This window comes from Staurois parvus, unplaced genomic scaffold (assembly GCF_062004578.1).
Source record: "Staurois parvus isolate SC_StPar_1 unplaced genomic scaffold, SC_StPar_1.0 ptg001585l, whole genome shotgun sequence".
In the NCBI taxonomy this organism is placed as follows: Eukaryota; Metazoa; Chordata; class Amphibia; order Anura; family Ranidae; genus Staurois; species Staurois parvus.
In genome coordinates, this window is record NW_028319381.1 from 172,675 (window position 1) to 244,763 (window position 72,089).

The following is a 72,089-nucleotide window of genomic DNA, read 5'->3' on the forward strand; positions in this document are numbered from 1 at the left end:
CTGTGGACCAGGCAGCAGCATGAGGAGGTGGTACGGGGGCCCATGGCAGATTACGGGCCTAGCAGCAGCAATGGGAGGCCCGTAATCTGCCAGCACCCTATGACAAAAAATGGAACACACCAGCAGTGTGAGGAGACTTGAAAGTGGCACATGGCAGAGTGTGGCGATGGAGACAGCAGCAATGGGAGGCCGTACAGGGACCCATGAGACACTGTGGAACTGGCAGCAGCTTGAAGAGGCGGTACAGGGGCCCATGGCAGATTACAGGTCTGGCAGCAGCAATGGGAGGCCCGTAATCTGCCAGCACCCTATGACAAAAAATGGAACACACCAGCAGTGTGAGGAGACCTGAAAGTGGCACATGGCAGAGTGTGGCGATGGAGACAGCAGCAATGGGAGGCCGTACAGGGACCCATGAGACACTGTGGACCTGGCAGCAGCATGAGGAGGTGGTACGGGGGCCCATGGCAGATTACGGGCCTAGCAGCAGCAATGGGAGGCCCGTAATCTGCCAGCACCCTATGACAAAATGGAACACACCAGCAGTGTGAGGAGACCTGAAAGTGGCACATGGCAGAGTGTGGCGATGGAGACAGCAGCAATGGGAGGCCGTACAGGGACCCATGAGACACTGTGGACCTGGCAGCAGCAAGAGGAGGCGGTACTGGGGCCCATGGCAGATTACGGGCCTGGCAGCAGCAATGGGAGGCCCGTAATCTGCCAGCACCCTATGACAAAAAATGGAACACACCAGCAGTGTGAGGAGACCTGAAAATGGCACATGGCAGAGTGTGGCGATGGAGACAGCAGCAATGGGAGGCCGTACAGGGACCCATGAGACACTGTGGACCTGGCAGCAGCATGAGGAGGCGGTACGGGGGCCCATGGCAGATTACGGGCCTAGCAGCAGCAATGGGAGGCCCGTAATCTGCCAGCACCCTATGACAAAATGGAACACACCAGCAGTGTGAGGAGACCTGAAAGTGGCACATGGCAGAGTGTGGCGATGGAGACAGCAGCAATGGGAGGCCGTACAGGGACCCATGAGAGACTCTGGACCTGGCAGCAGCATGAGGAGGCGGTACTGGGGCCCATGGCAGATTACGGGCCTGGCAGCAGCAATGGGAGGCCCGTAATCTGCCAGCACCCTATGACAAAATGGAACACACCAGCAGTGTGAGGAGACCTGAAAGTGGCACATGGCAGAGTGTGGCGATGGAGACAGCAGCAATGGGAGGCCGTACAGGGACCCATGAGACACTGTGGACCTGGCAGCAGCATGAAGAGGCGGTACAGGGGCCCATGGCAGATTGCAGGCCTGGAAGCAGCAATGGGAGGCCCGTAATCTGCCAGCACCCTATGACAAAAAATGGAACACACCAGCAGTGTGAGGAGACCGGAAAGTGGCACATGGCAGAGTGTGGCGATGGAGACAGCAGCAATGGGAGGCCGTACAGGGACCCATGAGACACTGTGGACCTGGCAGCAGCATGAGGAGGCGGTACGGCGGCCCATGGCAGATTACGGGCCTAGCAGCATCAATGGGAGGCCCGTAATCTGCCAGCACCCTATGACAAAATGGAACACACCAGCAGTGTGAGGAGACCTGTAAGTGGCACATGGCACAGTGTGGCGATGGAGACAGCAGCAATGGGAGGCCGTACAGGGACCCATGAGAGACTCTGGACCTGGCAGCAGCATGAGGAGGCGGTACTGGGGCCCATGGCAGATTACGGGCCTGGCAGCAGCAATGGGAGGCCCGTAATCTGCCAGCACCCTATGACAAAATGGAACACACCAACAGTGTGAGGAGACCTGAAAGTGGCACATGGCAGAGTGTGGCGATGGAGACAGCAGCAATGGGAGGCCGTACAGGGACCCATGAGAGACTCTGGACCTGGCAGCAGCATGAGGAGGCGGTACTGGGGCCCATGGCAGATTACGGGCCTGGCAGCAGCAATGGGAGGCCCGTAATCTGCCAGCACCCTATGACAAAATGGAACACACCAGCAATGTGAGGAGACCTGAAAGTGGCACATGGCAGAGTGTGGCGATGGAGACAGCAGCAATGGGAGGCCGTACAGGGACCCATGAGAGACTGTGGACCTGGCAGCAGCATGAGGAGGCGGTACGGGGGCCCATTGCAGATTACGGGCCTGGCAGCAGCAATGGGAGGCCCGTAATCTGCCAGCACCCTATGACAAAATGGAACACACCAGCAGTGTGAGGAGACCTGAAAGTGGCACATGGCAGAGTGTGGCGATGGAGACAGCAGCAATGGGAGGCCGTACAGGGACCCATGAAACACTGTGGACCTGGCAGCAGCATGAGGAGGCGGTACGGGGGCCCATGTCAGATTACGGGCCTGGCAGCAGCAATGGGAGGCCCGTAATCTGCCAGCACCCTTGTGACAAAATGGAACACACCAGCAGTGTGAGGAGACCGGAAAGTGGCACATGGCAGAGTGTGGTGATGGAGACAGCAGCAATGGGAGGCCGTACAGGGACCCATGAAACACTGTGGACCTGGCAGCAGCATGAGGAGGCGGTACGGGGGCCCATGTCAGATTACGGGCCTGGCAGCAGCAATGGGAGGCCCGTAATCTGCCAGCACCCTATGACAAAATGGAACACACCAGCAGTGTGAGGAGACCGGAAAGTGGCACATGGCAGAGTGTGGCGATGGAGACAGCAGCAATGGGAGGCCGTACAGGGACCCATGACAGATTACGGGCCTGGCAGCAGCATGAGGAGGCGGTACAGGGGCCCATGGCAGATTACGAGCCTGGCAGCAGCAATGGGAGGCCCGTAATCTGCCAGCACCCTATGACAAAATGGACAGCACCAGCAGTGTGAGGAGACCTGAAAGTGGCACATGGCAGAGTGTGGCGATGGAGACAGCAGCAATGGGAGGCCGTACAGGGACCCATGACACACTCTGGACCTGGCAGCAGCATGAGGAGTCGGTACGGGGGCCCATGGCAGATTACGGGCCTGGCAGCAGCAATGGGAGGCCCGTAATCTGCCAGCACCCTATGACAAAATGGAAAAAACCAGCAGTGTGAGGAAACCTGAAAGTGGCACATGGCAGAGTGTGGCTATGGAGACAGCAGCAATGGGAGGCCGTACAGGGACCCATGAGAGACTCTGGACCTGGCAGCAGCATGAGGAGGGGGTACGGGGGCCTATGGCAGATTACAGGCCTGGCAGCAGCAATGGGAGGCCCGTAATCTGCCAGCACCCTATGACAAAATGGAACACACCAGCAGTGTGAGGAGACCTGAAAGTGGCACATGGCAGAGTGTGGCGATGGAGACAGCAGCAATGGGAGGCCGTACAGGGACCCATGAGAGACTCTGGACCTGGCAGCAGCATGAGGAGGCGGTACGGGGGCCCATGGCAGATTACGGGCCTGGCAGCAGCAATGGGAGGCCGTAATCTGCTAGCACCCTATGACAAAATGGAACACACCAGCAGTGTGAGGAGACCTGAAAGTGGCACATGTTTGGGGCATGATTCATGGCGGATTTAGTCAGTTGTGTCAGGAACTGGTGGTTTGAAATCCAGACTAATCCACGCCTGATTCATTTTCACAAACGTGAGTCTCTCCACACTTTGGGTGGACAGTTGTGTCCTCCGTGGAGTTACAATTCCTCCTGCCGCACTAAACACGCGCTCCGATGCCACGCTACTGGCCGGGCATGACAGCCTTTCAAGGGCAAATTCAGCTAGTTGGGGCCAAAGGTCAAGTTTCGTTGCCCAGTAGTCAAGGGGATTGTCTACCTCGGTTGGCAGGGTGCTGTCCAAGTAGGCCCAAGCCTGTTGTTTGAGGTCCTGCTCCAGGTCCACCTGATGCTGCTGCTGCTGCGGCTGGTTAGTAGTTTCCTCACTGCGCTGGTGAAGAAAGCTACTCATCATCGACTGCAGACTGAGGCAGCCGCTGCTGGTGGAGCTGCCACTGCTCCTACCACCCCACCCCTCCCCTGCTGCCATGGCAGCGGAACGCGAGCGCACAGGGCCCACAGTGTCTGAGGATGGACGTTGGCGCACAAAGGCAGAGACCAACTGACTACATAGGTGGTTTTTATAGTATGTTATTTTGGCCTCCCTCTCAGCAGGTGTGAAAAAGGCCACCATTTTTGAACGGTAGCGAGGGTCCAACAAGGTGGACAGCCAAAAGTCATCCCTCTGTCTGATGGTTATTATTCGGCTGTCGCTACGCAAGCAACCGAGCATGCTATGGGCCATTTGTGCCAAGGAATGCGAGGGACTCCCTGCCTCCATCTCCACAGCATACTGCCACGGTGCGTCTGGGTCCTCTGTCTCCTCCTCCTCCTCTACCAGATGCTCCTGCTCCTCCACTCCTGTCCGCTGAGTGGAAAAGCCACCCATTTCACTCAATAATTCCTGAGCACAAATGTCCTCCTCTACCTCCTCCTCTTCTTCCTGTTCTGCCCCCACAGGGGTCATGTGGCGTTGAGATCTGTGCGCCACGTCTACCGCACCCTGACCAGCCATTGTTAACAGCATTTGTTCAAGGACGTGCAACAGAGGAATGACGTCGTTCATCCCATAGTCCTGCCGACTCACGAATAGCGTGGCCTCCTCAAAGGGCCTGAGCAAGCGGCAGGTGTCACGCATGAGCTGCCAATGGCTGACATCGAAGTTACACAGGGGAGTACCTTTATCCGCTTGTAACATCAGGAAATCGGTGATGGCCTTTCGCTGCTCGTAAAGGCGGTCTAACATGTGTAGGGTTGAATTCCACCTTGTTGCAACGTCGCAGATCAGGCGATGCTGTGGAATTCCGTTCTGCCGCTGCAGCTCAATGAGGGTGTTCTTTGCGGTGTAGGAATGGCTGAAATGCATGCACAGTTTACGTGACATTTTAAGGATGTCTTGCAGTGGGATGGTGGATTTTAGGAACCGCTTGACAACCAGATTGAACACGTGAGCCATGCATGGCGCATGGCACAACCTTCCTTGACGCAGAGCAGACACCATGTTCTTTCCGTTGTCAGTCAACATGGTTCCGATTTTTAGTTTGCGCGGAGACAGCCATCTGTCGATTTCTCTGTTCATTACACTCAGCAGTTCCTCCCCTGTGTGACTACGTTCGCCAAGGCATACCAGGTGCAGCACAGCGTGACACCGTTGCGCCCTGCACATGTGATATGCCGGTCGGGTAATGGGACTTGGCACGGGGGTGGCGGCTGAGGACACGGCGGAAAAAGAGGTGGTAGAGGCGGACATGCTTGCTGGACCAAGGACGTGCAAACGTGGAGGCAAAAGCGTCGTGACCTGTCCAAGTTGCTGGTGCGGCTGTGCCGGCACCACGTTCACCCAGTGGGCCGTAAATGACATGTACTGTCCCTGACCGTAGTTACAGCTCCACACGTCGGCGCTGCCGTGCACTTTGGCAGAGACCGACATGCTCAAAGACTGGCCCACCATCTCTTCTACATGTGAATGCAGGGCTGGCACTGCCTTTTGGGCAAAGAAATGACGGCTTGGCACTCTCCACCGCGGCGCGGCACAAGCCATCATTTCTCGGAAAGGTGCTGAGTCCACCAGTTGGAAAGGGAGGGACTGCAGCACCAGCAACTTGGACAGGAGGACGTTCAGCTTTTGCACCGTCGGGTGCGTGCTCGCAAACTGTTGTCTCTTGGAAACGGATTCCAAGAAAGACTGCTGACGGAATCCGAGAAGAGGAGTAGCAGGAGAAGGAGCATCTGAACGAGCGGAAGATGCCAACGAGCGACAACTCCCCTCAGCAGAGGTGTTGGAGCCTTGACTGGCTGATAGAGGGCGATTGACGACGTCGGGTGACGGAGCAAGTAACGGAGCGGGTGATGGAGCGGGGGCTGGGGCAGGCAGAACCGCCGTATGTTTATCACGGTTTTCCCAGGCCACCGAATGGTGACGCTGCATATGCTGACGCAACGCTGTAGTCCCAACATGGGCCCCCTGGCCACGCTTGCATTTCTGGCCACATAGTCGACATACGGCTACGTTTACTTCCTCGGGCGGCTTGAGGAAAAATTGCCACACCGCCGAGTAGGAAACTTTGCCCCCGCTACTCCTCACTGGCTGACTGCTACTTCCTCCGTGCGCACCGGCACCACTACTGGCCGTGGTGGTAGGCTGCAGTGGAGCTGGTGCTCTACTCCATGGACGTTTGGCTCCACTGACACTGCTGCGACCCTGCTGCTGTCTCCTGGGCAACCCACCGACTGTTTTGCTCGCTGCCAAGCTGGCACCCTCTTCTCCTGATGATGCGGAAGAAATTGCCTGATGACGACGAGGCAGCCAAGTGCGATCAACCTCCTCATCATCAAGTAGGGTCTCCGCCTCACTACTAGCCCCCTCGGCTGCGTCTGGGTCAGGAGACAGACCTGTCTCTAGACCGGCTACCGAGCCACTCTCCTCGCCAGTACTTGTTCGCCTGGCTGCTGAAAAGGCCGATGTCTCCCCCCGTTCCTGACCGCCCTCTGTTAGCTCTTCCTCACTGTACAGTGGGGCTGAGCCCACAGCATGCGATACTTCGCTTGGTGAGGGAACAGCAAAGGACAGGGGCAGGTAGAGGACACGTGATTTCAGTGGGCTTGCTCCCGGGCCATGCCAACTAACGGTTGTGTCTGACGTACCCACCGACCGTTGGCTGTAGGTGTCAGAGGTGACCTGGGAAGAGGAAGACGACCGAGCCAACCAATCAATGACGGCAGGGTTGTCGGTGGATACACGACCGCTGGATGACACCGGGAGCACTGGCCTCTGGCTGCGAATACTGCTGCCTCGACCCCTTCCTCTGCTGCCACGTCTGCTCGCTCCTAAAACATTGCCTCCTCTGCCACTCCTCTGCATGTTGTCTGACATACTATTTAATTCAACGATTAGGTGTCCCTGAGTAACAATTCTCTGGCACTCAGTAACAATTCTGTCTGTCCCTGAGTATGAATTCTGTGGCCCTGAGTAACAATTCTGTGTCTGTGCGAGTAACAATTCTGTGTCTGTGCGAGTAACAATTCTGTGTCTGTGCAAGTAACAATTTTGTGTCTGTGCGAGTAACAATTCTCTGGCACTCAGTAACAATTCTGTCTGTCCCTGAGTAACAATTCTCTGGCACTCAGTAACAATTCTGTCTCTGAGTAACAATTCTCTGGCACTCAGTAACAATTCTGTCTGTCCCTGAGTATGAATTCTGTGGCCCTGAGTAACAATTCTGTGTCTGTGCGAGTAACAATTCTGTGTCTGTGCAAGTAACAATTTTGTGTCTGTGCGAGTAACAATTCTCTGGCACTCAGTAACAATTCTGTCTGTCCCTGAGTAACAATTCTCTGGCACTCAGTAACAATTCTGTCTGTCCCTGAGTATGAATTCTGTGGCCCTGAGTAACAATTCTGTGTCTGTGCGAGTAACAATTCTGTGTCTGTGCAAGTAACAATTTTGTGTCTGTGCGAGTAACAATTCTCTGGCACTCAGTAACAATTCTGTCTGTCCCTGAGTAACAATTCTCTGGCACTCAGTAACAATTCTGTCTGTCCCTGAGTAACAATTCTCTGGCACTCAGTAACAATTCTGTCTGTCCCTGAGTAACAATTCTCTGGCACTCAGTAACAATTCTGTCTGTCCCTGAGTATGAATTCTGTGGCCCTGAGTAACAATTCTGTGTCTGTGCGAGTAACAATTCTGTGTCTGTGCAAGTAACAATTTTGTGTCTGTGCGAGTAACAATTCTCTGGCACTCAGTAACAATTCTGTCTGTCCCTGAGTAACAATTCTCTGGCACTCAGTAACAATTCTGTCTGTCCCTGAGTAACAATTCTCTGGCACTCAGTAACAATTCTGTCTGTCCCTGAGTATGAATTCTGTGGCCCTGAGTAACAATTCTGTGTCTGTGCGAGTAACAATTCTGTGTCTGTGCAAGTAACAATTTTGTGTCTGTGCGAGTAACAATTCTCTGGCACTCAGTAACAATTCTGTCTGTCCCTGAGTAACAATTCTCTGGCACTCAGTAACAATTCTGTCTGTCCCTAAGTAACAATTCTCTGGCACTCAGTAACAATTCTGTCTGTCCCTGAGTATGAATTCTGTGACCCTGAGTAACAATTCTGTGTCTGTGCGAGTAACAATTCTGTGTCTGTGCAAGTAACAATTTTGTGTCTGTGCGAGTAACAATTCTCTGGCACTCAGTAACAATTCTGTCTGTCCCTGAGTAACAATTCTCTGGCACTCAGTAACAATTCTGTCTGTCCCTGAGTAACAATTCTCTGGCACTCAGTAATAATTCTGTCTGTCCCTGAGTATGAATTCTGTGGCCCTGAGTAACAATTCTGTGTCTGTGCGAGTAACAATTCTGTGTCTGTGCAAGTAACAATTTTGTGTCTGTGCGAGTAACAATTCTCTGGCACTCAGTAACAATTCTGTCTGTCCCTGAGTAACAATTCTCTGGCACTCAGTAACAATTCTGTCTGTCCCTGAGTAACAATTCTCTGGCACTCAGTAACAATTCTGTCTGTCCCTGAGTATGAATTCTGTGGCCCTGAGTAACAATTCTGTGTCTGTGCGAGTAACAATTCTGTGTCTGTGCAAGTAACAATTTTGTGTCTGTGCGAGTAACAATTCTCTGGCACTCAGTAACAATTCTGTCTGTCCCTGAGTAACAATTCTCTGGCACTCAGTAACAATTCTGTCTGTCCCTGAGTAACAATTCTCTGGCACTCAGTAACAATTCTGTCTGTCCCTGAGTAACAATTCTCTGGCACTCAGTAACAATTCTGTCTGTCCCTGAGTAACAATTCTGTCTGTCCCTGAGTATGAATTCTGTGGCCCTGAGTAAGAATTATCTGGCACTCAGTAACAATTCTGTCTGTCCCTGAGTAACAATTCTCTGGCACTCAGTAACAATTCTGTCTGTCCCTGAGTAAAAATTCTGTGGCCCTAATAACGTTTCTGTGGCCCTAAGTAACAATTCTCTGGCACTGAGTGAAAATTCTGTCTGTCCCTGAGTATGAATTCTGTGGCCCTAACTAGCGTTTCTTTGTCCCTAAATAACGATTCTGTGGCCCTCATTAACAAGTCTGTGTCCCTGAGTAATGGTTCTCTGTCCCTAAGTAACTTTTCTCTGTCCCCAATTCTCGTTTCTGTGGCCCTAACTCTGTCCCTGTCCCTAGTACAGAGCGGTCTGCCTCTGTTCAATGACAGCAGGCAAATGAAGATTTCCAAAATGGCCGCTATATATACCTCGACCATTACACAGTGCTGGCTGGCTGGCTGCTGATTGGCTGATGCGATCACATGTCGTTGAGGAATGCATTATGGGGCAGCGCGCCTTGTCTGCGCGCCTTCCCCGACATCCCCGCTCCGTCGCCGCACATGTCAGCCGCCATTTTCGGAAAAATTTCGATTCGCGCGTCCGAATTAGGCTGTTTTTCGGATTCGGCACGAATCGAAATTTTTCCGATATTCGACTCGAATTCCACTTCGGATACTTCGATTCGCTCATCTCTATTTATAATCAAAAATTATAATTTTTAAACTTTTTTTTTACATTTTTATTTTATTTTTTTATATTATTTTTTTTTTTTTTCTACATACTGTCACCCTAGCAGTGTGGGGTCGCCATGGTGACACTGTACTACTTGTGGGGGGTGATGAAGATTTTTTTCTTTTTTTTACAGTGATTGCTTTTACACCCATATAGGATGTAACATCAATCATTTCTCTTTCTCTCTGTCTGCATTCTTGCAGTCATTGAGAAGTACTGTGAGAGCTGTGATTGGTCACAGCTTGTCACATGGTACAAGGCTGTTGTGAATGGCCCTGTACCATGTGATCTCGGTGATCATTCACAGATTTCACACGTTGCAAGCAATGATGTCACAAGTGACATCTTGCTTACTACTTTGCATGTGATCACTGATTGGCCAATCAGTGATCACATGATCGGGCCCTTTGCACAGAGGTCCCGTCCGACGATCGGTGTTTCACTGTGTCCGGAGGACACAGCGGGCACTGGATCGCGGTGGTGCCCGCTCCCAGCTAGAAATGGCAGGTGCCGTTTATGAATGGCAACCCGCCCCTGGAGTGCCACCGTCCGCCCGTTTATAAACAGCAGACGGACGGCAAGAGGTTAAGAATGTACCTTCACAGCATCTCAATAATGTAGAACCACAAATCTACGGATGGAACAATATTACCGACTTATAAATCAAACTAAATCCCCGCAGATACTATTAGAAGACGTGACGTAATACTTGTGGTTACTCCGTGACATCACCAGAGTCCTCCAACCAGCTCTGCCTGCCATAGAATACTCAGCCTATAACTCCTCTCTTATTATTGTGTCTCAGCTAGAACTGAAGAAATGTATCCTATCATTTGTCCAATTCACACATATTAATATTAATGATGATTAATCATAAAAAACAAATATTTTACAAGTTTGCCATCAATATAATATAAGTGCCGAGTTATGAATTTGATATCATTCATATTTATCAGTCACACTGCAGTTCCTGATCTGAGCTGTAGATGGCGGCAGGTTGCAGATTTTTGTGTTAAAGCCCAACTCCAGCTAAAACATTTTTTAGTTTTTTTATAGAGAGATGAAGGGATAAAACCTGGAGGGGGGAGGGGTCCTGCTGGGGAGATTTTCCCTCATTTCCTGACACCAGGAAGAGATTTGCTAGGATTTCATTTTTTTAACAGTCCGTCCTGTCTCCCTGTTTCTCTCATTGTTCCTCTCTCCCTCAGCCACCCTCCCCTCCCCCGTACTCTCTGTGGTGACACTGCAAGCTATACACCATGCAGTCTCACTTACTCCGCTGCGATATCATACAGTGTCTGGATTTGACCCCCACTGAACATCTGACAATGTCACCAACAAACAGGAAGCCAACATGGAGGTTTTCACACCTCAAATAATTGGTTATTGTCACTTAGAAATGAGGTTCCCCTTTCTGCTCTCACTTCACACCAGCACAGTGACCGTTCATCAGTGTCGGAGGGGTGCCGCCATCTTCTGGGGTCCGTCTGTGCGCCATTGTCCAGGATGAGGGTCTCCTTTCTGATCTGGGGGTCCTTCTGCTTTATTGGTAAGTAGGGGATGATTCATTAATATATAAATATTAGGGTTCAGAGTGCTATAGCATGAGGGGATCCCCCACAATTTGGGTCTTCTGTTTAAGAGTGCTAAGAATTAGGGCCCCAATGTGATCTGGGGTCCCTTTCTTCATCAGTGTCTGGGATGAAGAGCTGCACTGTGATCTGGGGTCCCTCTCTTCATCATAGTCTGGGTTGAGGCGCTCTTCTGTGATCTGGGGTCCTTTCTTCATCAGTGTCTGGGATGAAGGGCCCCAATGTGATCTGGGGTCCCTCTCTTCATCATAGTCTGGGATGAAGGGCTCCACTGTGACCTGGGGTTCCTTTCTTCATCAGTGTCTGTGATGAGGGGCTCCACTGTGATCTGGGGTCCCTCTCTACATCTGTGTCTGGATTGAGAGGCTCTTCTGTGATCTGGGGTTCCTTTCTTCATCAGTGTCTGGGATAAGGAGTTCCACAATGATCTGGGGTCTGTCCCTTTATCAGTGTCCGGAATGAGGGGTCTGCTGTGATCTGGGGTCCCTCTTTTCATCAATGTCTGGGATGAGTGGCTAAACTGTGATCTGCTGTGATCTGGGGTCCCTTTGTTCATCAGTGTCTGGATTGAGAGGCTCTTCTGTGATCTGGGGTTCCTTTCTTCATCAGTGTCTGGGATAAGGAGTTCCACAATGATCTGGGGTCTGTCCCTTTATCAGTGTCCGGAATGATAGGTCTGCTGTGATCTGGGGTCCCTTTGTTCATCAGTGTCTGGGATGAGGGTCTCCTCTCTGATCTGGGGTCCCTTTGTTCATCAGTGTCTGGGATGAGGGTCTCCTCTCTGATCTGGGGGTCCTTCTGCTTTATTGGTAAGTAGGGGAAGATTCATCAATAAATAAATATTGGGTGTTATAGCATGAGGGGATCCCCCACAATTTGGGTTCTCTCTGTTTAAGAGTGCTAAGGATTAGGGCTCCACTGGAATCTGGGATCCCCATTCTTAACAGTGTCTAAAAAGAGAGGCTCCACTGTGATCTAGGGGTCCTCTCTTCATCAGTGTCTGGGATGAGGGGTTCTTCTGTGATCTGGGGTCCCTCTCTTTCATCAGTGTCTGGAATAAGGAGCTCCACAATGATCTGGGGTCCGTCCCTTTATGAGTGTCCAGAATGAGGGGTCTGCTGTGATCTGGGGTCCCTCTTTTCATCAGTGTCTGGGATGAGTGGCTAAACTGTGATCTGGGGTCCCCATCCTTAACAGTGTCTGGAAAGAGAGGCTCCACTGTGATCTGGGGTACCTTTCCTCGTCAGTGTCTGGAATTAAAGGTTCTTCTGTAATCTGGGGTCCCTCTCTTCATCAGTGTTTGGGATGAGGGTCTCCTCTCTGATCTGGGGTCCCTCTTTTCATCAGTGTTTGGGATGAGGGTCTCCTTTCTTATCTGGGGTCCCTCTCTTCATCAGTGTTTGGGATGAGGGTCTCCTCTCTGATCTGGCGTCCCTCTATTCATCAGTGTCTGGGATGAGGGTCTCCTCTCTTATCTGGGGTCCCTCTCTTCATCAGTGTCTGGGATGAGGGTCTCCTCTCTGATCTGGGGTCCCTCTCTTCATCAGTGTCTGGATGAGGGTCTACTCTCTTATCTGGGGTCCCTCTCTTCATCAGTGTCTGGGATGATGGTCTCCTCTCTGATCTGGGGTCCCTCTATTCATCAGTGTCTGGGATGAGGGTCTCCTCTCTGATCTGGTGTCCCTCTCTTCATCAATGTCTGGGATGAGGGTCTCCTCTCTGATCTGGGGTCCCTCTATTCATCAGTGTCTGGGATGAGGGTCTCCTCTCTGATCTGGGGTCCCTCTCTTCATCAGTGTCTGGGATGAGGGTCTCCTCTCTGATCTGGGGTCCCTCTCTTCATCAGTGTCTGGGATGAGGGTCTCCTCTCTTATCTGGGGTCCCTCTCTTCATCAGTGTCTGGGATGAGGGTCTCCTCTCTGATCTGGTGTCCCTCTCTTCATCAGTGTCTGGGATGAGGGTGTCCTCTCTTATCTGGGGTCCCTCTCTTCATCAGTGTCTGGGATAAGGGTCTCCTCTCTGATCTGGTGTCCCTCTATTCATCAGTGTCTGGGATGAGGGTCTCCTCTCTGATCTAGGGTCCCTCTATTCATCAGTGTCTGGGATGAGGGTCTCCTCTCTTATCTGGGGTCCCTCTCTTCATCAGTGTCTGGGATGAGGGTCTCCTCTCTGATCTGGTGTCCCTCTATTCATCAGTGTCTGGGATGAGGGTCTCCTCTCTGGTCTGGGGTCCCTCTATTCATCAGTGTCTGGGATGAGGGTCTCCTCTCTTAAATGGGGTCCCTCTCTTCATCAGTGTCTGGGATGAGGGTCTCCTCTCTGATCTGGGGTCCCTCTCTTCATCAGTGTCTGGGATGAGGGTCTCCTCTCTTATCTGGGGTCCCTCTCTTCATCAGTGTCTGGGATGAGGGTCTCCTCTCTTATCTGGGGTCCCTCTCTTCATCAGTGTCTGGGATGACGGTCTCCTCTGTGATCTGGGGTCCCTCTATTCATCAGTGTCTGGGATGAGGGTGTCCTCTCTGATCTGGTGTCCCTCTATTCATCAGTGTCTGGGATGAGGGTCTCCTCTGTGATCTGGGGTCCCTCTATTCATCAGTGTCTGGGATGAGGGTCTCCTCTCTGATCTGGGGTCCCTCTCTTCATCATGTCTGGGATGAGGGTCTCCTCTCTGATCTGGGGTCCCTCTATTCATCAATGTCTGGGATGAGTGTCTCCTCTCTGATCTGGGGTCCCTCTATTAATCAGTGTCTGGGATGAGGGTCTCCTCTCTGATCTGGGGTCCCTCTCTTCATCAGTGTCTGGGATGAGGATCTCCTCTCTGATCTGGGGTCCCTCTATTCATCAGTGTCTGGGATGAGGGTCTCCTCTCTGATCTGGGGTCCCTCTATTCATCAGTGTCTGGGATGAGGGTGTCCTCTCTGATCTGGTGTCCCTCTATTCATCAGTGTCTGGGATGAGGGTCTCCTCTCTGATCTGGGGTCCCTCTCTTCATCAGTGTCTGGGATGAGGGTCTCCTCTCTGATCTGGGGTCCCTCTATTCATCAGTGTCTGGGATGAGGGTCTCCTCTGTGATCTGGGGTCCCTCTATTCATCAGTGTCTGGGATGAGGGTCTCCTCTCTGATCTGGGGTCCCTCTATTCATCAGTGTCTGGGATGAGGGTCTCCTCTCTGATCTGGGGTCCCTCTCTTCATCAGTGTCTGGGATGAGGGTCTCCTCTCTGATCTGGGGTCCCTCTATTCATCAATGTCTGGGATGAGGGTCTCCTCTCTGATCTGGGGTCCCTCTATTCATCAGTGTTTGGGATGAGGGTCTCCTCACTGATCTGGGGTCCTTCTCTTCATCAGTGTCTGGGATGAGGGTCTCCTCTCTGATATGGGGTCCCTCTATTCATCAGTGTCTGGGATGAGGGTCTCCTCTCTGATCTGGGGGTCCTTCTGCTTTATTGGTAAGTAGGGAAAGATTCATCAATATATAATTATCAGGGCCGTTACAATATGTTGTTACAAAATATATTCGATTACAAAGTGATGTATTGGATGGATTTTGAACCTTGATATGATGGGGTACATGGGAGGAACGTTCTTCATGCTGTCTCTGGATGTCCTTCAACGTTTGTTTATTGTGTCTTGTTTTACTGTTAGATATTTGTGGGTAATCCGGATGGCAGCCCCGGTGATAGATTCCCATTGTTCAGTATGATCCCATGTTGGTGTATATAGCCTGTAATGGTCGGTCCTCCTGACACTTCTTATCTGGCCCCAGTTTCTATGTTTGGGCCGGCTGGGCATTGTTGATAATTGGACCGTCTTGTGGAGACCGCTGGATTTCTATTCATTATTATTATACAGGATTTATGGCGCCAACAGTTTGCTCCGCACTTTACAATATAACGGGAGACAATACAGCAACAATACAGTTCATTACAAGAGGGATAGGAGGGCCTGATCCTGGGAGCTTACAATCTAAGAGGGAGGGGCTAGTGGTACAAAAGGTAGTAACTGTGGGGGATGGACTGGTAGGAGGAGTAGAAGATTCCATTATTAGCTGAGGGCAGGATAGGCTTCCTTGAAGAGATCGGTTTTCAGAGATCGCCTAAAAGTGGGAAGAGCGGGTGATACTCAGACAGATTGGGGTAGAGAGTTCCACAGGAAGGGGGATGCTCTGGAGAAGTCCTGGAGATGAGCATGGGAGGAGTAGATGAGGGAGCTAGAGAGCAGGAGGTTGTGCGAGGAGCGGAGAGTACGGTTTGGGTGATATATGGAGACAAGATTTGTGATGTAATTTTGGGCGGAGTTATAAATGGCTTTATACGTGATTGTTAATGTTTTGAATTTTATTTGTTGGGTTTATTAAATGTGTTAATTGTGTTTCTTCGTATCTCTGTGTGAATCTATCACCAGGCCAGAAATCCAAAGATGGACTCATGACGTCACGTGCGTTTTTTACGTGACGTGCGTCAAGACGTCATCACACACCATGCATGCGCAGTGGATGTATTGGCGGCCATCTTGACTATATAAAGGCTGACTAGTGTGCTTGCCTCTGATGGAGCCGGTTGGAACCGGCAAAACCAGTCAGGCTTTTTGCTCTACACCCACCATGGGCTCCTCAATATGATGGACTGATAAGCATGCTGGGACTTCCATATTTGTTATATCCATGGCTCTACTTATTCTGTATATCTAATGGGCACTAGTGATGGGCTGGACACCCCCCTGTTCAGTTCGCGGGTGAACATTCAAATCTAGTGAGAGTTCGACCACCAACTTCGATCAGAGAGGACACTTCACTAAGGGGATCACATGTGAGTATGCAGTAAGATACGCACAGCGACTACAATCCGGCATGAGTTCTACTATATACAGTATATACATTATATTATATGATGACGTCATGCCGTATTGTAGTAGTGACACATTCCTTCATGTTTCGGGGGTCAGTGGGGTTCTGTCAAAAGAATTGTCGGCATTGCCCGAGAATTATATATATATTTTTTTAAAACAATGTGGGGTCCCCCTCCCATCCATACCAAGCCCTTTGGGTCTGATATGGATTTTGAGGAGAACCCCCACACCAAATTAAAAAAAAAATGGTGTTGGGATCCCCCCCAAATCCATACCAGACCTTTATCCGAGCATGCAGCCAGGCAGGTCAGGAAAAGGGAGGAGATGAGTGAGCACCCCCCTCTCCTGAACCATACCAGGCCACATGCCTCCAATATGGGCGGGTGCTTTGGGGCCAGGGGCTCTCCCCCCCAAAGCATCTTGTCCCCAAGGGCCACTTCCGCACAACTGTGGCCAGTAGTTGTGGGGGTCTGCAGGCGGGTGGTTTATCGGAATCTGGAAGCCCCTTTAACAAGGGGGCCCCCAGATATTGCCCCCCCCATGTGAATGAGTATGAGGTATATGGTACCACTACTCATTCACAAAACAAAAGGTGTAGTGTAAGAGTGGCAGGAGTTAAAAAAATGTCCCCCGAAGTAAATCCAACGTCAATGCTCACCACCGTCGACCTGAAAAAAAAAATGCTCCGCTCGCTATGCTGGCTCCTGCTGTCTGACAGCTGCTCCTCGATGAGAGTTCTTAAATACCGTGATGACGTCACAATTTTCATGGTCACCCCAGCCCCTTGTGACATCATCATGCGCTGTGATTGTCCAAAGCATTGCACCTGACCGGGGGGGGACTGACAACTCATGGGGCCCCCGGGCAATAGGGCATCATGGGGCCCCTGTGTCCTTGCCCAAACTCAAAAAAGCCTATGAAAAAGGTACCAGGGGCATCTCATGGGGCCCCCTACAGACTACAGGCCCTCAGGCAGTGCCCGAGTTTCCAAATGGTCAGTCCGCCCCTGCACCTCACCTGTGGTCAGATGCATTGCTTTTGCCAATCACAATGCACTGTCAGGACTCAGTGCATTGTGGGGTGTGGCAGGCGAATAGCCAGCCGAATGCCCTTACTGCTCGTGTGTTCGCTGAACACTCCAACGGCCCATGTTCAAGTCAAACTTATGTTCAACTTTAACATCATGTCCATCACTAATGGGCACTCTGAGGGACACATTTGGAATCCTTTACTCTTTGCTATGAGTGAGTTTGGGTATATACATGCTGGAGGCCTGTGCGAGGGAGGGAGGACCAAGCAATATATGAAGGACACACTTTCTTCTCTATCAACACACCATTTCCTCCTCTGGACCACAGAAACCATCTTTGTAGATGATGGATGTCAATAATTATTCCAGCCTTTGTTCCATACATAAGATTGTTGAAGCTCGCTTCCATTGGATATCTGTGTGAGGAAGGTCGGTATGAGCCAATAAAGTATCTTCAGTCGGTCTTCTGTTCCCCCATTGTCTCCTCCTCTGGTCCTCAGTGACCACCTCTGGGCAATATTGGATTTCTGGAATGACATCCATATTCCTGATACTCCCTCTGCATGTTGTGGAACATTGTCCTCCTTCTGGATTCTTTATATTGCTGGAAAATTCCCCTTACGGAAACGATACTTCCCATAAATTGTGAAAGGATTTCCAGCTTGTGCTCTTCCTTTTTTTCCTTGTTTGACCCCAAGGGTCCATCTGTCCTGGACTGCGCCCATTGAATGTTAGGCAGTAAAGCCAATCTACCATAATGATATATATTACATATATGTGTTCTTGGGGTATGGGGGTGTTTTGTGTTTATTTTAACTCACTAGGTACCGTTTATTATTGTTTTCACCATGATTTCTTTTTTATGAAAATGAATGTAGCGCCCTCCCAGTTAGATAAAGGGCGCAAGCGAATAATTGTTTTAGGCAGCCTGAGTGATAGTTTAAGAAAACCTCCATTCATGTTGGAAGGAAAGGCTGGAACATGCTCATAATTCTAAAGAAAAACTCAATACTAAACAGGCATTGTCACACTCATGCAAACGTATTAGCAAACTGCGCATGCGCACATATGAGCACCAGAGCCAAACGGCCTATTTAAGCTGCACTCTGACCTGGATGGAGCGCTGAGTGGTCTTCAGCTAGTTCCTGCTTTACCTGAGCCTTGACCTGCCATACCTGCCTACCTGTGATCGACTCGGCTTCTCCCTGACCTGTCCTTGGATTTCTCCCTGCCTATTGTGGCTTGTATTCTGACCTGTCTTGTATTCCTGCACCTCCCTGCCCGGCTGTGTACTGATCCCGGCTGGTATCCTGACTCTGCCTCTGCCTGATGTTCCTGTACCTCCCTGCCCGGCTGTGTACTGATCCTGGCTTGTATCCTGACTCTGCCTCTGCCTGATGTTCCTGTACCTCCCTGCCCGGCTGTGTACTGATCCTGGCTGGTATCCTGACTCTGCCTCTGCCTGATGTTCCTGTACCTTCCTGCCCGGCTGTGTACCGATCCCGGATTGTATCCTGACTCTGCCTCTGCCTGATGTTCCTGTACCTCCCTGCCCGGCTGTGTACTGATCCTGGCTGGTATCCTGACTCTGCCTCTGCCTGATGTTCCTGTACCTCCCTGCCCAGCTGTGTACTGATCCCGGCTTGTATCCTGACTGCGTCTCTGCCTGATGTTCCTGTACCTCCCTGCCCGGCTGTGTACTGATCCTGGCTTGTATCCTGACTCTGCCTCTGCCTGATGTTCCTGTACCTCCCTGCCCGGCTGTGTACTGATCCCGGCTGGTATCCTGACTCTGCCTCTGACTGATGTTCCTGTACCTCCCTGCCCGGCTGTGTACTGATCCTGGCTTGTATCCTGACTCTGCCTCTGCCTGATGTTCCTGTACCTCCCTGCCCGGCTGTGAACTGATCCCGGCTGGTATCCTGACTCTGCCTCTGCCTGATGTTCCTGTACCTCCCTGCCCGGCTGTGAACTGATCCCGGCTCGTATCCTGACTCTGCCTCTGCCTGATGTTCCTGTACCTCCCTGCCCGGCTGTGTACTGATCCCGGCTGGTATCCTGACTCTGCCTCTGCCTGATATTCCTGTACCTCGCTGCCCAGTTGCGTACTGATCCCGGATTGTATCCTGACTCTGCCTCTGCCTGATGTTCCTGTACCTCCCTGCCTGGCTGTGTACTGATCCCGGCTTGTACCCTGACTCTGCCTCTGCCTGATGTTCCTGTACCTCACTGCCCGGCTGTGTACTGATCCTGGCTCGTATCCTGACTCTGCCTCTGCCTCTGCCTAATGTTCCTGTACCTCCCTGCCCAGCTGTGTACTGATCTCGGCTTGTATCCTGACTCTGCCTCTGCCTGATGTTCCTGTACCTCCCTGCCCGGCTGTGTACTGATCCCGGCTCGTATCCTGACTCTGCCTCTGCCTGATGTTCCTGTACCTCCCTGCCCGGCTGTGTACTGATCCCGGCTGGTATCCTGACTCTGCCTCTGCCTGATATTCCTGTACCTCGCTGCCCAGTTGCGTACTGATCCCGGATTGTATCCTGACTCTGCCTCTGCCTGATGTTCCTGTACCTCCCTGCCTGGCTGTGTACTGATCCCGGCTTGTACCCTGACTCTGCCTCTGCCTGATGTTCCTGTACCTCACTGCCCGGCTGTGTACTGATCCTGGCTCGTATCCTGACTCTGCCTCTGCCTCTGCCTAATGTTCCTGTACCTCCCTGCCCAGCTGTGTACTGATCTCGGCTTGTATCCTGACTCTGCCTCTGCCTGATGTTCCTGTACCTCCCTGCCCGGCTGTGTACTGATCCTGGCTTGTATCCTGACTCTGCCTCTGCCTGATGTTACTGTACCTCCCTGCCCGGCTGTGAACTGATCCCGGCTGGTATCCTGACTCTGCCTCTGCCTGATGTTCCTGTACCTCCCTGCCCGGCTGTGTACTGATCCCGGCTCGTATCCTGACTCTGCCTCTGCCTGATGTTCCTGTACCTCCCTGCTCGGCTGTGTACTGATCCCGGCTGGTATCCTGACTCTGCCTCTGCCTGATATTCCTGTACCTCGCTGCCCAATTGTGTACTGATCCCGGATTGTATCCTGACTCTGCCTCTGCTTGATGTTCCTGTACCTCCCTGCCCGGCTGTGTACTGATCCCGGCTTGTATCCTGACTCTGCCTGATGTTCCTGTACCTCACTGCCCAGCTGTGTACTGATCCTGGCTCGTATCCTGACTCTGCCACTGCCTCTGCCTAATGTTCCTGTACCTCTCTGCCCAGCTGTGTACTGATCCCGGCTTGTATCCTGACTCTGCCTCTGCCTGATGTTCCTGTACCTCCCTGCCTGGCTGTGTACTGATCCTGGCTTGTATCCTGATTCTGCCTGATGTTCCTGTACCTCCCTGCCGGCTGTGTACTGATCCCGGCTCCTATCCTGACTGTGTCTCTGCTTGATGTTCCTGTACCTCCCTGCTTGGCTGTTGATGTCCTTTTGGGTTGTGTCAGAGTCGAGGAAGGGGACACGTCCCCGAAAGGCATCAGCAGACTGACCATACCGTACCACCAGTCGGATACTCTGCCATCATTGTGGTATTTTTTTAGGTTTTTGCTTTCTCTTTATTTTGTATGTTTTTTGTCTTTCTTCTTTTATAATAAAGCTTGGATAATGTGCTAGGTGTTTGCACCACCTGTGTGCTTCCTTTTCAGTTTTGATGATTTCCTAGTCTGAGGAGGGCTGCACCACTGAGAATTATCCATAGTCTATCAACTCCCTAGTGAACTCCCTGGCCTCTTCCTGGCATTCACCCCCCCCCCCCCCCATAGAGATAGTGCTTTTCATCCAGTCTGGCTACACTCCTGTCTGCCAAGCAAGTGTCATCATGTCTCAGTTCATGGCTCCTGCCTTGTGATCTACGGTCACTGCTTCCTGCAAATCCCAGCTGGCGCTATCTGCTACAACTGCCCTCATGCCACTCTGTATCCTCACACTCCCTGTCATCACTACCAGGGGTGTTGGACAAGAGGTGCAAGAACAGACCCCTCTCCAGCTCGATCTCCACCAGGTATGTGACAGTCAGCAGGGTAAAATTTGGTTCAGGGCTGAGAGGCTCTGCAGATCAGTTCCCTGATACATCTCCCTGATCCCAACCACTCCCCAGGCAGGAGATTTTGGATTGGGTTGGGACAGCCTTTAAGTATGACTGAGCCTGCTCAGCAGGAGAAGAGTCTGATGGAAGATGTGAGGAAAACTGAGGTGCAGGAGCTTGGGAGGGGCCCACTGGGAAGGGACTTACCTCCAGGCAGAGGAGCTGGAAAGAGGATTTCACAACCTCATGAGTCCCTTGAGAGATGACCTCCTGTGGAGCTGGGAAGGAGCCAGCCCAGCAGAAGGCCTGAAGGCAGCCACCAACCAAACATGCTAACAGGAGAGGAAGAGTGAGTACTATTCCACCCCCTGGGCTGGACAAGGGGAGAGAGCATTTGGGTGGGAAACCTGACTATCTCCATACCCAGGACTGTTAAACCCTTTCAGTAGCAGCCATTGGATCCCCTTGCCCGGTAATTCCTCCAGATTGCTGGATAGAGAAGGATTTATCTGGAGTTTGGAGTAGTGTGCCAGGAAAGGCTGGAGAGCTCTCCCAGAAGAGAAAACCCTTCTTTGTGGACTTATACATAGTTGTCAGGAAGTCATCCTCAGTTTACAGTTCCTTGGGCATCCCATGTATCCCTCAACCCCATCCAAGTTTATTACCCCAAGTCTATTTTTATGATATGCTTTTTTGCATCCCCTTCCCATGTTGCAGCCATGTGGCCTTGTATGGTTCAGGAGGGGGGTGGTTGCTTGTTCCTGGCCTGCTGGGCTGCATGCTCAGATAGGGATCTGGTATGGATTTTGGGGGGACCCCCACGCTTTCATGCCAGGACTCCTTTTGTTTACATTCTGCTTTTAGTGGGGAATCCTGCAGATGAGTCTTGGTTTGGAGGGGGGATTGGGGGGAGGGATATGCCAGGTCTTGGAGGGGGGGATTCAGGGAGATATGTGTTTGGAGGGGGGATTGGGGGGATATATGCTAGGTGGGGTGATTGGGAAGGAATTTCTGCAAGGAGGGAGTTTGGTTGGATATGTGCTAGGAGGGGGGACTGGGGGTAGAGGGATTTGGGCTAAGAGGTTCTTTTTTCGGGGGGGGGGGGGGGGATTTGAGCTAAGAGGGGAGGGCTGGGGAGGATGTGTGCTATGAAGAATTTTGGGGGTCTTGGGTGGGGAAGGAGAATTTGTGCTGGGAGAAGTAATTTGGAGGGGATTGTGCTAGGAGGGGGAATGGGTTATGCTGGGGGGGGGGGGTAAGGGGATAGGATTTGTGCTGGGAGGGGGGATTTGGCAGGGAGGATTTCTGCTAAGATGGGAAATTTGAGGATAATACGATGTGTGATGATTTTTTTTTTTTGGGGTGAGCCATGAAATGAAGGCACTCAAGAGATCTTCTCCTCCCCTCATAGCACATAGTGCAGATGGAGGCTGTGTAAAGGAATCCAATGTCAGCTATGTGCTGTGGTGTGGAGGAGCTCTGAGTACCCAGGCTGTTTTCAGTGTTGGGAAGGGAGGAGACCTGCTGAGTGCTTTGCCAGCAGTGACCCTGTCCTCTTCTCTGCTGACCATTGTCTTCTGCCCTGCTGACCCTTTTACACTGCCCTGCTAACCACTGTCCTCTGCACTGCTGACCCCTGACCTTAATCCTGTTGACCTGATAACCCCTTTTCTCCACTCTGCTGATCCCTGTCCTCTACTCTGCTGACCCCCTTTACACTACCTTACTGACTCTTGTATACTGTCCAGCTGCACACTGTCCTCTTCTCTGATAACCCCACGTACGCTGTCCTCTTCTCTGATATAACCCCACGTACACTGTCCTCTTCTCTGATAACCCCACGTACACTGTCCTCTTCTCTGATATAACCCCACGTACACTGTCCTCTTCTCTGATATAACCCCATGTACACTGTCCTCTTCTTTGATAACCCCACGTACACTGTCCTCTTCTCTGATAACCCCACGTACACTGTCCTCTTCTCTGATAACCCCACGTACACTGTCCTCTTCTCTGATAACCCCACGTACGCCGTCCTCTTCTCTGATAACCCCACGTACACTGTCCTCTTCTCTGATAACCCCACACACACTGTCCTCTTCTCTGATAACCCCACGTACGCTGTCCTCTTCTCTGATAACCCCACGTACGCCGTCCTCTTCTCTGATAACCCCACGTACACTGTCCTCTTCTCTGATAACCCCACACACACTGTCCTCTTCTCTGATAACCCCACGTACGCTGTCCTCTTCTCTGATAACCCCACGTACGCTGTCCTCTTCTCTGATAACCCCACGTACACTGTCCTCTTCTCTGATAACCCCACGTACACTGTCCTCTTCTCTGATAACCCCACGTACGCTGTCCTCTTCTCTGATAACCCCACGTACGCTGTCCTCTTCTCTGATAACCCCACGTACGCTGTCCTCTTCTCTGATAACCCCGTGTACGCTGTCCTCTTCTCTGATAACCCCACGTACGCTGTCCTCTTCTCTGATATAACCCCACGCACACTGTCCTCTTCTCTGATAACCCCACGCACACCATCCTCTTCTCTGATAACCCCACGCACACTGTCCTCTTCTCTGATAACCCCACACACACTGTCCTCTTCTCTGATAACCCCACGTACACTGTCCTCTTCTCTGATAACCCCACGTACGCTGTCCTCTTCTCTGATAACCCCACGTACACTGTCCTCTTCTCTGATAACCCCACACACACTGTCCTCTTCTCTGATAACCCCACGTACGCTGTCCTCTTCTCTGATAACCCCACGTACGCTGTCCTCTTCTCTGATAACCCCACGTACGCTGTCCTCTTCTCTGATAACCCCACGTACACTGTCCTCTTCTCTGATATAACCCCACGGACACTGTCCTCTTCTCTGATAACCCCACGTACACTGTCCTCTTCTCTGATAACCCCATGTACACTGTCCTCTTCTCTGATAACCCCACGTACACTGTCCTCTTCTCTGATAACCCCACGTACACTGTCCTCTTCTCTGATAACCCCACGAACGCTGTCCTCTTCTCTGATAACCCCACATATGCCGTCCTCTTCTCTGATAACCCCACGTACACTGTCCTCTTCTCTGATAACCCCACGTACACTGTCCTCTTCTCTGATAACCCCACGTACGCTGTCCTCTTCTCTGATAACCCCACGTACACTGTCCTCTTCTCTGATAACCCCACGTACCCTGTCCTCTTTTCTGATAACCCCACGGACACTGTCCTCTTCTCTGATAACCCCACGTACACTGGCCTCTTCTCTGATAACCCCACGTACACTGTCCTCTTCTCTGATAACCCCACGTACGCTGTCCTCTTCTCTGATAACCCCACGTACACTGTCCTCTTCTCTGATAACCCCACAGATACTGTCCTCTTCTCTGATAACCCCACGTATGCTGTCCTCTTCTCTGATAACCCCACGTACCCTGTCCTCTTCTCTGATATAACCCCACGTACTCTGTCCTCTTCTCTGATAACCCCACGTACACTGTCCTCTTCTCTGATATAACCCCACGTACCCTGTCCTCTTCTCTGATATAACCCCACGTACTCTGTCCTCTTCTCTGATAACCCCGCGTACACTGGCCTCTTCTCTGATAACCCCATGTACACCGTCCTCTTCTCTGATATAACCCCACGCACGCTGTCCTCTTCTCTGATAACCCCACGTACGCTGTCCTCTTCTCTGATAACCCCACGTACGCCGTCCTCTTCTCTGATATAACCCCACGTACACTGTCCTCTTCTCTGATATAACCCCACGTACGCTGTCCTCTTCTCTGATAACCCCACGTACACTGTCCTCTTCTCTGATAACCCCACGTACACTGTCCTCTTCTCTGATAACCCCACGTACGCTGTCCTCTTCTCTGATAACCCCATGTACACTGTCCTCTTCTCTGATAACCCCACGTACACTGTCCTCTTCTCTGATAACCCCACGTACACTGTCCTCTTCTCTGATAACCCCATGTACACTGTCCTCTTCTCTGATAACCCCACGTACACTGTCCTCTTCTCTGATAACCCCACGTACACTGGCCTCTTTTCTGATCCTAACCTCTGCTCTGCTGAGCCCTTGTATACGACCCCACTATCTGACATTATCTTTCCCCCTGACATTTTTTCCTGCACCCCCTCATCACACAGGCTAGATCCAGCCCTGATTTACACATGCATTTATTTGTTTATTTCCTTTAGTGAATTGAATTGTGGTATTTACCAAACATTTTGGCTTTTTGAGGTAATGTGAATTGACATTTTCAGCATTGCATGTGATATTTGGGGAAAATGTGCCAGATCACCTAAATATCGCATGTGATCTGCATTCGGGAATGGAGCCCAGTACCTCCTCCAACAGTGGGAGATATTACTAATTTCCTCTGAAAAGCAATAGGGGCCCTGGTCTCTCAGAGAGAATTTCTGTTCAATGGGTGGTCAGTGTGTTGACCTACATTACTATCTACAGGCTTGGACTAACAAATGGTACTTTTGGAGGAGAACCATACAAGGTGACATTACAGAGACATTAAAGTGATGTTCTCTCTTTTCACAGTAGGATCCGAGGCCGTAGGGGGCCCCACGGAAGTCACTGTCAGTTACGGAGAGGAGTTATCTGTGACATGTGATTACATGCGCGGCTTTGAATCTTATGTGAAGTATTGGTGTAAAGGTGACTACTGGAAGTCCTGTGCCATCCTTATCAAATCGACTGATGGGCCATCCGAAGATCGATATTCCATAGAGGACAATCCATCATTGCTCAAATTTACCATCACCGGAAGACGAGTGAGGCCGGAAGATTCTGACACGTACCACTGTGGGATCGAACGAATTGGGATTGATGCTATGCACCCCGTGAGGGTGACCGTCCTCCAAGGTAATGTCTTCTTCTTGTTTAAACATTTTATTAACAATTAAACAATGTAAACAATGTGACAAAAACAGGTAGACATTACCAAGGTACATTGAGCTTTGAACTGATTGCAAAAGACAAAAAGTAAAAGATGCAGCATCAATGTCAATACATTGCTAATAGTAACAAATGATTAGAGATTATTAACAAAGAATGTTGTAAGTTTGACCATTGAGGGTAATGTCTAACTGGAACTTTATAGTGGAATGGGGTAATGTAGAGGAGGGTCAAACAGGGGTGGGAAGAAAGGGAGGGGGGGAGGGAGGAACAGCAATAATGACTCTGTGTGCGTCAATTGAGAAAATGGCAACACCTATGCACTGCATGAGGAGTATTATTGGCAGTATCTAGGGTGCCCAGTATACAAATCAAGGGAGAAGAAGTGATTTGTCAAAGTTAGGTGGGAGGAAACGCTCTACCCAGGGACTCCAAATTTGTAAGAATTTAGGGATCGTGTCTAGGATTGTGGCTTCCACCTTTGCATGTATCATGGCTTGTGTTATTCTGGTTTTAACAGCTGTAACACTTAGAGAGTGGGATTTCCAGGATTTCGCTATAACCTGCTTGGCAGCCGTAGTGACTTGCATGAGGAGTTTGAAATGCGAACTGGAGATACCAGGAGGGCGTTGATTGAGTAGGGCCATTGCCGGATCGGGTAGCAGCGTGGTAGTGCTAAGTGTGGATAGCATGGAGAAAATTTCAACCCAGAAGGTATGAGCTACCGGGCAATCCCACCACATATGGTAATGTGATCCTATGTCTGAACAGCCTCTAAAACAGTTGGGCGAGTAGTCAGGGGTGTATTTCGTGACTCTTGCTGGGACCAAATACCAGCGTGTTAAGACTTTATAGTTTGTTTCTAGCGCCACAATGTTCGGTGACGATGATTTTGTATTGGCCCAGATGCGGTCCCAAGCAGATAAATCCAATTGTCTATCTAAATCCATCTCCCACCTATGGGTATAGGGAGGGGGGGATGCGGTAGCCGGAGTCGTGAGGAGGGTATATAGGCTTGAAATGAGACCACGTCGGTGTGGGTCGTTATGGCACGACTGTTCAAAAAGAGACATGGTGTTAGGTTGAATGGTTTGTGTTGCGTAGGGGGCATAGAAGTGTCATAATTGCAAGTATCTCAAAATTTCGGAAGCTGGGAGGCTATATGTTTCCCGTAGCGAGGCAAAGGATTTAAACTTATTCCTCTGTAGGAAATGGTGTGTACGGAGCAGGTTAGCAGAGGTCCAAGCTTTGAATGAAAGAGGCGTCAGCCAGGCTGGGGGGAAGGCTGGGTTTCGAATAAACGAGAGCATAGGATTATGTGGTGATTGGAGGAGATAATGAGTTTTCAGCTTGTCCCATAAAGATAAAAAGTGGAGGGTGATGGGGTTGGTTATAGAATGGCGATCCATTGGCCTTAACCAAAGTAAGTTAGCGGTGGAAAGGGGGTCGCACTCAATCGATTCCAGGACAACCCATTGAGGGATTTCGAAGGTCGCATGATATTTAGGCAACTGCGCTAGGTGTGCTGCTTGGTAATATTTGCCTATATCGGGAAGGCCTAGACCTCCATGGAGTTTAGAGCAATACAGGGTGGAGCGAAGTATACGAGGACGGGTATTGCCCCAGACGTAGGAGGAAATGCGGCGTTGCAGTATGCGGAGGTAGTAAGGGGGGACTGGGACTGGGAGGACTCTAAACAGGTATAGCATTTTTGGGAGGATTGACATCTTTATAACTGCAATTCTGCCTAGCCATGCGAGGGGGAGGGAGGACCATTTGGTCAGAAGAGCAGAAAGGTGGTGTAGCATCAGAGAGTAGATAGCCGCATAAAGGTCTGATAAATTAGGGGTCAATTTGATTCCCAAAAAGGGGATATGGCGTTGTGACCAGGGAAATGGTAGGATCTGTTTCAGATGGGCCAGCTCCTTTGGGGGAAGAGAAATGTTGAGAGCCGTTGATTTATTTGGGTTAATTATAAGTCCGGAGAGCGAGCCAAATGTCTCGAGAAGCCGGAGTAGGGAGGGAGAGGAGGTCAAGGGAGATGTAAGAAAAAGTAAGACGTCATCCGCAAAGAGACATAATTTGTGATGAGTGCCCCCTATTTCAAGTCCTCGGACATCCGGGCTAGCCCTAATTAAGAGGGCCAAAGGTTCTATGGCCAGGGCAAAGAGCAGGGGGGACAGAGGACAGCCCTGTCTCGTGCCTCGGGAAATTGGGAACTGGGCTGACCTATGTCCCAGATACCTAATCCTGGCCGAGGGCTCTTGATACAGCGAGAAGATCCAGGTTAAAAAGTGTGGACCAAAACCCCAACTTTGTAGAATGTAGTTAAGGTATGGCCATGAAACTGTATCAAATGCTTTCCGGATGTCCAAAGACAAGAAACAGGTGGGAATGTTGCGAGATTTGGCTAAATTTGCTAGGAGAGATGCACGTCTGATGTTATCTCCAGCCTGTCTAGTTGGGATAAAGCCCACTTGGTCGTTATGAATTAGAGAGCCTATACACAAATTAAGGCGTGAAGAAAGGATTTTTGCTAACAGTTTGATATCAATATTAAGGAGAGAGATTGGCCTATAATTGGACCACTGCGTGTCATCTGAATTTGGTTTTGGGATCATTGAAATGTTCGCTTGTACGGTTTCATGGTTGAAGATATGGCCAGATAGTAAGGCGTTAAAAGCATTGGTAAGGATGGGTGTAAGGAGATGGGCAAATTTTTTGTAGTAAGTGGCTGAGAAACTGTCAGGTCCTGGGCGCTTACGAGGTTTTAGGCATTTAAGGTTTTGGCTGGGGAGATGGGTTGCTCTAACGTCGCTAATTGGCACTCTGACAGGCTTGGGAAGGAGATGGAGGTTAGAAGGGTATCAGCTTGTGTGGGGTCAAAGAGTGCAGAGGAAGAATAAAGTTGTGACAGATGTTTATGGAAAGTCCTTAGGATGTGTTCCGGATTACTAGTGAGGTTGCCAGAGCAGGTGTGTATTCGAATGGGTCTAGTAATCTGGTCCAGCCTACGAAGTGAAAGAGCTAAGAAGGTATTGGGTTTATTTGCCCTAGTATAATACTTGTGCCTGGATCTACGAAGTGAAAGTTCCGCTTGATCCGTGAGAAAGAGGTCTAGGGCCAATCTGGATCGTTCTAGAGCCTCATGGTTGGCAGGTGTAGAAGTCGCTTGGAAGGCTTGGTGGGAACGATCATATGTTCGCTCAAGAGAAAGATGTTGTTGTCTTTTCATTTTGTTCAGAAAGGACGCTTTGCTAATACAAAACCCTCGCAGTACTGGTTTATGTGCTTCCCATAACAGGAGAGGAGAAATGTCAGGTGATTGATTAAGGGAGAAATAGTCTTTGAGGGCAGTTTTGATTTCTAGGCAGTGCGTTGGATTTGCGAGTAGGTTGTCGTTAATGATCCAAGAGGATTCAGTTGGGGATGGGGCTAACGAGGCCATAGATGTGAGTACGGCGCAATGGTCAGACCAGGGAATTGGAATTATTTCAGAGGTCAGGAGCCGGGAGAAGAGCTGGCAGTAATAAAAATGTGATCTATCCTGGAGAAAGATTTGTGGGGGTGAGAGTAGAAAGTGTATTGGCGTTTAGCCGGGTTGAGTTCCCGCCATGTATCTATCAGGGAATAACGTTGTAGTATGACTTGGAAAGTTTGTTTAGAGGTGGGGAAGGGGGAAGGTTGGGGGGATTTGTCAAGAAAGGGATAAATTGTGCTATTAGAGTCCCCACTGACAAATAAAGTACCTCGCTTATGGTGATCTATAATCGAAAGAATGTGGGAAAGGAATGGTAAGGGATCTTGATTCGGGGCATAGTATGTAACAATGGTGACATCTACATCTAGGAGTTGCCCTACTAGCAGGACATAGTGACCCTCTGGGTCTTTGACTTCAGTAAATAGTGTGAAAGGTGTAGTGCGATGGAAAGCAATCAGTACCCCTCTACGTTTGGTGGTGGCGGAGGCAGTATAGACCTGAGGATAATGGGGGCCGAAAGACTTAGGGGTGGAGTTTGGAGTATAGTGTGTTTCCTGTAGACAGACCACGTGAGCTTTAAGTGTTGCAAAAGTGCGGAAAGCCTTATTACGTTTCTGTGGTATATTAAGACCCTGTACATTCAGGGTGAGGATATTTAACGAGCCCATGGGGAGAGCGTGTAGTAGATTGAATAGTATGGCACCGCCATCTGGGATGGAGTCTGACAATTGCTGTAGGAGGTGGATAATTCGCAGGAGAGGTAGCGCAAAGTCATGGAGTCATAGTGGGGGGGAGGAAAAGGGGTACGGTGAGGGAGAGGTAACAAAGAAGAAGGAATATAGGGGACCATTTAAGGCCTAAAAGGTGGTCCCCGGGACACCCAAAGTCAGGGTGAACCAGGGAGCGATAGTAGCCCAAGTGCTATTAAATAGCCAATAACACAGGGGCTAGAGTGGAGTGCGCAGGTCCGCGGGGATGACAGTATTAACATAAATGTACAATAGCGGGATCCCGGAAGAAGAACAGGTGGAAAAACATCTGAAAAATTCGGGGGGTCCTAGGCTAGGGCAGCACTGATTGCACGGGTTAATCCATATGGAAGGGGAAATGCGGCATTCCATGCTGCCGGAGCCGAGGCACCCAAATACAAACAAATATTAAACAACATATGGGGCAACCATAATTCAACAGGGAGAGAGAGAAAGAACATCACGGGTGAGAACCTCGAAGGTGATCAAAAAGGTACACCGCCTGGTGCGTGTGGCAGGAGGAAAAAAAAAAAAAAAAGGGTGGGACGAGAATCAGTCCATGGTGTCTTGTGAAGACAGGCCTGCTGACGAGAAACGCCCTCGTTTATGGAGGCTGAGTTGACCTTCATTTGTATGTGGGGGATAGGATTTCCTCGGCGAGCAGGACGTAGACCTCCGTTTAGTACTCTCTGACGGTGTTGCTGGGGAGTGTAACTTCAGGATCCGCAGGGTATCCAGTAGCTCTTCTGGTGTCTTACAGATGTAATCTCGGGTCTGGTACCGGAACCGCACTGGAAAGGGGAAGCTCCACTTATACGGTATACCGTGTTGTTGAAGTGCCTGTAGGTGAGGTTTCATAGCCCTGCGCTTGGCAATAGTTGTGGGGCATAGATCTTGGAATAGTTGGTAAGTGTGGCCCTGGAACTGCAGAGATTCTCTAGAACGAGCCGCTTGTAGGAATTGCTCCTTAGTGCGGAAAAAGTGGAGCTTTGCTATAATGTCACGTGGTGGACCTTCTGTGCGGCGTGGGGCTAGCGTCCTGTGGACTCTATGTATTTCCAATCTCTCAATTGGGATAGCTGGGGCAGGCTCCTGAAATAGAGCTGTTACCATTGATTGGACGTCGACGATTGTTTCCGGAAGGCCGCGGACACGCAAATTCGAGCGCCTTGCTCGGTTTTCAAAGTCCTCTAGTCGTGTTTGTAGTGTTGCGTTTTTGTCACGCAGAAGGTCAAGGTCATCCACTTGTGTCTGAAGCGAGGCGTCAACACCGTCCACTCTCTGTTCTAGGTCCGCAGTGCGTTGTCCTAGTTCACGGATTTCCCTAGATAGTGTAGCGATGATGCGGTCAGAAGTTTGCCTCAGAGCTTTGTGCAGCATTTTTTCAAAATGTGCCAATAGGTCAGGGGTGAAAGGTCAGATGTCAAAGCGTGGACAGGGGTGTCCGTGTCAATGTCAGACTCACCCTCAGATGTGCAGGGATGGCTGGGCTGCAAATCCAGTAAAGCTGCATATGTCACTGCTGTCTTCTTATTGGAATGTGCTGGGGCGGTGGCCATCTTTGTTGAGGCCTTTGCTAGGGCCTCCTTTATTGTTTTAGTTGGAGGGGGGGCCTGGTGCCGGGGTGCCCCTTAACCATTTTTGTCACTTGCCAGGGGGGGGGGGCTGTTATATATTCCTCAGCCCCCGTTCTCTTCTCTGCCTCCGTGCAGGCTCCGGTCAGTGGGGGGGCCAGTAATCGGCTCACTGTGGGGACGGAGCCTGTCAGATATGCAAGCCCCGCAGCTATGGATCCGCTGCTGAGTGGGGCGGTTCAGGTCAGGGGGGGCCCACCTTGAAGATCCGGTCCCTCCGCTGTAAATCGCGGGCCGGGATCCGCTGCTTAGAGGCTCTGTCACCCAACGGGGAGACGGAGCTCTATCGGGACATGTCCGTCCCGCCGGCCGCGCATGCGCACTCCCAGGTAATGTCTTCTTCATTGTTGGGTTTTATTGTCTCAATGATGTCACACAATGCCACCACCACCATCACTGAGCAGACTGATGTTGGATTAGTCCAGGATGTGATCTGGGTTTTCTCTCTTCATCACTGTCTGGGTTGGGGGGCCCAACTCCAACCACAGTGTTCTGGAAGGTTCATTGATTTCTTTGGCTTCCATTGTGAATCAAAGAATGGAAATTCTTCCCAAATGGGTCTGAGATATTATTAATAATAGATCATACATGGAGGACAACGGTGATGGAGAGGAATATGGTAAGAAGAGGAATCCACAGACGTCTCCTGGTTATTGGTAGAAGATATCAGTAATCATTGCTGTAAATAACAATGCTGATGGGAAGTCACACATCTGAGGTCTGTGAAATGTCCCCGTCATCACAGGAAACCACGAGGCAGCTCAGCTCAGACACCACAAACAGATACAAAACTATCTATTGATAGAATAGAAAATAGTGTAAAGTGGCTGTAAGCCTCTGAAATGAAAAATGAACAGAGCAGATCCTTCTATAGTGTGTACTTGCCTCAATTCAAAGCAGAGTGTGGTTCCTATCTGATCCCTCCTCTCTCTGCACAAGTCACTTCTGTCAGTTTGTGCTGAAACCAGACAATCACAGGAGATGCCTCCCCTCCAGCACACAGCAGGTGATTGACAGCCTCAGGTGTGCATGTTTCCCTATTTTATTTATTTATTCGAGGTACTTATATAGCGCCATCAAGTTACGTAGCACTTTACATATATATTGTACATTCACATCGGTCCCTAACCATCAAGGGGCGTACAATCTAAGGTCCCTAACCATCAAGGGGCGTACAATCTAAGGTCCCTAACCATCAAGGGGTGTACAATCTAAGGTCCCTAACCATCAAGGGGCGTACAATCTAAGGTCCCTAACCATCAAGGGGCGTACAATCTAAGGTCCCTAACCATCAAGGGGCGTACAATCTAAGGTCCCTAAGTCACATTCATACATACACATACTAGGGACAATTTAGACAGGAGCCAATTAACCTACCAGTATGTCTTTGGAGTGTAGGAGGAAACCGGAGTACCCGGAGGAAACCCACGCAGGCACAGGGAGAACATACAAACTCCAGGCAGGTGGTGCTGTAGTTGGGATTTGAACCAACGACCCGAGTACTGCCAGGAGGAAGTGCTAACCATTTAGCCGCTGTGCTGCCCTATGAGTCTGTGTAGAGGGCAGCAGGGCTGCAGATAAAGAGGTACATCTTATGTAGGAGGATTTGTTTATGCTCTGTGTACCACTTTGCTGGGTGTATGAAGGGTTCACAACCACTTTAAACCTGGAGTTTAATCAGCTTATATTTCCCCTTCTCTGGTTCCCCATCAACATGAAATTCTTCAATACAACGTTTCCACCTCATTCATCTACTTCAATGTATACCCAGTGATGTCACTGCACATGTGACTGAGTCCACTTGGTGAGATCAAGACTGGCTGGTGATCAGGGACACTGGGACTGGTGTGGTGGTGATCAGGGACACTGGGACTGGTGTGGAGGTGATCAGTGACACTGGGACTGGTGTGGAGGTGATCAGGGACACTGGGACTGGTGTGGGGGTGATCAGGGACACTGGGACTGGTGTGGTGATCAGGGACACTGGGACTGGTGTGGAGGTGATCAGGGACACTGGGACTGGTGTGGAGGTGATCAGTGACACTGGGACTGGTGTGGGGGTGATCAGGGACACTGGGACTGGTGTGGAGGTGATCAGTGACACTGGGACTGGTGTGGAGGTGATCGGGGACACTGGGACTGGTGCGGTGGTGATCAGGGACACTGGGACTGGTGTGGGGGTGATCAGTGACACTGGGACTGGTGTGGAGGTGATCGGGGACACTGGGACTGGTGTGGTGGTGATCAGGGACACTGGGACTGGTGTGGGGGTGATCAGGGACACTGGGACTGGTGTGGTGGTGATCAGGGACACTGTGACTGGTGTGGAGGTGATCAGTGACACTGGGACTGGTGTGGGGGTGATCGGGGACACTGGGACTGGTGTGGAGGTGATCAGTGACACTGGGACTGGTGTGGGGGTGATCAGGGACACTGGGACTGGTGTGGAGGTGATCGGGGACACTGGGACTGGTGTGGTGGTGATCAGGGACACTGGGACTGGTGCGGTGATCAGGGACACTGGGACTGGTGTGGTGGTGATCAGGGACACTGGGACTGGTGTGGGGGTGATCAGGGACACTGGGACTGGTGTGGAGGTGATCGGGGACACTGGGACTGGTGTGGGGGTGATCAGGGACACTGGGACTGGTGTGGTGGTGATCAGGGACACTGGGACTGGTGTGGTGGTGATCAGGGACACTGGGACTGGTGTGGTGATCAGGGACACTGGGACTGGTGTGGTGGTGATCAGGGACACTGGGACTGGTGTGGTGATCAGGGACACTGGGACTGGTGTGGGGGTGATCGGGGACACTGGGACTGGTGTGGGGGTGATCAGGGACACTGGGACTGGTGTGGTGATCAGGGACACTGGGACTGGTGCGGTGATCAGGGACACTGGGACTGGTGCGGTGATCAGGGACACTGGGACTGGTGTGGTGATCAGGGACACTGGGACTGGTGTGGTGATCAGGGACACTGGGACTGGTGTGGTGATCGGGGACACTGGCTGGTGGTTCTGACATTCAGTGATATTATTATACAGGGTTTATATAAAGCCGACAGTTTGCTCGGTACTTTACAACACGAGGACAGACAGGACAGGGCCCCTGATTCCTCCTGTATTGTAAGCTGTAAGGCATCGGGTTGGGAGAGAGGGGTGAACACTGAATGGAGGCCAGGGTGGGGATTGGCAGAGAGGGGTGGAGGACACTGAATGGAGGCCAGTGGAGGGATTGGCAGAGAGGGGTGGAGGACACTGAATGGAGGCCAGTGGAGGGATTGGCAGAGAGGGGTGGAGGACACTGAATGGAGGCCAGTGGAGGGATTGGCAGAGAGGGGTGCAGGACACTGAATGGAGGCCAGTGGAGGGATTGGAAGATAGGGGTGCAGGACACTGAATGGAGGCCAGTGGAGGGATTGGAAGATAGGGGTACAGGACACTGAATGGAGGCCAGTTGGGGGATTGGTGGAGAGGGGTGCAGGACACTGAATGGAGGCCAGTGGAGGGATTGCAGAGGGGGGTGGAGGACACTGAATGGAGGCCAGTGGAGGGATTGGAAGATAGGGGTGCAGGACACTGAATGGAGGCCAGTGGAGGGATTGCAGAGGGGGGGGGTGGAGGACACTGAATGGAGGCCAGTGGAGGGATTGGAAGATAGGGGTGCAGGACACTGAATGGAGGCCAGTTGGGGGATTGGTGGAGAGGGGTGCAGGACACTGAATGGAGGCCAGTGGAGGGATTGCAGAGGGGGGTGGAGGACACTGAATGGAGGCCAGTGGAGGGATTGGAAGATAGGGGTGCAGGACACTGAATGGAGGCCAGTGGAGGGATTGCAGAGGGGGTGGAGGACACTGAATGGTTGGTACGTTGGATGAGTCTGGCGGCAGCATTCATGATGGACTGGAGGGGGGATCCTATGTAAAGGTGATCTAGTGAGGAGGGAGTTGTAGTAGTCGAAGTGAGAGGTGACCAGGGAGTGAGTTAGGCGCTTTGTGGTGTCATTGGTTGGGAAGGGCAGGAAGCAGACAGAAGATGTATGTGTTACATATAGCCAAGGTCGGGGCAGGAAGCAGGCAGAAGATGTATGTGTTACATATAGCCAAGGTCGGGGCAGGAAGCAGGCAGAAGATGTATGTGTTACATATAGCCAAGGTCGGGCAGGAAGCAGGCAGAAGATGTATGTGTTACATATAGCCAAGGTCAGGGCAGGAAGCAGGCAGAAGATGTATGTGTTACATATAGCCAAGGTCAGGGCAGGAAGCAGGCAGAAGATGTATGTGTTACATATAGCCAAGGTCAGGGCAGGAAGCAGACAGAAGATGTATGTGTTACATATAACCAAGGTCAGGGCAGGAAGCAGGCAGAAGATGTATGTGTTACATATAACCAAGGTCAGGGCAGGAAGCAGGCAGAAGATGTATGTGTTACATATAGCCAAGGTCAGGGCAGGAAGCAGACAGAAGATGTATGTGTTACATATAGCCAAGGTCAGGGCAGGAAGCAGGCAGAAGATGTATGTGTTACATATAACCAAGGTCGGGGCAGGAAGCAGGCAGAAGATGTATGTGTTACATATAGCCAAGGTCAGGGCAGGAAGCAGGCAGAAGATGTATGTGTTACATATAGCCAATGTCAGGGCAGGAAGCAGACAGACATTTCTTTTTGTAATTTATCTGTGTGTTTCTTGTTATTACCATAACCCACCACCACAGAGCAACCCAAAATAAATTCTCCAGCTCCTGACGATCGCAGCGACACCATATATGTGTGTTATTTGTTGTTTGTACCCATAGAACAGCCCGGAAACAATAGTGCGCATTTTGGTTTTCGTTTTGTTTTTTTACCTAGAACACACTGACACCAATTTTGTTTTTTTTAATCCTGATCTTTGACCCTGACCTTTGACTTTGACCTTTGACCCTGACCTTTGACCCAAACACTAACCCCGACACTCTACTAGATCAAACCTTCATCTAGGTATTTTCAATTCTCTTTTTTTTTTATGTATTTATTTATCTTTTTTTTCTAACAAGCAGTTGTTGTTTTTTTGGACCCGGGGCTCTCAGTGACACCCCGGTCTTTGTGCTGGGAGCGCACTGTGTGGCACACTCCCAGCACAAGACAGGTACGCAAAAATGCGGCCCCACAGAAAAAAGCCCGGCTCTGTGAGGCCGCATATTTGTGTGACGTTAGGGTCAAGGGGTTAAATATAGCCAAGGTTAGTGCAGGCAGCACACAGTAGAGGTATCCATTAAATGTAGCTAAGGTCAGTGCAGGCAGCAGACAGTAGAGGTATCCATTAAATGTAGCTAAGGTCAGTGCAGGCAGCAGACAGTAGAGGTATCCATTAAATGTAGCTAAGGTTAGTGCAGGCAGCAGACAGTAGAAGTATCCATTAAATGTAGGTAAGGTCAGGGCAGGCAACAGACAGTAGAGGTATCCATTAAATGTAGCTAAGGTCAGTGCAGGCAGCAGACAGTAGAGGTATCCGTTAAATGTAGGTAAGATCAGGGCAGGCAACAGACAGTAGTGGTATCTAATAAATGTAGGTAAGGTCAGGGCAGGCAGCAGACAGTAGTGGTATCTAATAAATGTAGGTAAAGTCAGTGCAGGCAGCAGACAGTAGAGGTATCCATTAAATGTAGCTACGGTCAGCGCAGGGAGCAGACGGTAGAGGTATCCATTAAATGTAGCCAAGGTCAGTGAAGGCAGCACACAGTAGAGGTATCCATTAAATGTAGGTAAGGTCAGTGAAGGCAGCATACAGTAGAGGTATCCATTAAATGTAGGTAAGGTCAGTGAAGGCAGCACACAGTAGAGGTATCCATTAAATGTAGGTAAGGTCAGTGAAGGCAGCACACAGTAGTGGTATCTAATAAATGTAGCTAAGGTCAGCACAGGCAACAGACAGAAGTATCCTTCAAATGTATCAAAGGCCAGGGTAGGCAGCAGAGGTATCTGTTAAACATAGCTAATGTCAGGTCAGGCAGCAGACAATAGAGATGTCCATTAGAAATAAGTGTAATGTCTAATTTAATATATATAAAATGTATTTCCCCTTTTGCAGTCCTGGTGGGGGAACACCTACCTTATATTTGGTCCCTGTCCCTAGTCACGCAGCTTCCCATTAATAAGAACTGTTTTAGATGCTTTGTTCTGGATCCTCTAATGAGGAAAAATCCAACATAATAATCATTGTGTGTAAGGGGGGGGGGGAAGCTGTGTTTTCCATCATTAGCCCTGTCTGTACTGTGCTGGCAGATCTCATTATCATTCGTAACTAGATTTGAACACTATCAGTCCTAACAAAGGGTTGGAGGGGTAGAGGCGGGGCTTCTTCCATTGTATGCTAAAAAAGGATGGATTTGGGACAGAATCACTCGAACATTGTTCTAAAAAACTTGACGTTGGCCATGACACCTCCTTAGAAACATCTAAAAGGTAAGATATTTTTAAACTTTTTTTGCTGTGTGAATCGGAACTCCTAAGAAACATACAAAAGGGGTTTTCTCAAATTTGACAGAAATAGTAGAAATACGCTTCAAGCTCACTCTCCAGCTTGTCTGGTTTCCTTCCCTTTTCTCTGCTGTGTTTCTGTTCCACTCACTTCTCTCCTTTACACCGCAATACATTTCCTTTAAAAGAGAAGTTCAGCATCAAAAGAAAACAAACATTCATACTCACCTTGGTGGATGCAGCATCGATCCCAGCTGCATCTTTCCCACGCCACCTCTAAGACTGAGAACTGAGCGATCAAACACTGTTGATCGCTCAGCTCTCGTTCTTTAGTGTGCAGAGAGGCAGTGACTGTCAGTCACCAGCTCTCTGTTGTGCTCCTCAAGCGCTCACTGCAGTTCCGGGACGTGGAGGGGCAAGTCAGTATCTCAGCAGCTCACTAAGGGGGTGAGCAAGCTACCAGTTAGGTATCTGGGTGGATCCCGACAATATGATTGGGATCTTTGCAGAGCCTGGACTGGCTCGGTGATGTCAGCCGACAATGGGCTTTAACCTGTTGTCAGATAAAAATGTGTCACAGAAGTGAACCACAGCCAGGAAGTGCAATTCTGGGAGGATCACTGGATGAAAAGCAAAAAAAATGCTTCAACACAAAAATGAATGCAGCCAACACCTCTGAGGGCTTGCAAGCTGCAATAGGTGACATGTTTCCTCTCGGGTTTAGATACACTTTAATATCAATCCAAAACATTCTCAATGTTGGATAAATATTGCAACATTGTAAATTAATCTGGATAAAATAGAGGTGAACCCCCTCAAAAACTGCCCATTTCCAGTGGAAACCCATGGATATAAATACCTGGGCCACCTCTTGGGATCCCTACAGACTGAACTATGAGATATCTGAGTAGAACCCTAGTGAGCACCATAAACTACATGAACAACTTAAAAGATGGAACACGTGAAGGATTCATAGTTTGGTCCAATCAGTACATTGGAATATTGTCCTGCTCATTCTGTATCTTTATAAATCTTCATCCATCTGGATCACCTCTGGGATCTCATCCCTTTTGATGGGCTTGTTTGGCAGAAGTTTGGTAAACTTACGAATGGTAGAGGTACAAGCCCCCAGTTTCTATGCCAGAAATGAGGTTGGGTCATGCAATGGAACTCCTGTCTGTCTCTTATCCTTCACAATCCAGCTAGATGAAGGTGGAAGGTCCTCTTAATCCAATCAGTAAAATATTCCACTGCCCATTCTGCATCTGTGTAAATCTTTGCCCATTTGTGTCCCCTCCATGATCTCTACATTCTCATGTTTGTAGGCTCATCTGCCAGAAGAAGACCCCCCAAGAATCCATCCAGTTTCATAAAGTTAGATTCACATAAAGTAGGAGGTGTGGGGCATCCAGTTTTTATGCCAGAAGACGAGGTCAGGTCATGCAATGGAACTCTATTTTGTCTCTTGCCCCTCACAATCCAGCGGGAAGAAGGTGGAAGGTCCTCCAGGTCCAATCAGTAAAACTGAACATCCTATCACTCATTCTGTATCTGTGTAAATCTTTGTCCTTTTGGGTCCCCTCTAGGATCTCTACATTCTCATGTTTCTATATGGCAGAAGAACCCCCAAGAATCTGTCAATTTTGATAAAGTTAGATACGGATAGAGCAGGAGGTACAAGTCTTTCAGTTTCTATGCCAGAACACAACGTCAGGTCATACAACGGAACTTTTTTCTCTCTCTTGTCCCTCACAATCCAACTGGGTGGAGGTGGAAGGTCCTTCTCATAAGAACCCCTAAAAATCAGTCAAGTTTGGTAAACTTAGGTACACATGGAGTAGAAGGTATGGGTCATCCCGTTCCCATGTCAGATGATAAGGTCAGGTCAAACAGTAGAACTTTTATCCTCACAATCTAGCTGGGTGGAGGTGGAAGATCCTTCTAAGACAAACCCCCCAAAATCAGTGAAGTTAAATGAAGATACAATGGAGTAGGAGGTACGGGTCATTTAGATCCTATGTCAGATGATGAGGTCAGGTCATACAATGGAACTCTTGTTTGTCTCTTGCTGCCCACCATACAAACAGCTGGAATGTCCTCCTGGTTCACTCAGTAAAATTTAAGATCCTACCACTCATTCTGTATCTGTATGTCTTTGCTCATTTGCATCCCCTGTAGGATCTCCATATTCTCATATTTGTGGGTTTGTCAGGCAAAGGAACCCCCAAGAACAAATCAAGTTTGATCAAACTTAGATACACACGGAGAAGAAACAGGTTACCCAGTTCCAGAGTAGGAGGTCAAGTAGGAGGTCAAGTCATACAATGGAAGTCTTGTCTGTCTTTTGTCCTTCAAAATCCAACTGGGTTGAGGTGTAAGGTCCTTCTCAGAAGAACTCCCCACAATCAGTCAAGTCTAGCCAAATTAGATAAACATGGATTAGACTGTATGGAGCACCTAGTTCCTAAGTAAGATGATAAGGTCAGGTCATGCAATAGAACTCTTGTCCTCACAATCCAGCTGGGTGGAGGTGGAAGATCTTTCTCATAAGAACCCTCAAAAATCAGTGAAGTTTGGTAAATGTAGATACACGTGGAGTAGGAGGTATGGGTCAACCATTTCCTATGTCAGATGATGGCGTCAGGTCATACAATGGAATTTTTGTCTCTCTCTTGTCCTTCACAGTTCAGCTGGGTGGAGGTGAAATCTTATATCTGATGCAAGAGAGGATTGGGAGTCTTTGAACTGGGGAACAAATACAACCAAGTGGCCCGTTCTTGGTACGGACAGATTTGTGTGGGTGAAAGAAAGTATACCATGCTATGGTGAACAGTGTTCCTATAGAATGTGGTTTATTGTGACAATTTTGAACATTGGCTTCCCTTGCAACTCTCTGCATTCAGCCTGACATTTCAGAGCTGCCAAGGAAATGAAAATGATTATTTCTCCAATCATTTACAACCTGGCCCCACAGGTACAGAAGTAAAAATAATATTGGTGTGTTGGTGTCCTCACAGGAGTCTGCAGGAAGACGCCACTCTGGGCCTCCATAGTGGATTTCCCTCCTGGCTTTGAGACCATAGAGGAGAACAAAGTGGTGAAAGTGTCATGTAAGGAGCAGTACGAGACCAGGATGTTTCATCTGACGTGTGTGAAGAAGTCGGAGGTCTTCCAATTTTATCCTCATCCTGAGCCGGCACCGTGTACACGTGAGATCTGTTCACTTTTCACAAATCTGAAGATATGGCTGAGCTGCATACTGTACAGTATATGTCAGAGATCTTGTCTTCTTCTTAAAGGTTTTCTTTGCTGCTTTCAGAATGTACCCGGGTGTTCAATCAATTGACCCTCTTTCTGCAATTTGGCTAATAAAGTGTCTATCCACCCAGAAATCATTCCAACTTTGTACAAAGAGCTGATCCATTGACTCCTCCCTCTCCTCAGCCATCTGCTTGCTTTGTGGTTCCCCATCTTCTGCACCTCTGCCCCAGACCATTCATTTAGTAACCCTCAGAGTTCCTTGCTTATCTCCAGTTTGGCCTTGTATTACACTTGTCCTCCCCTGTTACCATCTATCTCAGTTGTGTCACCAGTGAGGGCCACATGAGTGTCACCATTCCCCTACTAGGAGCTCCAGTGAATTCATGGTGGTCTGTGATTTCACAACCTCTTGGTGAGACCCTACTGATGATTCCACCTCTAATGTCCCATCCAGCCATGTGTGTACCGTGATTTGGTCTTATATTGCTCACACACCTTGTCAGACCTTTGATGTCCAATTAGATCACCTTGGTGGTCCCAGTAATGGCCATTGTATCTTCTCTATTCCAGGGAAATGTGGGAGGTTGGTGGATTCATATCAGAATATAAACATGTATCCAGAGAAGAAATATTATGATCGGGATGAGGAAGTGGCGCTAACGTGCCCCTCTGGATATCAGCCCAATTACAGCAAAATCCGATGTATACGAGTCAATGGCATCAACATCTGGAATGTCACTAAGGATTTCTGTATCTACTCACCAAGTAAGTGATAATTGGTCCCCACTCATAGGTTGGGTCACCTCTTATACCCATAAGGTCACCATGCTGTGTGACAATATGGAGGATGTTTTCTATACTACTCCAGAACTCAGCCAAATAAAGTATGGAGGAACATTGGAGTGTATCCGGGTGCCAGATCACTTCCAGAAATTAGGTAATATTTAAGTGCCACGTCCTAAATATTATAGTCAAAATTGGAAGGGGAAAAAACAGAGGAGGGATTGCAAATGGACTTTAGAGGCACAGAAATTCCAAACACATATTGGTAAAATCATTTGTACTTTATTATGACAATAAATCATGAAAAAACATCTCGCAGTTTACAATGTCATAGTTATACTGTCCCCGCAGACAATGTCCCACTGCCCACCATATACAAGGAACACCTTAATGACTGAAGACATGACAACCACCAGATGAATCCCATAGGGGGGATCGCTTCCTCAGGGGCTTAGTAGTAAAATCTAAAAGAAATATACATAAATTGGATATATCAGAGTACAACATGTAAATATAAAAAAGGGGGGGGGGGAGAAGCACAATCATACATTAACATAATATGACTTACATATGATATTAATATGCACCATGCAGCAGTAAAACCCTCCGAATGCAAGGGGTGGGCCTCCTCTGTATATTCCACAAGGCAAGAGGCCGCTTGACAGGCCAGATATGGGGGCACAAAAAATGGCTGACAGTTCAAAACCTCAATGGTCTAAAATCAACCAATGAAGAAAAAGAAAGTAAACGTAATATATACTAGGGAACACCCCAAAAAGATCATCATAAAATATGTATATAATTGCAAGAGAAATACATTTTCTCCTAGATTGGCCATCGCAATAATGATACTAATGTGTTGGGCATTGCCTTTAATAGGAATATTTGTGTCACAGATCAAGCCCTTCCACAGGAAAAGGTTCTATCCTCCCACGAAGCAACAATTGCCAAAGAAAAAAGAGACCCTCAGATATTCAAAAGCTGAAAAAGTTGAAAAAACATCTCTGTTGGACGGATAACAACACCCCCCAAGTGGTCACTTTTATGATACTACCAGCTCCAATGACATGACCAGCTAAGAGAAGATGACTCCCAATCACGGTAATGTGACAGGATAATACACCTGGACCAGCCCGTCAAACACTTTGGGGTCTCAGGAGTAGGCCCAGCCTTTCATCAGAAGTCAGGTCTAAGGGTGTAAATATAAATAAAGGCAGTTTAATATCTTATACATCTCGCAGAGTATATAAATTCATCTCAATGAATTCAAAAAAGTATCTTGCCAAAAAATGTTAATATTATGCTCAGTTTTATCTGGCGAGGAGACGGCCACAACCCCAAAGGACACGAGACAACGTTTATGCCACAAGGCTAGTAGATCTGGTAACCTGCAAGGCTTCACCACCCTAAAATAATGGCACTGGGCGGCTAATAAACCAAAGCCTATACAGCGCCCCAGGCATGGCACGTCCGCATCATAGTGCATGACGTCACCACATCCGGCCATCAGTCCGGCCATCCTCACTGGGCTCGGCCAGCACAGCTGCCCAGGGAGGAACACGAAGTCCCTACCAAGCCGCGGAAGTCCGGCCCCTATCAAGGGGGCCACAAGGGACACCGCGGCCAGCCGGCCGCACATCAAGCCCGACCGACAGCCCAGACCTAGTAAAATCACAAAGGAGCAATAGCAGGTCCAGCCCCCAGAGGACATGAGGGAAAACAGCAACAGGATGTATATCTATATACAGATAATTTGACAATTCATACAACATTATGCTGCAACAGCACAGTATCCAAAGTTACAAATAGAGTGACCATGATAATGACGTTTACAAAAAGGACAGAGCTGGGAACTCTATGAGTAGAGGAAATATCAGTCACAGTCACGATAATTCTCACAATATAGTCACCACACTAAGATGACCCAAGGGAATATACAAAACCATCACGATATATGGAAATTTCAGAATATAAAGGATTCATGGAAACGCATTATATCATAATATGTTTCTGGGAAGATTACCTACATGTTAAAGCCCACGTCTTTAAAAAATAGAAATAAAGGTCACTCAAAAGGGAAGAATCTCTAATAATTGCTAAAATGTCATGTACAGTGGGGCAAAAAAGTATTTAGTCCCCACCAATGGTGCAAGTTCTCCCACTTACAAAGATGAGAGAGGCCTGTAATTGGCATCATAGGGAGACCTCAACTATGAGAGACAAAATGAGAAAACAAATCCAGACAATCACATTGGCTGATCTGGAAAGAATTTATTTGCAAATTATGGTGGAAAATAAGTATTTGGTGAATATGAAAAGTTCATGTCAATACTTTGTTATATATCCTTTGTTGGCAATGATAGAGGTCAGACGTTTCCTGTAAGTCTTCACAAGGTTGGCACACACTGTTGCTGGTATGTTGGCCCATCCTCCATGCAGATCTCCTCCTCCATGCAGATCTCCTCTAGAGCAGTGATGTTTTGGGGCTGTCGCTGGGCAACACAGACTTTCAACTCCCTCCAAAGGTTTTCTATGGGGTTGAGATCTGGAGACTGGCTAGGCTACTTCAGGACCTTGAAATGCTTCTTACGAAGCCACTCCTTCGTTGCCCGGGCGGTATGTTTGGGATCATTGTCATGTTGGAAGACCCAGCCACGTTTCATCTTCAATGCCCTTGCTGATGGAAGGAGGTTTGCACTCAAAATCTCACGATACATGGCCCCATTCATTCTGTCCTGTACATGGATCAGTCGTCCTGGTCCCTTTGCGGAGAAACAGCCCCAAAGCATGATGTTGCCACCCCCATGCTTCACAGTAGGTATGGTGCTCTTTGGATGCAACTCAGCATTCTCTCTCCTCCAAACACGACGAGTTGTGTTTCTACCAAACAGTTCTATTTTGGTTTCATCTGACCATATGACATTCTCCCAATCCTCTTCTGGATCATCCAAATGCTCTCTAGCAAACTTCAGACGGGCCCCGGACATGTACTGGCTTAAGCAGGGTGACACGTCTGGCACTGCAGGATCTGAGTCCCTGGCGGCATAATGTGTTACTGATGGTAGCCTTTGTTACGTTGGTCCCAGCTCTCTGCAGGTCATTCACTAGGTCCCCCCGTGTGGTCCTGGGATTTTTGCTCACCGTTCTTGTAATCATTTTGACCCCACGGGGTGAGATCTTGCGTGGAGCCCCAGATCGAGGGAGATTATCAGTGGTCTTGTACGTCTTCCATTTTCTAATTATTGCTCCCACAGTTGATTTGTTCACACCAAGCTGCTTGCCTATTGCAGATTCAGTCTTCCCAGCCTGGTGCAGGTCTACAATTTTGTTTCTGGTTCAATCCACATAGTTTCTTTATGTAGTACTTTTTGATCCCAATTTCCACCACGTGGATCCTTAGTAACCACCTCCAAGACTATAAATTTAGCCTGTGAAGTATCAGATTTGTGATAGAGTCCAAGGTGGCGGCTGATAGGGGTCACCCTCTTGGCATTGGAAGAGTAATAAATATGGTCATATACTCTCTGAACTGACGTATATTCTTGCCTACATAATAGGCTCCACAAGTACATAACATGAGGTATACTACTCCTCTGCTTTCACAGCTGGCCTGGAATTTAGGGAGAAGTAATTCCCCATTGGGTAATTGAAAGCGTGTGCCCATCCAAACCCAAGGACAACAACTACACTTCCCACAAGCAGTAACTCCCCTAGTTGGAACTGGATTCTGGGTTCTTAGTGTATAATGAGTAGATGTCACTGTGTCTCCGATAGACCGGGCTTTACGAAACACAATTTCAGGATAATCTTGAATATATTTATGTCAGGTAGGATCTTCCCACAAAAGATGCCAGTGATGTTGTAATATATTACGTAATTGCTGATGTTGTACCGAATATCGTGTTATAAATCTCACCGAAGAAAATTCAGTTTTAGATTTAGATGTAGAATATAACAAATTGTTCCTGCCCTGGACCAGAGCTCTATTATACGCTTTGTGTAATAATGTTCTGCTATATCCAAGTATATAATAGACATTGTAACAGTTTGGCTTGATGTTTAAAATCTTGTAGATATGTACAGTTTTGCCGTAGGCGATGTAATGTGAATAGGGAATACTTCTAACTAGTGCAGGGGGATGAGAACTTTTAGCATGAAGTATTGTGTTGCCAGCAGTTTCCTTACAAAATAACGTGGTGGCAATACATCCAGTAGTGTCATGGAGCTGCCCCCCCCCATCCTCTCGGCTTGCTGCCTGCCACCCCTCACCCCTCAGCAGCCCCTCACTCTTCTGTCCCGTCCATGCTGGGACTTCTAGTCTTCCATGTCCCTGACACAGGCAGCCCCCAGCAGCCCCTCACCCCCCGTCGCTGACAGTCTGGCCCCATGCTGTGATAATCCACAAACAGGCCCCCTCCTCCCTGCCCCCTCATGTACATCTCCCCAGCCTCCATGCCAGACAGGGGCAAAGGCCTTGTTCACTGGGCGAGTCCAGAGACCTGGGGGACAGGGCCCGTTGCCATGGTAACCCATCAGGAAGTCTCGGGTTACCACGGCAGCAGCAATGTGCCCAGCTCTGTACGTAAGAGAGAGCAGGGCACACCCCCTTCTGTTCTCTTGGCTGCATGTGTGAGAGAAGACTGTGCTGCTTGCCAGTTTCTCTAGGACAACCATCCCCCGATCCCCTTCTCCTCTGTCTGGCTGACTTGACTGTCCATGCTGCCTGGAATCTCTTTACTGTGGAGGAATTTTCTGCTGTCCCCCTGAGCCTGCTGACTGGATTTATCCCCTGCCTGGATTTAACCCTTCGCCACCTGTAGCTGTCTGCACGGATTAACCGTGTTGCCTGTGTGGACTGCAACTCTCCGTGTCTGGCTAACCCCGTGCTGCCCAAAAGGCTGAGCCCAATTCTCTTCAGGAACCCAAAGTCTCCTGAAACCGCCCCTTCACTGTCCTACTGAACCCTGTGGATTACCATCCCCCTGTTGTTCCATATTGCCTTCCAGAGAACTTTACTGTGTTGCTGTGTCTGGTGCGGATCTGTGGACTAACAGAACTATTGTCTGTGCCCCAAAAACCTCCCCAATAAATGCATACACGTCGGGTTCCGTGCAATCTGTCTCCGTGTGCTCTCTGGTTCTCGTGACAAGTAGTATCTACAAATCCAAAAATGAGTTTATTAGCCGCCCAGTGCCATTATTTTAGGGTGGTAAAGCCCTACAGGTTACCAGATCTACTAGCCTTGTGGCATAAACGTTGTCTCGTGTCCTTTGGGGTTGTGGCCGTCTCCTCGCCGGATAAAACTGAGCATAATATTAACAATTTTTGGTAAGGTACTTTTTTAATTCATTGAGATGAATTTATATACTCTGCGAGACGTATAAGATATTAAACTGCCTTTATTTATATTTACACCCTTAGACCTGACTTCTGATGAAAGGCTGGGCCTACTCCTGAGACCCCCAAGTGTTTGACGGGCTGGTCCAGGTGTATTATCCTGTCACATTACCGTGATTGGGAGTCATCTTCTCTTAGCTGGTCATGTCATTGGAGCTGGTAGTATCATAAAAGTGACCACTTGGGGGGTGTTGTTATCCGTCCAACAGAGATGTTTTTTCAACTTTTTCAGCTTTTGAATATCTGAGGGTCTCTTTTTTTCCTCGGCAATTGTTGCTTCGTGGGAGGATAGAACCTTTTCATGTGGAAGGGCTTGATCTGTGACACAAATATTCCTATTAAAGGTAATGCTCAACACATTAGTATCATTATTGGGATGGCTGATCTAGGAGAAAATGTATTTCTCTTGCAATTATATACATATTTTATGATGATCTTTTTGGGGTGTTCCCCAGTATATATTACATTTACTTTTGTTTTCTTTATTGGTTGGTTTTAGACCATTGAGGTTTTGAACTGTCAGCCATTTTTTGTGCCCCCATATCTGGCCTGTCAAGCGGCCTCTTGCCTTGTGGAATATACAGAGGAGGCCCACCCCTTGCATTCGGAGGGTTTTACTGCTGCATGGTGCATATTAATATCATATGTAAGTCATATTATGTTAATGTATGATTGTGCTTCTTCCCCCCCCCCCTTTTTTATATTTACATGTTGTACTCTGATATATCCAATTTATGTATATTTCTTTTAGATTTTACTACTAAGCCCCCGAGGAAGCGATCATTGTCGCAAAACATGTTGTGCCATTTTCCTGTGGTTTAATGTCCTTCACACCCCCCCCCCCCCCCATGGGATTCATCTGGTGGTTGTCATGTCTGCAATCATTAAGGTGTTCCTTGTATATGGTGGGCAGTGGGACATTGTCTGGGGGGACAGTATAACTATGACATTGTAAACTGCGAGATGTTTTTTTTTTCATGACTTATTGTCATAAAAGTACAGATGATTTTACCAATATGTGTTTGGAATTTCTGTGCCCCTAAAATCTACTTGCAATCACTCCCCCATTTTTTCCCCTTCCAATTTTGACTAAAGTATGGAGGAAGCGGGGCAATCAGAGCCTAACCCCCCCCCCCCCCCCCCATGGAACAGAGCAATCCTTACATCTCTGCTATGGAACTGAATATTCAGCAATGACTTTGCCAAAAGTACAAAATATCTCATGTAAAACAGACGGGGCAAACAAGGCATTCTGTTGGTGATGAAAAAGGATTTTATTTTTTTTATACAACCCACAGACAGAAAAGCAACAAAACTGAAAAAAATATTTTTCTAAGTTTATCAGAGTTAGTTTAGAAAAAAACTATTGTAGATAAAAAAATAAAGGTTTTTCTCTGTAATTTCTTTTAAAAATGACACCAAAATTATAATTCTACTGTAGTGTGTTGCAAAGTTATTTATATTTGAAATAAAGGGTTCCTTTTTAATTTTCTGCTTTAAAAAAAAACAGGACAATAAAAAAACAAATGAACAGAATAAAAAAAAAAAAAAAAAAAAATAATCAACAGGAAAATTACAGCTAAGGGGAGAAGGAAGGAGATAATGAGGGCTGATCAGAGCAAACTAAGGGTTAGTAGGGGGTGAGGCAGTGATCAGGGACACTGGGACTGGTGTGGTGATCGGGGACACTGGGACTGGTGTGGTGATCAGGGACACTGGGACTGGTGTGGTGGTGATCAGGGACACTGGGACTGGTGTGGTGATCAGGGACACTGGGACTGGTGTGGAGGTGATCTGGGACACTGGGACTGGTGTGGTGGTGATCAGGGACACTGGGACTGGTGTGGGTGTCAGGAATGGACTGGCCAGCAATGGTGGGACTCACCTGCCTTTTGATCTGCAGTACCAGGGCTGGCCAGCGGGTGCTCCCAGCAATCAGAGACTCAACTTTGCAGCCAGCTAACACCTGGAACTGATGATACTGGTGTATTTAAGGGATGGCCAGACCCACAGACTCTGCCTTGGTGTTGTGTTTGTCCTGGGCCCTGTATCTGTCCTGCATCCTGTTTCTGTTCCTTTGCTACCTGTCCTGATCCCTGGCTTGTGACCCTGACCATCCCTCTGCCTGACCCTCTGTACTACGCTGCTTGCTACCTGTTCTGATCCCTGGCTTGTGACCCTGACCATCCCTCTGCTTGACCCTCTGTACTACGCTGCTTGCTACCTGCTGAACCTGGCCTGTGACCCTGACCAATCTCCGCTTGCTCCCCCTGTACCTACCTGCCCTATTGATATTGACCCGGCCTGCCTGACGACGCTTGCTTGTATGTACTGTTATCTGTGGGTGGTTTGGTTTGTTTGCACTGTATTATGTTTTAGTATTGCACTGCGTTTATGTTTGTATTGTTAGTGTTAATAAATTATATTGTTTATAACATATCTGAGGTCTGCGTTTCCCTGCGTCAGTCACACACCTCTGGTCATACCCGGAGCCCTGACATTACACCAAGGCCAATCCTGACCAGAAGTGGCTGCACAGGGAAGCCATCTTGGCTTGTTGCTGGGAAGGATGGATCTGGATGAGGTTGTGTATTTATATCTGCTAGTGTTTGATGACAGGGAGTATGCTTATCAGACTCTGAAGGAGTATCCCCGGGATGAACTGCTAGAATGTATACGGATCGCTCATGTTCTAGTAGATCAGGGCACAGAGTTCTCTGAGGTGCAGCCATTGATTGAGGTTTGTGTTGAGTTGGTTTCATCTGGTTCCCCCGAATGCAGGGATGAATTTTTGCCACCATTTAGTGCAGACCAGGTAGAGTCCCTGGTGTGGTTATTAGAGGATGATGTGGGTTACTTTCTGGAGCGTTATTCCACATGTTCACCACAGACACTAAGAGATTGTATAAACGCAGTGCAGTCATTGGTCAGACAGACTTTGTGTAAGCTCAGCTTTGTTCAACCCATACTGCAGACATGGACAGACTTGTTGCACCCAGCCTCAGTCAGCTTACAAAGACCCAGTCCTGCTTCTAACTCTACTCCTGTATTCCCAACAGCTCCTCCAGTTACAGCCCAGTATACTTGGCTATCTACCGCATGTCAGTCCCCTGTTCCCACTCGCTGCACCTATCCTGCCTTTAACCCTGTAAAAAAGCCCTCTGTAGCAACTGCTCCCTCTCCTGTTCCATCCTCCAGATCTTCTCTGTCTCCAGCTGCTCCATTCGTTTGCAGACCTGCGTTTACTTGCAGTGCTCCAGTAGTTAAAACCAGAAAAAAGCGAAAATTCTTTCCAACCAATACCATCCTGCCAGTATCCAAACCGGTGAGCCTGCCTTCCGTGGTTCAGCCTGAAGCCTCTACTTGGCCTGAAGCCTCTACGCGGCCTGAAGCCTCTACTCGGCCTGAAGCCTCTACTCGGCCTGATGCCTCTACTCGGCCTGAAGCCTCTACTCGGCCTGAATCCTCTACTCGGCCTGAAGCCTCTACTCGGCCTGAATCCTCTACTCGGCCTGAAGCCTCTACTCGGCCTGATGCCTCTACTCGGCCTGAAGCCTCTACTCGGCCTGAAGCCTCTACTCGGCCTGAAGCCTGTACTCAGCCGGACGCCGGCATTCAGCCTGATGCCTCTACCCAGCATGATGAACTGATCCAGCCTGATGATCCTATTAGGCCAGTTGACTCGATGCCCGCTGTTGATCCAGATGATCCGGTACCTGATCCGGTGCTCGCTGTTGTGCCAATTGACTCAGAGCCCGCTGTCGTACCTGGTGACTCGGTGCCCACTGCCTTGCCAGATGACGTGGTGCCCGCTGGCGAGCCAAATGACCTGATGCCTGGTGACCCGATGCCCGCTGTCCAGCCAGACGATCCAATGTCTGACCCAGTGCCAGCGGTCATGCCAGTTGACTCGGAGCCCACTGTCGTGCCAGATGACTCGGCGCCCGCCGCTCTGCCTGAGGGCCCGAGACCTGTCGCTCCACCTGGGGGTCCGGCGCCTGCCGCTCCGCCTGAGGGCCCGAGACCTGTCGCTCCGCCTGGGGGCCCGAGACCTGTCGCTCCACCTGGGGGTCCGGCGCCCGCCGCTCCGCCTGAGGGCCCGAGACCTGTCGCTCCACCTGGGGGTCCGGCGCCCGCCGCTCCGCCTGAAGGCCCGAGACCTGTTGCTCCACCTGGGGGTCCGGCGCCCGCCGCTCCGCCTGAGGGCCCGAGACCTGTCGCTCCACCTGGGGGTCCGGCGCCCGCCGCTCCGCCTGAGGGCCCGAGACCTGTCGCTCCATCTGGGGGTCCGGCGCCCGCCGCTCCGCCTGGGGGCCCGAGACCTGTCGCTCCGCCTGGGGGCCCGAGACCTGTCGCTCCACCTGGGGGTCTGGCGCCCGCCGCTCCGCCTGAGGGCCCGAGACCTGTCGCTCCGCCTGGGGGCCCGAGACCTGTCACTCCACCTGGGGATCCGGCGCCCGCCGCTCCGCCTGAGGGCCCGAGACCTGTCGCTCCACCTGGGGGTCCGGCGCCCGCCGCTCCGCCTGAGGGCCCGAGACCTGTCACTCCACCTGGGGGTCCGGCGCCCGCCGCTCCGCCTGAGGGCACGAGACCTGTCGCTCCACCTGGGGGTCCGGCGCTCGCCGCTCCGCCTGAGGGCTCGAGACCTGTCGCTCCATCTGGGGGTCCGGCGCCCGCCGCTCCGCCTGAGGGCCCGAGACCTGTCGCTCCGCCTGGGGGCCCGAGACCTGTCGCTCCGCCTGGGGGCCCGGCGCCCGCCGCTCCGCCTGGGGGCCCGATACCGGTCGCCCCACCTGGGGGCCCGATGCCTGCTGCTCCGCCCGGGGGCCCGGTGCCTGCTGCTCCGCCCGGTGACCCGCTGCCTGCTGCTTCGCCTGGTAATCCGATGTGCCTCTGCCCGGAGTCCAGCCCGATGTGCCTCTGCCCGGAGTCCAGCCCGATGTGCCTCTGCCCGGAGTCCAGCCCGATGTGCCTCTGCCCGGAGTCCTGCCCGATGTGCCTCTGCCCGGAGTCCTGCCCGATGTGCCTCTGCCCGGAGTCCTGCCCGATGTGCCTCTGCCCGGAGTCCTGCCCGATGTGCCTCTGCCCGGAGTCCTGCCCGATGTGCCTCTGCCCGGAGTCCTGCCCGATGTGCCTCTGCCCGGAGTCCTGCCCGATGTGCCTCTGCCCGATGTGCCTCTGCCCGATGTGCTTCTGCCCGGAGTCCAGCCCAATGTGCCTCTGCCCGGTGTCCAGCCCGATGTGCCTCTGCCTGGTGTACCGCTGCCCGGAGTCCTGCCAGGTGTGCCAGTCTTTGATATCCCGCCAGTTACCAGACCCAGGCGGTGGAACATTTTTCCCAGCTAGGACTGTTTGGAGCATCCTGAGGCCGCTCCTTGAGGGGGGGGTACTGTCAGGAATGGACTGGCCAGCAATGGTGGGACTCACCTACCTTTTGATCTGCAGTACCAGGGCTGGCCAGCGGGTGCTCCCAGCAATCAGAGACTCAACTTTGCAGCCAGCTAACACCTGGAACTGATTATGCTGGGGTATTTAAGGGATGGCCAGACCCACAGACTCTGCCTTGGTGTGTGTTTGTCCTGGGCCCTGTATCTGTCCTGCATCCTGTTTCTGTTCCTTTGCTGACCCTCTGTACTACTCTGCTTGCTACCTGTCCTGATCCCTGGCTTGTGACCCTGACCATCCCTCTGCCTGACCCTCTGTACTACGCTGCTTGCTACCTGTTCTGATCCCTGGCTTGTGACCCTGACCATCCCTCTGCCTGACCCTCTGTACTACGCTGCTTGCTACCTGTTCTGATCCCTGGCTTGTGACCCTGACCATCCCTCTGCTTGACCCTCTGTACTACGCTGCTTGCTACCTGCTGAACCTGGCCTGTGACCCCGACCATTCTCCGCTTGCTCCCCCTGTACCTACCTGCCCTATTGATATTGACCCGGCCTGCCTGACGACGCTTGCTTGTATGTACTGTTATCTGTGGGTGGTTGGTTTGGTTTGTTTGCACTGTGTTATGTTTAGTATTGCACTGCGTTTATGTTTGTATTGTTAGTGTTAATAAATTATATTGTTTATAACATATCTGAGGTCTGCGTTTCCCTGCGTCAGTCACACACCTCTGGTCATACCTGGGAGCCCTGACAGTGGGGGTGATCAGGTATCTGTTACACATAGCTGAGGTCAGGTCAGGCAGCAGACAATAGAGACGTCCATTAGAAATAAGTGTAATGTATAATTTAATATATTTGTATTTCCCCTTTTGCAGTCCTGGTGGGGGAACACCTTCCTTATATTTGGTCCCTGTCCCTAGTCATGCAGCTTCCCAATAATAGGAACTGTTTTAGATGCTTTGTTCTGGATCCTCTAGTGAGGAAAAATCCAACACAGTAATCATTGTGTGTAAGGGGGGGGGGGAGCTGTGTTTTCCATCATTAGCCCTGTCTGTACTGTGCTGGCAGATCTCATTATCATTCATAACTAGATTTGAACACTGTCAGTCCTAACAAAGGGTTGGAGGGGTAGAGGCGGGGCTTCTTCCATTGTATGCTAACCACCTTCTGCCCGCCCTATAGTACAATGACAGGCGCTTGGTGATTCTCATATGACGTCCTCCCATTCTTACTGCTCATGCGCGGCTCAGGGAGCGCGCAGCGCGGCGATCGCCGGTGTTCTGTGTCCCTCGGACAGAGCGGATCATGGAAAGAGCTGAAGATGTCGGTTCGGTCATGTGATCAGCTGTGTCCAATCACAGCTGATCGCATGTAAACACGGAAATGCCGGTTATCAGCATTTCTCTCCTCTCCAGCTGTCACGCTGACAGAGGAGAGGAGAGCCGGTATTCAGCTTTCCGTGGAGGGGACATGTACACTGATCATCAGGGCACTGATGATCAGTGTGGCCCCAGAAGTGCCACCTGTCAGTGTCCATCAGTGCCACATCAATGCCACATATCAGTGCCCATCTGAGCTGCCTTTCAATGTCACCCATCAGTGCCAGTCAGTGCCACCTATCAATGCCAATCAGTGCCACCTGTCAGTGCCGCCTATCAGTTCCAGTCAGTGCCGCTTAATACTGCCATATATCAGTGTCATGTATCAGTGCTGCCTTTCAGTGCCCATTAGTGCCACCTACCAGTGTCTCCTCATCAGTGCCCATCAGTGCCACCTATCAGTGCCCATCAGTGCCACCTATCAGTGCCCATCAGTGCCACCTATCAGTGTCCATCAGTGCAGCCTATCAGTGCCCATCAGTGCAGCCTCATTAGTGCACATCAGTGAAGGAGAAAAATCACTTATTTACAAAATTGTATAACAAAAACTAACAAAAAACTTTTTTCCCCAAAATTTTAAGTGGTTTTTGGTTTGTTTAAGAAAAAATAAAACTCTCCGAAGTAATTAAATACCACCAAAAGAAAGCTCTATCTGTCTCAAAAAAATGATAAAAATTTCATATGGGTACAGTGTTGCATGACCGCACAATTGTCATTCAAAGTGTGACAGTGCTGAATGCTGGAAATTGGCCTGGGCAGGGAAGGGAAGGGGGTAGAAGTGCCCGGTAGGCAGGAAGGGGGTAGAAGTGCCCTGTAGGCAGGAAGGGGGTAGAAGTGTCCTGTAGGCAGGAAAGGGGTAGAAGTGTCCTGTAGGCAGGAAAGGGGTAGAAGTGTCCTGTAGGCAGGAAGGGGGTAGAAGTGTCCTGTAGGCAGGAAGGGGGTAGAAGTGCCCTGTAGGCAGGAAGGGGGTAGAAGTGTCCGGTAGGCAGGAAGGGGGTAGAAGTGCCCTGTAGGCAGGAAGGGGGTAGAAGTGCCCTGTAGGCAGGAAGGGGGTAGAAGTGTCCTGTAGGCAGGAAGGGGGTAGAAGTGTCCTGTAGGCAGGAAGGGGGTAGAAGTGCCCTGTAGGCAGGAAGGGGGTAGAAGTGTCCGGTAGGCAGGAAGGGGGTAGAAGTGCCCTGTAGGCAGGAAGGGGGTAGAAGTGCCCTGTACACAGGAAGGGGGTAAAAGTGTCCTGTAGGCAGGAAGGGGGTAGAAGTGTCCGGTAGGCAGAAAGGGGGTAGAAGTGCCCTGTAGGCAGGAAGGGGGTAGAAGTGTCCTGTAGGCAGGAAGGGGGTAGAAGTGCCTGGTAGGCAGGAAGGGGGTAGAAGTGCCCGGAAGGCAGGAAGGGGGTATAAGTGCCCGGTAGGCAGGAAGGGGGTAGAAGTGTCCGGTAGGCAGCAAGGGGGTAGAAGTGCCCGGTAGGCAGGAAGGGGGTAGAAGTGTCCTGTAGGCAGGAAGGGGGTAGAAGTGTCCGGTAGGCAGGAAGGGGGTAGAAGTGCCCAGTAGGCAGGAAGGGGGTAGAAGTGTCCGGTAGGCAGGAAGGGGGTAGAAGTGCCCTGTAGGCAGGAAGGGGGTAGAAGTGTCCGGTAGGCAGGAAGGGGGTAGAAGTGCCCGGTAGGCAGGAAGGGGGTAGAAGTGTCCGGTAGGCAGGAAGGGGGTAGAAGTGCCCTGTAGGCAGGAAGGGGGTAGAAGTGTCCTGTAGGCAGGAAGGGGGTAGAAGTGCCCTGTAGGCAGGAAGGGGGTAGAAGTGCCCTGTAGGCAGGAAGGGGGTAGAAGTGCCCTGTAGGCAGGAAGGGGGTAGAAGTGCCCTGTAGGCAGGAAGGGGGTAGAAGTGCCCGGTAGGCAGGAAGGGGGTAGAAGTGCCCTGTAGGCAGGAAGGGGGTAGAAGTGTCCTGTAGGCAGGAAGGGGGTAGAAGTGCCCGGTGGGCAGGAAGGGGGTAGAAGTGCCCGGTGGGCAGGAAGGGGGTAGAAGTGCCCTGTAGGCAGGAAGGGGGTAGAAGTGCCCGGTGGGCAGGAAGGGGGTAGAAGTGCCCGGTGGGCAGGAAGGGGGTAGAAGTGCCCTGTAGGCAGGAAGGGGGTAGAAGTGCCCGGTGGGCAGGAAGGGGGTAGAAGTGCCCTGTAGGCTAGTGGTTAAAAAAGGATGGACTTGGGACAGAATCACTTTCTAAAATCCTTGACGTCGGCCATGACACCTCCTCCTTAGAAACATCTAAAAGGTTAGAAATATTCTGAAACTTTTTCTGCTGTGTGAATCGGAACTCCTAAGAAACATACAAAAGGGGTTTTCTCAAATTAGACAGAAATAGTAGAAATACGCTTCCAGCTCACTCACCAGCTTGTCTGGTTTCCTTCCCTTTTCTCAGCTGTGTTTCTGTTCCACTCACTTCTCTCCTTTACACCGCAGTACATTTCCTTTAAAAGAGAAGTTCAGAATCACAATAAAACTGTCCCGTCCCTGGATAGTGAGCCTGACGTGCAGAGGCCGGCCTCCCGTACAACTCCGACTCAAGGACTGCTGATGGTGGGACAGCGGTCACAGGGGCACGGTGGGGTATGAGTGCCTGAGATCAGTCCGGTAATAGCAGGTGAGCTGATGAGCTGCAGGCAAGGATCAGGGTTCTGATGTAGCCGTGCGGGATGGATGGATACTCGAGCGCAGCGTGCTGAGGATGCAGGGTCAGATGAGCCGGGTTCGGTATCGGTCAGGCAGATCAGGCTTACAGCGGCAGGAGGAAGAGTAGTCGGGTCACAGGCCAGGTCAGTAATGGAAGATCAATCAGACAGGAGCAGAAACAGGAGAATAATCCAAAGACAAGCCAGAGGTCAGGGCAGGAAGCAATCAAGCGGACTCCTGCTGTATTTCTCTGGGTAAATGCATCTATCTCCTATCTCCACTCTTAACTAGAAAAACGCATTGACTCCTGTTATATTCAGAACAAATGGTGTATTTATATCTGTGTATGATGACCAGTCCTCACCTCCAGCTGCACCCAGTTTATGACTGTAGCCTGTTCCCTGAGAACCATCCCCCACTATTCATGTGATCCTTATCAGTAGAGATGAGCGAATCGAATCAGGCGAAGTGGAATTCGTTTCGAATTTCAGGAAAAATTCGATTTGCATCGAATCCGAATTTTTGCCAACTTCGGATGGTCGAATCAAATTTTTCCTGATCGGCCGTTTTCATCCCTTCTACAGCCGGCAAAAATGTCCCTGCGGAGAGCTCCGCTATTTCTGACAGTTCTCTGACAGTTCTTTCACATTTCCAGCGATTGAAACATTGTATGTATTTGTTTCCATTTAGGATACAGATGTTTTTATTAGGAAAAACTGTCAGAAATAGAGAACTGTCAGAAATAGAGGAACTCTGCACATACACTTTTTGCTTTACTGGAATTATTCTTATTTTCATTCTTCTTCTTCTTATTTTCATTCTTCTTTTCATTCTTTTCATTCTTCTTTTCATTCTTCTTCTTATTTTCATTCTTCTTTTCATTCCTCTTTTCATTCTTCTTTTCATTCTTCTTCTTATTTTCATTTTTCTTTTCATTCTTTTCATTCTTCTTTTCATTCTTCTTTTCATTCTTTTCATTCTTCTTTTCATTCTTCTTCTTATTTTCATTCTTCTTTTCATTCTTCTTTTCATTCTTCTTCTTTTCATTCTTCTTTTCATTCTTTTCATTCTTCTTTTCATTCTTCTTCTTATTTTCATTCTTCTTTTCATTCTTTTCATTCTTCTTTTCATTCTTCTTTTCATTCTTTTCATTCTTCTTTTCATTCTTCTTCTTATTTTCATTCTTCTTTTCATTCTTTTCATTCTTCTTTTCATTCTTCTTCTTATTTTCATTATTCTTTTCATTCTTCTTTTCATTCTTTTCATTCTTCTTCTTATTTTCATTCTTCTTTTCATTCTTTTCATTCTTCTTTTCATTCTTTTCATTCTTCTTCTTCTTCTCATTCTTTTCATTCTTCTTCTTCTTCTTCTTCTTCTTCTTCTTCTTCTTCCTCTTCCTCTTCCTCTTCCTCCTCCTCCTCCTCCTCCTTCTTTTCCTTCTTCTTTTCATTCTTTTCCTTCTTCTTTTCATTCTTTTCCTTCTTCTTCTTCTTCTTCTCCTTCTTCTTCTTTGGCCCCGTGACTGGCCAAATGAGTGAAGTGTGCGGTGATTCTAAGATCGACGGCACTCATCTGCATGTCATACTGACTGACAGTATTATTTCTCTTCCCCAGCAGACTCCAAGGACATTTAAATTAAAGGTACAGTGTTCTGCACTAATATAAAGGCTCTCTGAAGCCTAGAAACCCTTTTTATAAGTAAAATTTGCAGCGAATAAATTCGAATCGAATCAAATTTTTTCGGAAAATTCGGCGAATCAGGCGAATCGAATTTTTGAAAAATTCGCTCATCTCTACTTATCACGTAAGGCCATTCCAGCTCTGTACCATCATGTGGAAGGCAATGTTTTGGCCTCGTTGGACAGGGCGGTCAGCAGCAAGGTCCACATTACTGACACGTGGTCCAGCAGGCGTGGTCAGGGATGTTACATATCCTTCACGGCACACTGGGTGACTCTGCTAGCAGCTGGGAAGGATGCAGGACAGGGTTCAGTGCTGGAGCTCGTTCCACCACCACGCCTCCAAAAATCTAGTGGTGATTCTGCCACATCTGTCTGCCCCACCCCCTCCTCTTCCTCTGCCTCTATGGCCTCTTCTGCTGAATTGTCCTCTGAACCAGCAGTGCTCCGTAAGCATTCAAGGGGCTACACAAGCAGTCAGGCTAAGAGATGCCACGTGGTGCTTCAGCTGGTCTGTCTAGGGGACAGGAGCCACACCGGGCCAGAGATTCTGTCAGCTCTGCAGGGGCCGGCTCAGAGATGGTTGACACCACGGCAGATTGAGCCATGATTGGTTGTATGACTATGGCACCTCCCTTCTCTCCGCCCTCCAACAGGGACACTTGACACATGTTCCATGCATGGCACACGTCCTGAATTTGGTGGTGCAGTGTTTCTTGAACAGGTACCCAGGCTTTCAAGATCTTCTGAGGCAGGCCAGAAAAGTCTGTGGCCATTTCCGGTGGTCATACACGGCCAGTGTTCGTCTGGCTGACATTCAACGGGAATTCAACCTGTCCACCAACCACCTCATTTGTGACATGTCCACCAGGTGGAACCCAACATTGGCAATGCTGCAGCGGCTGCACACACAGCAGAGGGCCAACAATGAGTACCTGTGTGAAGATGGCACAAGGACAGGCTCAGGGGAGCTTGGCTTCTTTTCACCTCACCAGTGGCTGCTGAAAAGGATGCATGCCTGTCCTGTCACCATTTGAGGGGCCACAGAGATGGTGAGCCGTGACAATGCATGCATCAGCGACATTATCCCTCTAGTCTTCCTGCTGGAGCACACGCTGCATGGAATCATGGACAGGGCACTTGAGGAAGAACAGCGGGAGGAAGAGGAGGATTTCCTGTCCTCTCAAGGTCCCCTTTATGCAGAAACCATTCCTGAGGGGCCACAAAACACACAGCAGGGAGGAGGAAGAGAAGGAGGAGGATTGCAGCACCATGGAAGTAGAGGATCACATACAGCAGTCTTCATGGGGTGGTTTTCAGTCCCCAGAACCCCAACCAGGAGTAGTACATGGCTGGGAGGAGGTAGTTCCTGACAATGTCATCCTCAGTGACCCAGAGGACTCAGAATCTCCTGCCTCCTCAAACTTACTCTGCATGGGCTCCCTGATTCTGCAAAGCCTGCGTAAGGGCCCGAGGATTCGTGGTATCAAGGAGAGGGATCAATACTGGTTGTCAACCCTTCTTGCTCCACGTTACAAGGGTGAAGTTGCAGAGCTCCTCCAGTCTTCACAGAGGGAGCAGAGGATGAAACATCTTGAGGACGCCATGAAAAAACATTTGTGTAGAACCTTTCCAGACAATGGGAGGTCACCATTTCCTGGACAACGTGTTTCTGTGGCTTCGTTCTGTCAAAGGAAGAGCGGTGGAGAAGGTGGCCGGCTGACCGATGCCTTCAAACAGTTCTTTAGTCCTCAGCGCCCAGGGATGTTAGGTTTAAGCACCCATCGGCAGGGTCTGCATCATATGGTGCAGGATTATCTAGGGGCAAGAGCAGACTTGGAGACCTTTCCAACTGAACATCCACTGGGTTACTGGGTCTTGAGGATGGATCACTGGCCAGAACTCGCTCAATATGCCATCCAGCTACTGACCTGTCCTGCACCCAGCGTGCTTTCCGAACGGACATTCAGTGCTGCTGGAGGTTTTGTGGCGGATAAAAGAGTGCGTCTGTCCACAGACTCCGCTGACCAGCTGACATTTATCAACATGAATCAGTCCTGGATCAACAGCAACTATCTTGTCCCTGATGCTGATGTAACTGATTCCATTTGTTAGGGATCTGGGATCCCTTGAAGACTGCCTATGCTGCCTATCCTATTCCTCAGTCCTGATTACGGTCGCTTCCAACTATTTGTTTGGTTTAGGGCCCCACCAACACTCAAGGCACAAATTTTCGGCCCCCGTTTCACAGGTGCATGTTATTTCAGTGTTTGTTTACCATTTTTCTGTAATTGTTACCAATTTTTAACTGTGGGGCCCCTGCCTGCGCCCAGCAAGAGTGACTGTGAGGGGTTACAGTGTTCAGGCACCACCAACACCCAAGGCCCAATTTTATTTATTTTGTACCCCTTATTCACAAGGGGGCAGCATCAGGCTGCCCCCTTATTTGAAGGAGTACCTTGATACTAATGAGCCCCCTGCCCGCAGACCCCCACAACCAGGGTTTTGGGGAAGAGGCCCTTGTCTCCATGCTGAGGGCATGTGGCCTGGTAAGGCCCAGGGAGGGGAGGGCCACTTTTTCTTTCCCCCCTTTTAGGCCTTCCAGGCCTGCGCTCGGATCAAGGGTCTGGTATGAAGTTAGGGGGGACCCCACACTTTTTCCATCTATTTTTTGGGGGTGGGGTTCTCCTTAGAAGGCCTATCAGGTCTAAAGGGCCTGGTTTGGCTTTTAGGGGGAACCCCACGCACTTTAAAAAAAAATGTCACTGTGGGGTCCCCCCTAACTTCCCACCGGACCTAAAGGGTCTGTTATGGATTAGGGGGGCCCCACACAGCTTTTTTTTTTTTAAATATAAATGTCAGTTGTGCTGCAGCAGGTCCTATACATTGTACAGATGTGCAACTTTGCAGGGAGTTTATGGGGACCCCCCAGACATGATAATTACATTTTATATTTTTTTATGATTCCTGTCCCTCAGGGCCGTCCCCGAGTCCCCATACCACTTCTGGGGCCAATAACTGGCATAAAAGCCTTCAGAATGGACACTTTTCCATTTACAAGTTCCAGTCTCATAGACTTGCATTGAGTTCGAAGTTGCGGTTGAACTTTCATCAAGTTGGAATGTTGGACCGCGAACCGAACAGGGGGGTGTTGGACCCGTCACTACTTATTACATGTCTGTGTCCTTCTGTAGAAGAATTCTTCTAGCTACGTGTCTCAGTCCCAGCCTCTCCCTGTGTAGGAATGTACACCTCACCCCGTGTAGGAGTGTACAGAACGGGTCACATTGGATACGGAGTGTCAGAGACTTTCCCCGTCATTCTGTCTTCTGCTCTCAGCGATGGCGTCTTCTGATCTGAGGAAGGAGCTGGAATGTTCCGTCTGTCTGACCATTTATACAGATCCCGTAACCCTGAGATGTGGACACAACTTCTGCCGGGACTGTATTGGCCGTGTGTTGGATACACAGGAGGAGTCTGGAGGTTATTCCTGTCCTGAATGCAGAGAAGAGTTCCAGGACCGTCCTGCACTGAGGAGGAACATAACACTACGTAACATAGTGGAGAACTTCCAGTCTACCCATCCAGAGCAGGAGGAGTCCGGGGTCTTCTGTACTCACTGTATTCACACTCCTGTACCGGCTGTGAAATCCTGTCTGCTGTGTGAAGCTTCTCTGTGTGACAACCACCTGAGAGTCCACAGCAAGTCACCAGAACACGTCCTATGTGACCCCACCACTTCCCTGAAGGACAGGAAATGCTCCATCCATAAGAAGATCCTGGAGTATTACTGTACCAAGGACTCCACCTGTATCTGTGTGTCCTGCAGGCTGGATGGAGGAACATCGGGGACACCAGGTGGAGACTCTGGAGGAGGCCTCTGAGATGAAGAAGAAGAAACTGAGGAATGTTCTGCAGAAACTGATGACAGAGAGAGAGGAGATGGAGAAAAGAGTCCAGAGTCTGCAGGAACGCAGGAGGAAAGTACAAGGAAAAGCAGATGATGAAACCAAGAGAGTCACTGCCCTGTTCAGAGACCTCAGGAGACGTCTGGAAGACCTGGAGAAGAGAGTCCTGAGGGACATCTCCGGGTGGGCAGAGCGGGTCTCCCGTCCCATGTTGGATTATATTCAGGATCTGGAAATAAAGAAGGAGGAGCTGTCCAGGAAGATGGAGGACATTGAGGAGCTGTGTAACATGACGGATCTACTGACTGTCCTACAGAAATCAGACACAAGTGACTTGTGTGATACTAAGGATGGAGATGATGAGGACAGAGAGAGACATGAGAACCTCCTCCATGATGGAGGGGATGGGGATGTGGGGGGGATCTCACACACATTACACACGGGTTTATCTGATATCATGTCTGGGGTCAATGTACAGAAATGTACAGGCACACATGTCTCTCCACATTCTACTACAAAGGGCAAAGGTCCCATCAAAGCTCCACCATCCAGGCCAGACCCCCAACCCTCCCCCACTGGAGGACCAAATATTGGGGCTGTACAGCAAACATGGGGGTGTCGGGGGTTACAGACATATTACTGGATGTGAGGGACAGCTGGTAATCATCTACATATATCAAATGGCGGGAAAACTGCTTCCTGGTCATCACATCAGAAACGGCCAGAAACACCAGAGAGGTTCCGGGATTATTCTCAGGTGATGAGCAGTCAGAGCTTCTCCTCCGGGAGACATTACTGGGAGGTGGATGTCGGGGGGCAGATCACTGGACAGTCGGGATGTGTTACCCCAATATAGACAGGAGAGGAGATCAGTCAGTGATTGGATGTAATAAGAAGTCCTGGGGGTTGGAGAGGTGGGGGCGTAATCAGTGCTCAGTGATACATGACAGTAATAGGACCCCATTCCCCGGCGGTGTCTCCAGTACCAGAGTCAGGATAGATCTGGATTATGAGGCCGGGCGGATCTCCTTCTATGATCTGTGTGACCCGATCCGACACCTCCACACCTTCACCACCACCTTCACTCAGCCCCTCCATGTCGGGGTATGGGTATGGGGAGGTTGTATAAAGATATGTGGGAGGAGCCAGAAGTGAGAGATCCGCCCAGAGACATCACAAGGGGGATGATCTGATTGGTGATTGGTGCAATCCTCAGCCAATAGGAGGAAGGGCAGGAAAAAGGAGTGATTTGTGGAGAAAGCTGCAGGTTCCGGGGCCGTCATCTTCATCCTAAACCTCACTTCACTCCCTAGTGTGTCACTGACCAGGAACAAGCATGCAGGAGGTCCGAGTGTTCCGCCTTCACTGGATGCATGCTTGTGACTGTTATTTTTGACAGTAGCAATAAAATGACAGCTGAAAAAATGAGGGGGTTTATGACAATTAAAAAATGACAGATTTATTGGAAGTTTCCAAATGACAGTTATTTTTATTAAGTTGAAAAATGACAGTTTTTTTGACAGTTGAAAATTAGTATTTTTTTGGTCATTTAAAAAATGACAGTTATATTTTCAGTTTAAAATGAGTTATTTTTTACAGTTGAAAAGTGACAGTTATATTTGACAGTGGCAAAAAAATGGCAATTTAAAAATTATGGTTTTATTGACAGTTTAAAAATGACAGTTAATATTTGTTGATAAAAAGGAGTTATTTTTTACAGGTGAAAAATGACAGATATTTTGTCAGTTGATAATTATTTTTGACGCTTGAAAAATAACAGGCAAAATATGAGTTATTTTTGACAATTAAAAATTAGGGTTTTTTTGTCTGTTGAAATATAAGAATTATTTTTTGTCAGTTGAAAACTGACAAAAAAAAAATTTGACATTTGCAAAAAAATGATAATTGAAAAATTAGGTATTTTTGATATTTTAAAAATGACTTTTTTGTCAGTTAAAATTTTATTTTTGAAAACCAACAGTTATATTTGAGAATAGAACAATTAGTTATTTTTGAAAGTTAAAAAAATGGCAATTGAAAAACAAGGGTTTTTTTGACAGTAGAAAAATTTGTTGTAAAAAAGTCAAAAATAATTGTCATTTTTCAACTGACAAAAAATAACTAATTTGTTTAAAATTACAAATAAAACATCATTTTTAGATGTCAAAATAACTGACAAAAAATAATGCATTTTTCTACTGTCAAAATTAAATGTAATTTTTCAATTGACAAAAAAAACACTCTTTTTAAATGTGATTTTTTTTTTTTTTTTACTGTCAAAAATTATCTGCATTTTTTTGCCAGTGTGAAATACTGTCATCTTTCAACTGTCAAATATAACTGACATTTTTTGACTGTTAAAAAAAATAGATGAATTTTTTCAACTGTAAGTAAACCCTAATTTTTACGACAAAAAATAACTGTCATTTTTCAACATTAAAAAAACCTCATTTTTCAATTACCATTTTTTTCCACTGTCAAAAATTACCTCTCATTTCTTTTGCTACTGTAAAAAAATTAACTGTCATTTTCAACGGTCGAAAAAAAAACCTCTTTTTTTAAATGTGATTTTTTTTTTTCACTGTCAAAAATGATCTGCATTTTACTTCCACTGTAAAAAAAAAATTCCAACTGTCAAATATAACTGTCGTTTATCAACTGTTAAATGTAATGTTTCAACTGTAAAAAAAAAAAAAAAAAAAAAAATTTTAACAACAAAAAATAACATTTTTCAACTGTCATTTTTTCCACTGTCAAAAATTACCTGTCATTTTTTTGCCACTGTAAAAAAAAATTAACTGTCATTATCAATTGTTGAAAAAACTCCTCATTTTTCGACTGTCATTTTATTGCCACTGACAAAAAAATATTTTTTTTGCAAAAATAAAAATATAACTGTAATTTTTCAACTTTAAAAAATGTTTTTTTTACAACAAGAAATAGCTGTAATTTTTCAACTGTCAAACACACTCATTTTTCAATTGCCATTTTTTTCCACTGTAAAAAATTAACTGTCATTTTCAAATGTCAAATATAACAAATTTTTCAACTGACAATTTTTTTCCTTTTAATGACAACAAAAACATTTTTTTTTAACTGTCATTTTAGCCAGTCATTTTTTTTTTTTTACTGACAAAAAAACCCTAATTTTTCTACTGTCAAAAATAATTTTGTTTTTAACTGACAAAAAAATAACTCTGTAAGAAAAAAATTGTACTTTTTCAACTAAAAAAACTATCATTTTTCAACTGTTAAAAAACCCCTCTTTATTACATGTGATTTTTCTTTCACTGTCAAAAATTATCTGCATTTTATTGCCACTGTAAAAAAAACTGTCATTTTTCAACTGTTATAAAACCCTCATTTTTCAAATATACACTAATTTTCTGTCAAATATAACTGTCGTTTTTCAACTGTTAAATGTCATTTTTCAACTGTTATAAAACCCTCATTTTTCAAATATACACTAATTTTCTGTCAAATATAACTGTCGTTTTTCAACTGTTAAATGTCATTTTTCAACTGTAAAAAAAAAAAAAAAAATTTGACAAATAATAACTGTCATTTTTCAACTGACATAAAATAACTCTGCTTTTTTAACTGTCAATAATAACTGTCATTTTTAAACATCACAAAATCCCCGGATTGTGGGCGTGTCCAGAGCAGTCTGATTGGCTGCATCCCCCCCAGCTCTGCTGTACTCATAGTTCCAGCACACAGCAGTGGGCGGAGCTGACACCCCAGAGGAGAGGCAACAGCCCGGTGACCCTCAGGGAGATGACAAAGAAGAGGAAAGCTGAGAGGAAGCTCCTCCCCTCGGGGGGATCCCAGCCATCCCCAACATGGTGGCAGCAGCAGCTCAGGATCCTCCTCCTCTCACTCAGCACACAGCTTCTCCTGTGACACCTTGTTAAGCAGGTGTCAGCGCTCTCTCCTCCTGCAGCCGGTCTCCTCTGCGTAGAATGACAGATATGAGCCCACAGCATGCTGGGACAGATTCTCCCACTAATACTTCCCATTCTGCAAGTCATTCCTCCCATCCAATGGGTAAGTCTCCTCCTACTAGTCCGCCTATTTCTCATCCATTCATGAAGGAGACATCATCCATACCGTCACCTATCATTCACTCTGCAACCAATCAGAGATGAAGGATCTCCGCCACAGAGCTGGGAGACTCCGCCCCTTCCTTTACCACCCTAGTAGACACGCCCACCACCAAAGGGATGAAGAAAGGGATTGGCTGAAACAAAGTGTCAGCTCTGGAGGATAGATCACAGCGTAACAACATCCAATAAGAGGCATTCCAGAATCCATCCAACCCGACCAATCGGGAGCCGATCCCCGAGAGATCTTTCCTGGCCACCTACCTGAGACTACAAACCCAGATGTGACCACGGATGGAATCCATGACCTTCCCAAACCTCCTATGTGACACCTAAATCCCCCCCACATGTCTCCATGACAACTCATTGTTGTCACCTCCAAGAACGAATCCCGCAAATGGCGCCCAAACCCTCCTATGTGACACCTAAATCCCTCCACATGTCTCCATGACAACTCATTGTTGTCACCTCCAAGAACGAATCCCGCAAATGGGGCCCAAACCCTCCTATGTGACACCTAAATCCCTCCACATGTCTCCATGACAACTCATTGTTGTCACCTCCAAGAACGAATCCTGCAAATGGCGCCCAAACCCTCCTATGTGACATCTAAATCCCTCCACATGTCTCCATGACAACTCATTCTTGTCACCTCCAAGAACGAATCCCGCAAATGGCGCCCAAACCCCAACCTGTGCCTGCGCCATTCTCCTCTTTACAGCTTTTCACAGATTTATCTAAGCGCACCGCGCCACTCGGGACCGATCTCCTCCCGATAACAAACCACAAAATGATTGGACGTTGGGGTCACCCCACTAAATTGGTGGTCCCCAGAATGAGTCGATCATCACAATCCACAGCCTAGAGGAAGGGGTGCAATGTCTCGGAGAGTGCGACATTCTCCCACAAAGCCACGCACAACATTCTACCGCCACCAGAGCGTCTCCAGAGTGGAACCTGGTCACTGACCAACGCCAAACATTCACCCTATACCGCCATCTCATGGTCCCGCCCACATGGCATGTCACAGGTGTAAGCCCCGCCCCTGAGGGGTACTACCCAACACAGTACAATGCGGTTTTCTTTGCGTTCCGATCGCGGCTGAGATCCTATTTGTTACTGATTTGTTCTCTGTATTTGTTTGTTTGTTTCCTTCTTGTTTCTACTACGGTGTCATTCCTGAGAGTCGGAATGGTTTACCTGACCTGCGCATACAAACGTATTACCGCTTTAGGGGCCCCTTGGTTCGGCCCCCATTAATGTCGGCAAATCGATCGATTCAATGGCTATAAACATTATATCTATTAATGGCGATGGCTTGAATCATCCGGCCAAACGTACACACATGTGGGTACAGGCATTCCAACATACATGTGATATACTCCGTGTTCAAGAGACTTGTTTCCAGTCCGGACACTTTCACCCCCTTCCAGTCCGGACACTTTCCCCCCTTCCAGTCCGGACACTTCCCCCCCTTCCAGTCCGGACACTCCCCCCCCCTTCCAGTCCGGACACTTCCCCCTTCCAGTCCGGAAACTTTCCCTCCCTTCCAGTCCGGACACTTTCCCCCCCTTCCAGTCCAGACACTTTCCCCCCCTTCCAGTCCAGACACTTTCCCCCCTTCCAGTCCAGACACTTTCACCCCCTTCCAGTCTGGACACTTTCCCCCCCTTCCAGTCCGGACACTTCCCCCCCCTTCCAGTCCGGACACTTTCCCCCCCTTCCAGTCCGGAAGCTTTCACCCCCTTCCAGTCCGGACACTTTCCCCCCCTTCCAGTCCGGAAGCTTTCACCCCCTTCCAGTCCGGACACTTTCCCCCCCTTCCAGTCCGGACACTTTCACCCCCTTCCAGTCCAGACACTTTCCCCCCCTTCCAGTCCGGACACTTCCCCCCCTTCCAGTCCGGACACTTTCCCTCCCTTCCAGTCCGGACACTTTTCCCCCCTTCCAGTCAGGACACTTTCCCCCCTTCCAGTCCGGACACTTTCCCCCCCCTTCCAGTCCGGACACTTCCCCCCCCTTCCAGTCCAGACACTTTCCCCCCCTTCCAGTCAGGACACTTCCCCCCCTTCCAGTCCGGACACTTTCCCTCGTATTACCGCTTTAGGGGCCCCTTGGTTCGGCCCCCATTAATGTCGGCAAATCGATCGATTCAATGGCTATAAAAATGATGTCTATTAATGGCGATGGCTTGAATCATCCGGCCAAACGTACACACATGTGGGAACAGGCATTCCAACATACATGTGATATACTCCGTGTTCAAGAGACTCGTTCCCTAGATTGGGCCCCTCCTACATGCTGACACAAAACGTTTCCACGTGTCTGTACTGCCAATGCCTCTGAAAAACAAAGAGGAGTCGTCACCGCCATCAGAGACACACCGAACTTTGTTCTTCATACTAATATCTCCGCCCCCGAAGGCCGGCACCTGATACTTCTATGGACTATAGATAATACCGGTGACACCATCATACATTCATATCACCCAATACTCAGCAAACAACATACTATACCCTCATCTTCACACTCCTCTCCAAAAATCGTTCTGCTTCCCTCACACTATGCCGGGACTTCATCCTCATACAGTTGCAAGAAAAGTATGTGACCCCCTTGGGATTCCGTGGAGTTTTGCATGAATTGGGCATAAAATGTGCTCTGAACGTCATCTAAGTCACAACAATAGAAGAACACAGTCTGCTGAACATAATACTACACAAACATTAGATGTTGCCATGGTTTAATTGCACATAACATGTAAACATTCACAGTGCAGGGAGGAAAAAGTATGTGAACCTTTGGACTTAATAACTGGTTGACCCTCCTTTGGCAGCAATAACCTCAACCAAACGTTTCCTGTAGTTGCAGATCAGACCTGCACAACGATCTGGAGTCATTTTGGACCACTCCTCTTCACAAAACTGTTTCAGTGTAGCAATATTCTTGGGATGTCTGGTGTGAATCGCTCTCTTAAGGTCATGCCACAGCATTTCAATGGGGTTGAGGTCAGGACTCTGACTGGGCCACTCCAGAAGGCGTATTCTGTGCTGTTGCAGCCATTGTTTTGTTGAATGACTTGTCTGCTTTGGGTCATCATTGTCCTGTTGCATCGCCCATCCTCCGCGGGGCTGAAAAATAGTGACAAAGAAAAAATACAAAGAATTCCCATTTGTTTGGGAGATAAAGAATGAAAGTATCTGGAGAAAAAACTGTCACCTCAACTAAGAATCTGTATAAAACCAATTATATTTCACTATTAACCACTTCCTGTCCGGACACTCCCCCCCCCCTTCCAGTCCGGACACTTTCCCCCCCTTCCCCCCCAGGGCAATTTTCAGCTTTCAGCGCTATCACACTTTGAATGACAATTGCGCGGTCATGCAACACTGTACCCATATTAATTTTTTACCATTTTTTTGAGACAGATAAAGCTTTATTTTGGTGGTATTTATTCACCGCTGGGATTTGTATTTTTTTTGCTATGTAAATGAAATGTCCAAAAATTTTGAAAAAAAGTGTTTTTTTTATAAAATTTTGCAAATAAATAATATCTCATCATAAATCTTAGCCACAATTTATTCCGTTATCTTTTTAGTAAAAAAAAAAAAATCCAAATTAGTTTAGAAGCAAAAATTATAATTTTTAAACATTTTTATTTTATTTTTTTATATTATTATTATTTTTTTTTTTACATACTGTCACCCTAGCAGTGTGGGGTCACCATGGTGACACTGTACTACTTGTGGGGGGTGATGAAAATTTTTTTTTTTTTTTTTTTTTTTACTCTGATTGCTTTTACTCCCATATAGGGTGTAAAAGCAATCATTTCTCTTTCTCTCTGGCTGCATTCTTGCAGTCATTGAGAAGTACTGAGTGAGCTGTGATTGGTCACAGCTTGTCACATGGTACAAGGAATGGCCCTCTTGTGAATGGCCCTGTACCATGTGACCTCTGTGATCATTCACAGATTTCACACGTAGTAAGCAGTGATGTCAGAAGTGACATCTTGCTTACTACTTTGCATGTGATCACTGATTGGCCAATCAGTGATCACATGATCGGGACCTCGTACAGAGGTCCCGTCCGACGATCGGTGTTTCACTGTGTCCGGAGGACAGAGCGGGCCCCGGATCGTGGTGCTGCGCGCTCCTGGGGAGCGTGCACAAGCAGGGTGCGGGGAGGCCGTTTATAAACGTCCACCCGTCCCTGCACTGCCACCGTCCGCCCGTTTATATACAACAGCCGGACAGGAAGGGGTTAAATGAGGTTAAGGAGGAGCTGAAGAGAGTGGGAGGTGCAAACCCGTCCTGGATGGGGCATAAACCTCATAAAAATGGTAATCGTCCCCAAAGTATTATATAGATTTCAAATGATTCCAATCAAACTTCCAGAGGCGTATATTAAAGAACTGATAAAAATGATAATAAGATATATATGGAGGAATACAAAGCCTAGAATACGCCATGAAACGCTGACTAGAAGTAAAGAAAGAGGGGGAGGGGGTACCAGACTGCAGGAGATATTATAAAGCCGTGATAATTGTGAGAATTTGTGACGGGACTCATAATCCAGAGAAACGGGTCAAAATGGAGAATCCACGGAGTGGAAGACATGTGAGTAGGATTGTATGAGTGCCTGCAGAATATCGGGGACTAGAGGACAGCACACGTATGTAGACACTTCATGTATTATGTGGGGGAAATGTTACACAGACAGAGGGGGGGCTTTTCAATTCACAGGTAATGCCACTAAGGAACACAGAATATTTTATTCCTGGGCAGGAAAACATCGCAGGAAATGGATCATAAAACAAGAGGCACAATTGAGGGATATAATGGTGGGGGAGGAATTGGGATCGTATAGAGAAATGGAGAAAAAAAAGGGAGAAGTTTTCAATAAGATGGATAGATTACGATATCACCAATGTTTCTGAGAGTCTCCCAAAGCCCATGAGAACTAGAAAAGAGTGGAATCCATTGGAGAGATGGAGACACGGGGTGATGGGGGACATGGGGTGATGGAGACACGGGGTGATGGAGACACGGGGTGAAGGAGACACGGGGTGATGGGAGACACGGGGTGATGGGAGACACGGGGTGATGGGAGACACGGGGTGATGGGGGACACGGGGTGATGGGAGACACGGGGTGATGGGAGACACGGGGTGATGGGAGACACGGGGTGATGGGGGACACG

At 48.9% G+C, this 72,089-nt stretch overlaps 1 protein-coding gene across 1 annotated transcript; it reads left to right on the top strand.

The window, feature by feature from the left end:
• The first annotated feature begins 10,874 nt into the window (after positions 1-10,874).
• LOC149435204 (CMRF35-like molecule 2) lies at positions 10,875-47,861 on the top strand. Its single transcript, XM_089662897.1, has 5 exons — positions 10,875-11,094; positions 25,663-25,986; positions 41,361-41,552; positions 42,175-42,369; positions 47,809-47,861. Exons 1-5 carry the CDS (start codon positions 11,052-11,054, stop codon positions 47,859-47,861), a joined length of 807 nt encoding a protein of 268 aa, XP_089519023.1. The 5' UTR covers positions 10,875-11,051.
• Positions 47,862-72,089: the final 24,228 nt, after the last annotated feature.

Excerpts from the sequence above, each read along its gene's own strand:
- LOC149435204 (XM_089662897.1), top strand. The coding sequence starts at position 11,052 with ATGAGGGTCTCCTTTCTGATCTGGGGGTCCTTCTGCTTTATTG. Across the intron at positions 25,987-41,360 it reads GAGGGTGACCGTCCTCCAAG|GAGTCTGCAGGAAGACGCCA; the intron begins GTAATGTCTTCT and ends GTGTCCTCACAG. Across the intron at positions 42,370-47,808 it reads TTTCTGTATCTACTCACCAA|ACCTGACTTCTGATGAAAGG; the intron begins GTAAGTGATAAT and ends TTACACCCTTAG.